General features: G+C 41.5%; 1 long non-coding RNA gene, 1 other non-coding gene and 1 pseudogene across 3 annotated transcripts in view; 1 reads left to right on the top strand and 2 right to left on the bottom strand.

Moving 5' to 3' along the window:
• The window catches only part of LOC129644685 (uncharacterized), a 32,884-nt gene extending 31,810 nt beyond the window's left edge, over positions 1-1,074 (bottom strand). For both annotated transcript variants that reach the window (XR_008710931.1, XR_008710932.1), the window contains exon 1: positions 910-1,074. This is a non-coding gene — a long non-coding RNA (uncharacterized LOC129644685). The remainder of the gene's footprint in view (positions 1-909) is intronic.
• An 18,662-nt stretch (positions 1,075-19,736) lies between these two features.
• On the top strand, positions 19,737-19,843 carry LOC129645108 (U6 spliceosomal RNA). Its single transcript, XR_008711201.1, has one exon. It is a non-coding gene; the product is annotated as a U6 spliceosomal RNA (small nuclear RNA).
• Positions 19,844-26,434: 6,591 nt separating this feature from the next.
• On the bottom strand, positions 26,435-68,122 carry LOC129644402 (F-box only protein 16-like; annotated as a pseudogene).
• Positions 68,123-72,089: the final 3,967 nt, after the last annotated feature.

The following is a 72,089-nucleotide window of genomic DNA, read 5'->3' as shown; positions in this document are numbered from 1 at the left end:
ATTCCCTCACAAAGCACGAGAAAGGGGGCAGGGTGTGGGAGTACCTGGAGGGTGTGGTGGGGTGGATGGAGGGACGTGTCCCTCCTCTCTCCAGTGCAAATTGCTTTTTTGAGTCTCAGAGCTGCCAGAAGGCAGTTACTAAGTCAGGTCCCCACAGTATCCAGTGTGGGCTGGGTGTCTTAGCCCCCATCACATGGACAAGCCACACCATATGGCTTCCCTGAGTTCTAAAAGCAGGATCTGGGGGTTTTGTCTAGGTACGCACTTCCTTGCTGAGCTGTGTTACCCCCTTCTTTGAGCCCCAGTTTTGTCCTCTAGCAAAAGGACATGATTGCTACCTTAGCAGGTTGCTACCTTAATCCCATGAAGACTAATTAGGGTAATCCTACAATGAATAGCTGGCCTTAAGACTGGGCTTCCCTGATAGCTCAGCTGGTGAAGAATCCTCCTGCCATGCAGGAGACCCCGGTTTGATTCCTGGGTCAGGAATGCTGATCTGCTACAGAAGGGACAGGCTACCCACTGCAGTGTTCTTGGGCTTCTCTTGTGGCTCAGCTGGTAAAGAATCTGCCAGCAATGCGGGAAACCTGGGTTCAATCCCTGGACTGGGAAGATCCCCTGGAGAAGGGAAAGGCTACCCACCCCAGTATCCTGGCCTGGAGAATTCCATGGACTGTATAGCCCATGGGGTCGCCAAGAGTTGGACATGACTGAGGGACTTTCACTTCACTTTCAAGAGATATGACCTGAATCCAGATTAAACTGGAGTCTCCCAGTGTCATCTGGCATTTCTTCCCTGAAGCCAGCCAAAACCCACACAGGTGCATTTCCAGGGTCTCCACTTAGCCAGCTGGACAGAAAATCCAGCGTGGTTCAAACAAGCTGACAGACAAGCAGGAGAGGACTCACAGGTAGACGGCTTCCCTCCGGTCTCAGGTGGAGCTCCGGGACCACAGCACGAACCGGCGCTCTCAACCTCTGGGCTCAGCAGCGCCCTCCTTCTCAGGCCGGCGCTCTGCCCTCACGGGCGCGGGAAGGCCACCAACTGCCCCAGGCTGACCTCACGCCCCTCCCACTGCTGTAGCCTGACCTCACACGGCCCCACCCCTTCCGGCAGAACCGGTGCTCCTCTTCCCTTGATTCCAGCGTGAGGCCTGGCCCTGGGTCCCGATTGGTCAGCACCAATCACGGTGGCCAGAGAGGATGGAACACACCAATTGGCCAGGTCCAGGTCATGTGACCATATTCTCCAGGACACCTGTGAGAGGCTCACCCTCTGTCAGGGGTGGAGACAGTGAAATGCCCCCAGAGCAGAGCTCAGAGTCGGGTCACTGTGTCCATGTGTTCAGTGTCCTGGGATGTGCCTGCGCATCCTCTCTACACACCGCTTTGTCCTCTGCAGACCAAATATTCATGACACACCTTTTCCCTTCCCAAGCGCTGTTTCACGTTCGGAATTCAAGGGAGCAAGACCTCCTTTTGGAAGGTAGATTTGGCGATCCTCTCCTAAACTCTGGGCTTGTTTCTTGTATCATGTTAGAATAATTTATTCAATCTAAAACGCCCAATGAGCGCCACCACATGCTGCTTTGCCAATTCAGGATTCTTAGCTGTTCTGAGTAGAGGGCATGGCCTAAGGGCCTCCCAAAGGGAATGAATTTTGTCCAAGGAAGCACCTGAGAGGCTGAATCACTGAATCACTTTGCCGTACACCTTAAACAAATTATTGTAAATCAACAATACCTCAATTTAAAGAAAAGATATTCCCTCATCAAAAACGGTTCGAAATTTTGTAAACTTTTTTCTCTAATTGTTGGGTTTTAGTATGTGTCTAATTGGTTTGGGGAGAAGGCAATGGCATCCCACTGCAGTACTCTTGCTTGCAAAATCCCATGGATGGAGGAGCCTGGTAGGCTGCAGTCCATGGGGTCGTTAAAAGTCGGACACGACTGAGCGACTTCACTTTCACTTTTCACTTTCATGCATTGGAGAAGGAAATGGCAACTCACTCCAATATTCTTGCCTGGAGAATCCCAGGGACGGGGGAGCCTGGTGGGCTGCCGTCTATGGGGTCGCACAGAGTCGGACATGACTGAAGTGACTTAGCATAGCATAGCATAGCAATTGGTTTGGTGGTGTTTTTTGAGGTAGGGATCCAACTTACCTTCCCACATGGATACCAAATTGTCCCAATGAGACGATTCCTTTGTCCTTTCTCCTGGAAATGTCCTTTCTGTGTTTACACATTAAGAAGCTTTTTTTTTTAAAAATGCCAAGTATCAAGAACTTCAGATATTTGGAAATTTGTACAGCACCCCAGAGGCATGTTTCCATTTCTGTGTCTTCTCTTCACATTTCACCATTGCCTGTTTCTAGTATACACAAGTACCCTCAGAGGGTTCTCTGTAGTGAACCGTATATGTTTCTGTGAGGACAGAGGATGTGAGCATGGAGGAGGAGCTGAGTCCACAGTGACCATGTGACTATGCTCAGCAACCCCAATATTAAGTTTGGCTGAGACTTCCTCAGGAAAGGTCTGTGTTTCTTCCTCTTGGTGTCTGGATATGCAAAACGATGTTGGTGGACTGGGACTTGGGTCCCTGGGTCCAGCAGTGTAGAGATATACCCATAGCCTGCTTTTCCATTATATTTTCCTCCTGTGGGCTCTGCTGAGCTGGTGTGGAGATATTTCTGCTAAAGGCTTGAGAGGTAGTCAATCCTTCTGCTTCTCATCCCCTGCCTCGTCTGTACTTCTGTCATTTTTTTTTTAATATAGCTAATTTTCAATGTTGTTAGTCCTTGTGTCATTCTGACTCTCAGGTACCTGTGGTTTAATAGACCTCCAAGTCCCGAGAGCTCTTTGCCTGGTGGAGACGTGGAGAACTCAGGGAGCAGCACCACATCACACTGGAGCCCGGACCAGAGAGAAGGTTCTTGCCAGGAAGGCTGCATCCCTGCTGTGGGGGGTTTGGAGTTCACATCTGATTGTTCATCCCCAGGCCCTCGGTGCAGGACCCACTCTGAGATCTGGAAAGGAGGTGGCTTCCCTCCCTGACACAGAACTAGTAATTTTTTGTTCTCATCCTTGTCCAGTCCCATTTGGCTCCCAGGCTCTACACTTGACCCTCACATACAGGATCAGGAGAGCCCAGTTCTAGAGGAGTTTCATACAAGGAGAGGCTCCCGGAGATACTGCAATGCCTGGGCCTAAATAAGCATTTCCTTGGAGTTTCACAGACCTGGGAGGAGATACTGGGTTTGTGTCCATTTTACAGATGAATCTGTCGAGCCTCACATCATTGTGTGATTTGCCCTGGGTCACTCTGCAGGTCAGTGTAAGGTGGGATTTGAACCCAGAGTCTATGTCTTGGAGCCTGTGACTGTACAGGTGTTTCTGCTCCTCGGTTAAATTTATTTCATGGTTTTTTTTTTTTTTTTTTTTTTTTTTTGATGCATTTGTATATGGTACTGTTCTGTTCTGTCTCTGATGGTTCATATCCTGCTACATTGCTGAGTTTATTAGTTTTAATACTTGTTACTTGGTGGAGTTTTTAGGGTTTCATATAAATCCTGTCATAATCGAATAGTGGCAGTGTAACTTCATTTGTTCCAATGGGGATGCCTTTTATTTCCTTTTCTTGCCTAGTTATTATGGGTAGGACACTTCCACTACTATGTTGAACAAGATTGGTGAGAGTGGGCATCCTTGTACTATTCCTGATCTTTTAGGAAAATCTTTCACCTCTTTACAACTGAGTTGGATGTTACCTGTGGGCTTGTCTTATATACCCTTTAGGATGTTCCATGTTTAACCACTGTATTGAGAGATTGTACCAAAATTGATGTTACACTTTGTTGAAAGCTTTTTCTGCAATTATTGAGAAGATCACATGATTTCATTCTTAATTTTGCTCATATTATGTATCACAGTAATTGATGTGCAAATAATAAATCATGCTTGCAGGCACAGAATAAATTCCATTTGATCATAGTGTATGATTCTTTTTAATGTGTCTTCAATTTGGTTTGCTAATATTCTTTTGAGGATTTTTACATCCGTGTACACCAGGGTCAGGGTTCTCTGGTGTTCATATGGTAAAGAATCTGCCTGCAATGCGGGAGACCAGGGTTTGACCCCTGGGTCAGGAAGATCCCCTCGAGAAAGGAATGGCTACACACTCCAATATTCTTGCCTGGAAAATTCTGTGGACGGAGGACCTGGTGGGCTATAGGCCATGGGTCACGAATAACTGGACATGACTGAGTGACTCACACTTACAAGAGTGCTTCTTGACATTCTTAATATCTAAATTTAAGATTTTATCTCAGTCAAAAATTACAGCCTAAGACAAAAATGTCAAAAGTCCAAGAGTCCTTAGAAGTAAATGAGAATAAGGCATAACAGATGAAAGCAAGAAGGACTCCACATAATTTACTTTTCATAAGAATTTTAGATCTTCAGAAGAGTTCTCATTGAACTGAATTAAAATGCAAGCATTAGTTTAAAATGGAAACCTTTTTTGGTATTAGGTTTCTATGTTGAGACTGAAATTTTATTATTTATGAGATATTAAGCAATACTGTGTAGCTATTAAAATCATATTTTCAAAACTTTTAATGACATTTATAAGCACTTATAGTGGAAAAATAGCTAGGAATAGAAGATGATCCCATATAGCTTTAGATGACAGTACAGATGTGTTGAATGATAGTTTTCAGATTATATTTATTTATTTTTAATTGAAGGATAACTGCTTTACAATGTTTGGTTTATTTTCCTTATACAACTACACGAATAGGCCATAAGTATATTATCCACTCTTTGGTGAGCCTGCCTCCCAATTCCCGCTATCCCACCCTCTAGGTCGTCACAGAGCACCATGCTGGGCTTCCCATGTTATATAGAAACTTCCCACTAGCTAGCTATTTTACATATGGTAGTGGTGATGTTTCAATGCTACTCTCTCACTTCGTCTCACCCTCTCCTTCTCCAGCTGAGTTCACAAGTCCTTCCTCTACATCTGTGTATCAATTTCTGCCCTTCAAATATTCACCAGTACCATTTTACAAGATTCCATGTGTATGCATTCATATACTATATTTGTTTTTCTCTTTCTGACTTACTTCACTCTGTATCACAGTTTCTAGGTTCATCCACCTCAGTTAAACTGACTCATATTGTTCCTTTTCATGGCTGAATAATATTCCGTTGTGTATATGTTCCACAACTTCTTTATACATTGTTCTCTTGATAGACATTAGGTTGCTTCCATGCCCTGGCTATTTTATATAGTGCTGCAGTGGACATTGGGGTACATGTGTCTTTTTAGAGGTATGGTTTTCTCAGGGTATATGGCCAGTAGGGGATTGTTACATCATATGGTAGTTTTATTCCTACTTTTTTAAGAAACCTACATTCCTTCTCCATAGTGGCTGTATCCATTTACATGTCTACCAACAGTGCAAGAGGGTTCCCTTTCTTCCATGTCCTGTCCAGCATTTATTATTTGTAGAATTGTTGATGATGGCTATTCTGACTGGTGTGAGGTGATACCTCACGTAGTTTTGATTAGCATTTCCTTAATAATGAGCGATGTGGAACATCTTTGCATGTGTTTGGTGGCCTTCTTAATGTCTTCTTTGGAGAAATTTGTTCATGTGTCTGCTCACTTTTCAGTTGGTTGCTTTTTATCTGATATTAGGCTCGATGATCTATTTGTGTACTTTGTAGATAATCCTTTGTCAATTGCTTCGTTTACAATTATTTCCTCCTATTCTGAGGGTTGTCTTTTCATCTTGTTTATAGTTTTCTTTGCTGCTTAAATACTTTGAAGTTTCTCTAGATGCCATTCTTTTTTATTTTTGTTTTTATTTCAGTCATTCTTGGAGGTCTTGCTGTGATAAATGTCAAAGAGTGTTCTGCCTATGTTTTCCTCTAAGAATTTTATAGTTTCTGGCCTTACTTTTGGTCTTTAATCCATTGCGAATTATTTTTGTGTATAGTGTGAAGAAGTGTTCTAATTTCATTCTTTTACATGTAGTTGTCCAGTTTCCCAGCACCACTTACTGAAGAGGCTCTCTTTTCTGTCCTTTATCCATTGTACATTCTTGCCTCCCTTGTCAAAGAAAAGGTGCCTATAGGAGTGTGGGTTTATCTCTCAGCTTTGTGTCTTGTTCCATTGCTCTATGTTTCTGTTTTTGTGCCTGTATCATAGTGTCTCAGTAGTATAGTCTGAAGTCAGAAAGGTTGATTCCTCCAGTTCCACATTTCTTTCCAAGATTGCTTTGGCCCTTCTGGGTCTTTTTTCCCCCCGTATAAATTGTGAAATTATTAGTCCTAGTTCTTTAAAAAATGTCATTGGTTGTTTGATAGGGATGAATTGAATCTGTAGATTGCATTGGGTAGTATAGTCATTTTCACAACATTGATTTCTTTCAATTCAAGAACATGGCATATCTTTCTGTGTGTTTCATCTTTGCTATCTTTCATCATACAGCCTGTCTTTCTGTATACATGTATTTTGTCTGTTTCAGATCAGATCAGATCAGTTGCTCAGTCGTGTCTGACTCTTTGCGACCCCATGAATCGCAGCACGCCAGGCCTCCCTGTCCATCACCAACTCCCGGAGTTCACTCAGACTCACATCCATCGAGTCAATGATGCCATCCAGCCATTTCATCCTCTGTCGTCCCCTTCTCCTCCTGCCCCCAATCCCTCCCAGTGTCAGAGTCTTTTCCAATGAGTCAGCTCTTTGCATGAGGTGGCCAAAGTACTGGAGTTTCAGCTTTAGCATCATTCCTTCCAAAGAAATCCCAGGGCTAATCTCCTTCAGAATGGACTGGTTGGATCTCCTTGCAGTCCAAGGGACTCTCAAGAGTCTTCTCCAACACCACAGTTCAAAAGCATCAATTCTTCGGTGCTCAGCCTTCTTCACAGTCCAACTCTCACATCCATACATGACCACAGGAAAAACCATAGCCTTGACTAGACGGACCTTTGTTGGCAAAGTAATGTCTCTACTTTTGAATAGACTATCTAGGTGGGTCATAACTTTTTAGGTAACTTTATCCCTAGCTATTGGAGAAGAAAATGGCAACCCACTCCAGTACTCTTGCCTGGAAAATCCCACGGACGAAGGAGCCTGATAGGCTACAGTCCATGGGGTCCCGAAGAGTCGGACATGACTGAGCAACTTCACTTTCACGTTTCACTTTCATGCATTGGACAAGGAAATGGCAACCCACTCCAGTGTTCTTGCCTGGAGAATCCCAGGGACAGGGGAGCCTGGTGGGATCCCATGTATGGGGTCACACAGAGTCAGACACAACTAACGCGACTTAGCAGCAGCATTCCTAGCTATGCTATTTTTCTTGTTGCAGTGAGGAATGGCACTGTTTCCTTAGTTTCTCTTTCTGATTTTTCTTGTTGTGTTATAAGTATGCAAAGGATTTCTGTGTATTAATTTTGTATCCTGGGCTTTACCGAATTCATTGATTAGCTCTAGTAATTTTCTGGTTCTATCTTTAGGGTCTTCTGTGAATAGAAACAGGTCATCTGCAATCAATGAGAGATGGACTTCTTCTTTTCCAATATGCATTCTCTCTCATTTTCTTCTCTGATTGCTGTGTCTATGACTTACAAAACTATATTGATTAATAGAAATAAGAGTGGGCACCATGGTCTTGATACTGATCTTAGAGGAAATGTTTACATTTTGACACCATTGAAAATAATGTTTGCTGAGAGATTTTCCTATATGACCTTTCTTATGTTGAGGTAGGTTTCTTCCATGCCCATTTATGGGGTGCTTTTTAAATCATAAACTGGTGTTTAATTTTGTCAAAACTTTTCTCTGCATCGATCAAGATTATCATATGGTTTTTATCTTTCAATTTGTTAATATAGTGTATCACATTGTTTGATTTGCAGATAATGAAGAATCTTTGCATCCCTGGGATAAACCCCACTTGAACTTGGTGTATGATCCTTTTCGTGTGTTTTTGTTTGTTTTTTGCTAGAATTTTCCTCAGGGTTTTTGCATTGATGTTCATCAGTGATGTTAGCCTGTAATTTTCTTTTCTGTGTGGCATTTATGCTTCCTTTTGGTTCAAGATGATGGTGGCCTCACAGAATGAGTTGGGAATGCTCCTCCCTCCACATTTTTCTGGAACAATTTGACCAGCATAGGTATTATCACATCTCTACCTTTGGGAGCATTCACTGGTGAAGTCCTGGGCATTTCTTTGTTGGAGACTTTTGATCACAGTTAGTAGTGCTTGTGATTGATCTGTTCATAGTTAGAGCTTGTGACTGGTGTTGGTGCTTGATGTATTCATATTTTTCATTTCTTTCTGGTTCAGTCTTAGAAGATTGTACTTTTCTAAGAATTTGTCCATTTGTTCCAGGTTATCCATTTTATTGTCATTCTAATTGTCTCTTATGATCCTTTCTCTTTCTGTGTTGTCTGTTGTAACGTCTCCTTTTTCATTTCGAGTTCATTTGAGTGGGCTGCCGTCTATGGGGTTGCATAGAGTCGGACACGACTGAAGCGACTTAGCAGCAGCAGCAGCATATAAGGTTCAGCGACCCTGAGCTTTCCCGGATGTGGGATTTTTAGTGCTAAAACCAGGACAGCCCCAGGAAAACCAGGATCCTGGTCACCCTAGTTCTGTGTATCGTCTTCCTCAATCCTGAATGCTCCCCCTTGTCTGTCCCACCCCATGTTTACTATCCAATACTCTTCATCCTCTGTTTCTGATTGCACATCACTTCTGCAGCCCCCAGGGAGTGTTTTATTTGTCCTGTCTAGGTGCTCTGGGGCTTCCCAGGAGGCACTGAGCAGAAAGTGAAAGTGTTAGTCGCTCAGTCGTGTCCTGATTCTTTTGTGACCCCATGGACTGTAGCCCGCCAGGCTCCTCTGTCCATGGAAATCCCAGGCAAGAATACTGGTACCCATGCCCTCCTCCAGGAGATCTTCCTGACCTGGGGATAGAACCCAGGTCTCCCGCATTGCAGGTGAAATCTTTACCATCTGAGTCACGAGGGGTGCTCGTGAAAAAGAACCAGCTGCCAGTTCAGGAGACCCAAGAGACATGGGTTCGATCTCTGGGTCTGGAGAAGGAAATGGCAGCCCACTCCAGTAGTCTTGCCTGGAGAATCCCATGGATAGAGGAGCCTGGCGGGTTACAGTCCAAGGGGTCTCAAAGAGCCGAACATGACCAAGTGACTTAGCACAAATGCTCAGGCTCTTCTGGCAGTGACCACTGTGTTCTAACAGCTTCTCTGTCTCCAAGTTATAAACTCATTAAAGGCTGAGGTAGGTTTTTTTTTCCTTCTACCTATAATCTCAGAGCCTAGCAGAGATTCTGGTGCACTGTAGGTGTGCAATGAAGTTTCTTTGATTTAATGACTATCAACATATCAAGTGTCATTTATTTCATATCACTACATGGGATGTTATGGACTGAATATTTGGGTTCCTTCCAAAACTCATATATTTAAGTCTTAACCCCCAGAGTGGCTGTATTTGGATGTGGAGCCTTTAGGGAAATGCATGAGTGTATGCTAAGTCGCTCAGTCATCTCCAACTCTCTGTGACCACATGGAATGTAGCCTGCCAGGCTCCTCTGTCCATGGGATTTTCCAGGCAAGGATACTGGAGTGGGTTGCCATTTCCTCCTCCAGGGGATCTTCCTGACTCAGGGATCAAGCCTGTGTCCCAATGCAGGGGGCCTGTGTTTGATCCCTGGTCAGGAAACTAGATCCTACATGCCACGACTAAGCCCTGGTGTGGTCAAATAAATTTTTTTAAAAATTCAAGTAACACTAAATTCAACACTATACTTTAAAAACAGCATGTGCAGATTGAGCCTATCCCTGTTACAGTCACTCTATCTATGTAGCTCTCTATCCATCCTTCTATCTGTATTTGTTATAACAGTGTTCACCAACTGTGGATATTTATAGTATTTCTGTGATCATAAAATCAGGATGATTTGCACTTAGGAAAAAAAAGAAGAGACACCAAGAGATCACTCTTTCTCCCCCTCCCTCCATCCCCCTCACTTTTTCCCCCTGCAAAGTCACCTAGGAAAGACCATGTGAGCACACACTGAAAAGGAGCTCCCAAAGGGAGCTCTCAACAGACATCCACCCTGTCAACACTGGGTCTCAGGCTTCCAGCCTCCAGAGTGGTGAGAAAACAAATTTCTGTTGTCAAAGCCACCAGCCTGTGGTATTTTGTTATGGCATCCCCAGCGCGATAACACAGGGGTTGTACCCATTTCATATAACCATGCTGTGACCACTGATGGGTGTGGTCACACAGGCACCTTCCTGAGGCAGAGAGCTGCTTTCTATTCCAAAACAGTTCCAGTAATACTTCCCATCCCATTTTAAGAACAAAAGTGTTCAACATGACAAGATTGACAAATCTATTTTTCTATCATCCTGCTTGACTTCTGCAAACAAGTATCTTAGAATAGTAACTTCTGGGACTGGAAAACATGAATATGTGGTTCAGTTTCAAATGTATGACTAATATTTTTTGCAGCTAAGTAGCATTTTCTGTTTTCCAATGACACTTTAAAGCCCATTTATGTTACTGAGTATGCATAATTAATTACTCCTCTGGAAATGTCTTTGTTTTCTCCACTGAGCTGGTGATTCTTCATCATCCCACTCAAATCCCATCACTCCCCTCCCACCCCTGGCCACACTTGTCAGCCTGTTCCCTGCCTCAAAGCCTGACATCTACAAGCTGCAGCCCCCAGGCTTCGCTGTTCTCAGCTCCTCTTTCTCGGCTCTTGCCCAAAGGGAAGCACTATCAGAGTGTGAAGTGAGGAATGTGAAGGGCGGGGAGAGAAAAGGGTGGGTCTTCTCCCTCCCTCCCTGCCAGAGCCTGGTTTCCACCCTGGATGCCTTCCTCTGTCATATAGAACCCACGCTGGGTGGCCCCTCTCCTATGACCACAGCTCTGGATGGGTTCTAGGAATAGCACACCCTTTCTCTTTTGTTTCTACAGGCCCAAGGATGATAGAGGCTTCTGCTGTTAATAGTTCCTAGTGGCTTCTCCATTCGTCTTGATTCTCTTTACCTTGCCTACAGTGTGAGTTAAGGGTTGAGTTGTAACCACTGTCCCCCATTCCTATGTTGAAGTTCTAACCCCCAAGACCTCAAAATGTGACTGTCTTAGGAGAGTGTCTTCGAAAAGGTAATTAAAATTAAACAAAGTCATACAGGTGGACCCTAATCCAATCTGACTTGTGTCCATATAATAAGAGGCCCAGGTGACACCCTGCCAATGCAGGAGACATAAGAGATGTGGGTTCAATCCCTGGGTCCAGAAGATCACCTTGGAGGAGGGCATGACAACCCACTCCAGTATTCATGCCTGGAGAATCCCATGGACAGAGGAGCCTGGCAGGCTACAGTCCATGGGGTGCCAAAGAGTCGGCCACAACTGAGCAACTTAGCATATACACAGTAAGAGAAGATTAGGACATCGACAAGCAGAGAAGGAAGACAGTCTGTGGGGAAGGCAGCCATCTGCAAGCCAAGGAGAGAGGCCTCAAATAAACCAACCCTGCCCACATCTTAATCTTGGACTTCCCAGCCTCCAGAAAATAAATGTTTGTTGTTTTTAAGCTACTCATCAATGGTGGTGGTGGCTTAGTCACTCAGTCATGTCCAACTCTTTGTGACCCTGTGGGCTGTAGCCCACCAGGCCCCTCTGTCCATGGGATTTCCCAGGCAAGAATACTGGAGTGGATTGCCATTTCCTTCTCCAGGGCATCTTCCCAACCCAGGGATCAAACCCAAGTCTCCCACATTGCATGCTGTTTCTTTACCTCTGAGACATCAGGGAAGCCCACTTATCAATGGTACTTTTGTTACAGCAGCCTAAACAGACTAAGACTTTGTTACAGCAGCCCCAGTAAACTATGACACCACAGTCAATCATCCCATCACTAAATCGCTTGTGGAGCCTTGGGGATGTGCTGGTTATATGCTTCTCGGACCTGGTCTCACACAGCCATCCTCACCAAGAACACTATCATATGTCCCTTTATCCACTCCATGGTATCTATCATCACATTCCTAAGTTTATAAATATGTCAACGTTTGTGCTGTGAATACCTGTTCCTGAAATACTGCAGGACTTGCTTTCACAATAAGGTTCCTAAGCCATTTCTAAGCGAGGAGCCAAGTGACATCCAAGTCTCTGTGTAGAGTATCTTGTCGTTTTTGGAAAAATCTTTTCACCTTTTTTACACTAGCTGCTGCTGGAAAGCCTGGGGTGATGACTGAAGCCCAGAGAGCCTCTGGAGATGCTGTGTGAGTGTTTTTGTTGCTGCTTCAGTGGCTGGGAGGCCCAGTGGCTGGTGAGGAAGCCAAGCAAAGTGAGCTGGAACATGTAGGGACGCCCTGTGTTCTTCATTTAAGGAGATCTAGGGAGGAAAAAAGATACCGCTAGAGTGAGAGTTGTTAGAACAGCAGAAAAAGCTATCTAATTCAACTTATTTAAGGAATATAAAGGGCTTCCCTGCTCAGTGGTAAAGGATCCACCTGCCAGGCAGGAGATGTGGATTTAATTCCTGGGTTGGGAAAATCCCTGGGAGAAAGGAATGGCAACCCACTACAGTATTCTTGCCCAGAGAATTCCATGGACAGAGGAACCTAGTGGGCTACAGTCCACAGGGTTGCAAAAGAGGCAGACACAACCTAGTTATTAACCAACAACAAAGTAGTAAAAAACAATTTTATAAAATCATAGGATGGGATGGGATTTATTGAGACATCCCAGTTTTACCACCTTCCCCCTCATGCAACCCCTCAAGTATTGAGTTACTCCTAATAAATACATTTCTTTATCTCCAAAGCACTTTCACAACCATATTTCATTTGAGCCTCAAGGAAATTGTGTAAGGTAGATAGGGAGGTATTAACGTCCCCATTTTACAGATAAATGAAACTGAAGAGCAGGTAGTTGAAATGCCAGCGTTCAAGGTGCTAAAAGGTGTTAGAGCTGGGTCTGGAGACTCGTGATCCTGAGACCAGGTGGGTATTGATAGAGTTCCCATTGTTTACCCTCCCTGCTAATCTGGGCATGTGCACAAAAGACTGATGTCACACGTGGACATTCCATCCAAAACTCACAGCGAGGAAGGACTTCTCAACATCTGGCTGTGAGCAGAAAAGGCAGAGGAAGGGAGAGAGTGAGAGAAAGACATAATACGAGCTGAGTTTACAGGGAGCAGGAGGGCGAACATGCACCCTTATCTTGGCCCCGACTGGGCAGAGCAACATAGGAGAGCAAGCAGATGTACAGAGGCTGAGCCTCCTTGAATACAGTCCCCCTCCCAACTCCATATTCAGCTGGCAGGTCCCAGGAGTCAGGTCATCCATTACCTCCCTCTAATGCTCTGATGGATATGTTTGCAACACACAGCGTTTCCATTAATCTGGGGAAAATCCTACTTTAGTCTTTCACTGAATCAGAAATCGCTTCACCCATGACTGCTGTCTCCAGTGAACTGGGTCCCTCTTCCTCCACAGAGATGCCCCACACAGGCTGCTCTCGCCTGCACCCTCCACCTGCCTGTCTCTCTCTATATATTTTTAGATTGGAGGATAATTGCCTTACAATGTTGTGGTGCTCTCTGCCATACATCAATGTTAATCAGTCATAATTATATATATATATATATATTTATATCCCCCTACCCTCTTGAGCCTCCCTCCCCCCGCATTCCACCCCTCTAGGTCATCACAAAGCTCCAGGTTGGGCTCCCTGTGCTATATAGCAGCCTCCCACAAGTTATGAGGATACATGGGGCTTCCTTGGTGGTTCAAATGGTAACGAATCTGCCTGCAATGCAGGAGACTCAGGTTTGATCCCTGGATTGGGAACATCTCCTGGAGAAGGGAATGGCAACCCACTTCAGTATTTTTGCTTGGGAAATCCCATGGATAGAGGAGCCTGGCAGGCTGCAGTCCATGGTGTCTCAAAGAGTCAGACACCTGAGTGACTTTGAGAGTGAGTGAGTGTATATACATCAATGCTATTTTCTCAATTTGTCCTAGCCTCTCCTTCCGCCACCGTGTCCACAAGTCCATTCCCTACATCTGCATCTCCATTTCTTCTCTGTAAATAGGTTCATCAGTACTGTTTTCCTAGATTCTGTATATGTGTGTGGTGCATCCATGCTGAGTCGCTTTGGTTGTGACTTTGGTCATATAGACCCCATAGACGGTAGCCTGCCATAATGCATATCATACATGCGTTAATATACAATATTTGTTTTTCTCTTTCTGACTTACTCACCTGCTCTCTTTACTCTTTCTCTACATCTATCCTTGGAGGCTCACCTTCTCCAAGAAGCTTGAGTGTTTCAACCCTCAGGGATTTTTGTCTCAGTTGCATTCCTAAAGCCATTATCATGCAGATCCCCAAACTCAGCACTGAACATATGCTCTTCAGGACTAGTTCTCTGATGAGATGTCAGCCCCCAGAGAATCAAGCTGGAATCCCACACCCTACTGAATCTATGCTCCTGCTAGTAGATCCATGCATGTTAGCTGTGACTTTTCTGGGAAAGAGTAGGCAAAACTAGGGTTAAACACAGCCAGTTGTTGGAATCCAAGAGGAAAGAGGGAAGGAGTGGGAATTAATTGTCTTCCCGTGTTGGAAGTTTTCGGTGTTGTTTCAAGATCCGCGTACAGTCAGCATATTCATGTTGCTCTAAGGTTAGCACAAAGTAAACAGAAGCCTTCCTTTGTGCTATTTTGGGAACAAGGAAAATAAAATAATGCCTTCCAAATGGAGGAACAGCTTAGTTTTCTGTGACACAAGAATGGGCTCGTAACACCTCGGGTGTAACAGTTTGAAATGGAATCCTATTACAGTGCAGAGTATATTTATCACTGTATTTGAGGAACCCTTTCTCCTAAGTCCCCCCAGGGGGAGATCCACAGGCCCAGGCAGGCTCCTCTCAAGCTCTCCTTTTCCACCCTGGCAGGTCCCAGGGACTCCCCCGCCCCACCACCTCTCCTCTTGGTAATTGTCACCACCTCCCCAAGCTGTCAAGTGTCTCACCCCTTCTTGAGGGGTTCTGGAAGCTAGTCTCTTTATGCCCACCTGTTGGACTGCACCTCACAGGCCTACAAAGCCTGCATTTGCCCAGCTTCAAGACTGATGAAAGCCTGCATTGGGCAACAGAGGGCTTCCCCGGTGGCTCAGTGGTGAAGAATCCACTAGCAATGCAGGAGACACAGGAGATGGGGGTTTGATCCCTGCGCCAGGAAGATCCCATGGAGAAGGGAATGGCAAACCCAGTCCAGTGTTCTTGACCGGAGAATCCCATGAACAGAGGAGCCTGCCGGGCTACAGCCCATAAAGTTGCAAAGAATCAGGCATGACTGAAGTGACTTAGCATGCACACACCCATCAAGCAACGGAGACATCAGTGGTTTGACAGATGGGGAGCTTCTGTGTCTGAAGCAAAGTCCTAGAGTGACACCCCCACCCTGTGCAGCAGACACCTTCAGGACGTGGCAGCAGTCTTTGCTCCTGGTGGAGGGGGAGATTGCCAGTTACAGGGGAGTTGATGTCAGATGGGCTCATCGATTACCAGGGAAACCAACAGAAGGGCACACCCCTCACCACCCCTTTGATAAGAACAATCACTAGCTGGGGCCCAAGGCAAGTATGTAGGAAGGCCAGAGTAAGTGTAAATGAAGCAGACACTGGTCGGGCAAGGGACGGACAGAGAGCAAGGGAACAGCCATCTTGAGTGGCTAGTCAGCCACCACCCTTCCTGGTTGTTCCTGAAAAAAAGCTTGTAGACCCCCTTCATTTTAAGACTTTAATGCCTATCATGACAAAAGGAAAGACAAAATATGGGGAATTACATGCGTGTGTGTTTGTGTCCAGTGGCTAAGTTGTGTCTGACTCTTTACAACCCCATGGATTGTAGCCTGCCAGGCTCCTCTGTCCATGGAACTTTCCAGACAAGAATACTGGAGTGGGTTGTCATTTCTTCCTCCAAGGGATCTTCCCAACCCAGGGATCAAACCTGTATCTCATGCATTGGTAGGTGGATTTTTTTTTTTTACCACTTGAGCCACCTGGGAAGCCTGAGGAAATATACAAAGGGTACAAATTTGCCAGTCTTGAGTTTGGTCCAGAGCATCTGACGGATCTGGTTGAAATAACTGGAAATTTCTTTTATGTCAACATTGGGTGTTGTAAGCAGATAGGGGAGGGGGTCCCTGAAAGAGACCTCAAGCATGACCTCATTTTGGTCCAAGACATTTTGTGATTTAAGCCTGGCCACAATGCTTGCCCTTAAACAGGTCTCAGTAACTAATGATCCTAAGGGAAGAAAGGACTGCAGGAAAGAAGGGAAAACAGTCAAGAAACAATGGGTCTAGGACTCCCCTGGTGGTCTAGTGGCTAAGATTCTGAGCTCCCAATGCAAAGGGGCTGAGGTTCCATCCCTGGTCAGGGAACTAGATCCTGCATGCCATAATTAAGAGTTTGCACGCCCCAACTAAAGATCCTGCATGTTGTATGATTTGGCCATTGAAAAAAATTGGTCCACGTTAAAAAAATATATACCTTAAAATTTTTTTTTAAATAGAGAAATAGAGGTGAGCAAGAAATAACACAGCAACAGGCCTGTTTTTGTTCATTTGTCTTTAGCTCTGGGGTAAAACCGTCAGTTGTAGGGGAAAGGCTAAGCAGAAAATTCTAGCCAGGGTTTTGAAATTTAAGTCCAAGATTATATAATGGTACCATTCAGCCTCCCAAATAGGTGACGTAAAGTCAGGATGTGCCGCCAAATATGCACAGGACATAGAATTCCTATGGTTCTTTGTTAGTAGGGACTATGAATTTACATTTCAAAGCATCCGTGTCTGAACAAATTGGCTTCTAATGTAGTTTGCTGTAAAAAGCCAAACTATTTAGTACAAAGGGTTATACACATGCACATACATATAGACTACATATGCATACATATATATTTTTAAAGAAATTTTTTGATGTGGACCATTTTTAAAGTTGTTTATTGAATTTGTTACAATATTGCTTCTGTTTTTTGTTTTGGTTTTTGAACAGTGAGGCATGTGGGATCTTGGTCCCCCCATCAGGGATTGAACCTGCAGTCCCTGCATTGGAAGGCACAGTCTTAACCACGGCACCACCAGGGAAGTCGCTTTTGTTTAACTCTTAAGTAAAAACAAGAAGCCATTTGGCCCCAGTCTAAATATTCAGGGAAAGAAGCAAGTAGAATTACTCCTGTTGGAAATGCCACATTAATTTATTATGCATAGCATGATCAAATAAGAGGCCACAACACAGAACAAGCAGACTATGCTCTTTCAGAGGTAAAAGAGAAATGCAAAGATGCTAAGTCGTGGTCCTTCCTGAGAATTAATTTTGCTCCCAGGATTCTTAGCAATTAGGTCTTTTCATCTTGGAGGTATCAGAGGCAGAGGAGGGCACACAGCACCAAATCCATGTCGCAGAGTTCAACACACAGTATTCTACCTGGGGGCGTGGAATCAAAAACCCAGCACTGAGAAGGAGTCATGCACAGACACAAGATTTATGGAGGCCATGCAGGGAAAGAAAATACATGGGTTACATGTCTTACCGCTCTGGATGCAATTTTTCACACAGCAGAAACTGTGAGAGAGAAGACAAAAGAGAAGGACAAAGAAAAGTGGGGATGGGCTTTCCCTGGTGGTCCAGTGGTTAAGAATCTGCCTTCCAATGCAGGTGATGAGGGTTTGATCCCTGGTGGGGAACTAAGATCCCACAAGCCACAGGGCAATTAAGTTTGCAAGTCACAACTACTGAGCCCGGGAACCACATCTAGAGAGAAGCCCGTGCCCCACAGTGAAAGATCCCACATGCTGCAATTAAGACCCACCATAGCCAAAAATGCATGCTAGTAAAGTAATGCTCAAAATTCTCCAAGCCAAGCTTCAGCAATACGTGAACCATGGACTTCCTGATGTTTAAGCTGGTTTTAGAAAAGGCAGAGGAACCAGAGATCAAATTGCTAACATCCGCTGGATCATTGAAAAAGCAAGAGAGTTCTATAAAAGCATCTATTTCTGCTTTATTGACTATGCCAAAGCCTTTGACTATGTGGATCACAATAAACTATGGGAAATTCTGAAAGAGCTGGGAATACCAGACCATCTGACCTGCCTCTTGAGAAACCTATATGCAGGTCAGGAAGCAACAGTTAGAACTGGACATGGAACAACAGACTGGTTCCAAATAGGAAAAGGAGTACATCAAGGTTGTATAATGTCACCCTGCTTATTTAACTTCTATGCAGAGTACATCATGAGAATCGCTGGGCTGGAAGAAGCACAAGCTGGAATCAAGATTGCCGGGAGAAATATCAATAACCTCAGATATGCAGATGACACCACCCTTATGGCAGAAAGTGAAGAGGAATTAAAGAACCTGTTGATGAATGTGAAAGAGGAGAGTGAAAAAGTTGGCTTAAAGCTCAACATTCAGAAAACAAAGATCATGGCATCTGGTCCCATCACTTCATGGGAAATAGATGGGGAAACAGTGGAAACAGTGTCAGATTTTATTTTTTTGGGCTCCAAAATCACTGCAGATGGTGACTGCAGCCATGAAATTAAAAGACACTTACTCCTTGGAAGAAAAGTTATGACCAACCTAGATAGCATATTGAAAAGCAGAGACATTACTTTGCCAACAAAGTTCTGTCTAGTCAAGGCTATGGTTTTTCCAGTGGTCATGTATGGATGTGAGAGTTGGACTGTGAAGAAAGCTGAGTGCCGAAGAATTGATGCTTTTGAAGTGTGGTGTTAGAGAAGACTCTTGAGAGTCCCTTGGACTGCAAGGAGATGCAACCAGTCCATTCTGAAGGAGATCAGCCCTGGGATTTCTTTGGAAGGAATGATGCTAAAGCTGAAACTCCAGTACTTTGGCCACCTCATGCGAAGTGTTGACTCACTGGAAAAGACTCTGATGCTGGGAGGGATTGGGGGAAGGAGGAGAAGGGGACAACAGAAGATGAGATGGCTGGATGGCATCACTGACTCAATGGATGTGAGTCTGAGTGAACTCCGGGAGTTGGTGATGGACAGGGAGGCCTGGGGTGGTGCGATTCATGGGGTCCCAAAAAGTCAGACATGACTGAGGGACTGAACTGAACTGATAGCAAAAAAATAATTTAAAATATTTTAAAAAAGAAAAGTGGGGAAAATAAAGGTAAAATCAAGAAAGAGTAGGTTGGAGCCTCCTCCTGGCCACCTGGCTGACCCCTCGTCAGCAACTCAGCAGCCACTCAGCATCAGCACTCTCTCAGCATCCCTGCTGTCTCCATGGTGATTTAATGTGATTCTGATGGATATGACTAGTTCATGAACGCTTCCTGGAGCTGAGCACTGTTGTTGCTAACTCCATTTTCCAGATGAGAAAACAGTGCTTCTGAGATTGTTAACAACTTGTCCCAAATCACTGAGTTGCTAAAATTGTGGGATCAGGCATTGAACCTAGGCTGTTTCAGGCCCAAGTGTGTGCTCTTGGTGAGTACAGTAAAAAATAAGATGGTGTTTAATGGAGGAGAACATGAACATGTATTGAATACTTAATATATATCTGGCATGTGATCCTCACAACAGTCCTGCAAGGGAAGTATCATTCCCATTTCATAGATGAAGAAATTGAGGCTCAGTGCTCACTTTGGCAGCACATATACTTAAATTGGAATGATACAAAGAAGATTACGATGGCGCCTACTCAAGGATGACATGCAAATTGGTGAAGCATTTCATGATTTTATGGCAGAAACCATCACAACATTGTAAAGCGATTTTCCTCCAATTAAAAAATAAAGTTAAAAAAGTATGAATAAAACAGGGAAATATTTTTAAAAATTGAGGCCCAGAGAGGTTAAGTAACTTATCTAAAGTTGCACTGCAAAGCCCCGGTCTGGGGCACTTCACCTCCTCTGTGTCTATGCTGAGAGTTTTGTATTTTCTCTCTGAAATAAATTCAGTTTGCTTGCTACCATGAAAAAAAAAAAAGGCCAGGTCTTTCAGACTGCAAAGCCCATATTCCATTTTTTCAAAAAATATATTGTTGTTTTGCTCCTAAATTTTATTTATTCATTCATTTGGCTTCTTCAGGTCTTCACTGTGGCATGTGGAATCTAGTTTCCTGACCAGGGATCAAACCCAGGCCCCCTACACTGGGACTACAGTGTCTTAGCCACTGGACCACCAGGGAAGTCCCCCATATTCTTTCTTATTCTTTCTTCCAAATGGAATTCTCAGGAATTTCACAGGTTGAACTAAGTAATTAAAAATCTCTCCTTTAGATATTTTTAGTTCTGCATACCCAAACCAAACACCTAGTGTATTTGTCAGAATTTGAAAGAAGTCTGTTAAAGACTGCTTGCAAGAAAACCACTGTATAAACTATGTTTTATAAATTCTTCTGTTTTAATTAATTAGGCTTTCTAAAGTTCGAAGGAAAAAAAAGGAGACAGAAACCAGTTTTTAATGATTTAGAATTAGGATTCATGAATACACTGGATTCTTTTTTGGTACTGGGGGAAAGCAGAGAGGAAATGTGGGAAACTATGAGGGTCCAGACATTCAGACTTTAGCCTGGAAGAGACATTAAAGAGGTATTTCAGGGACTTCCCTGGTGGTCCAGTGGCTAAGACTCTGTGCTCCCAATGCAGTGGGTGTGGGTTTGATCCCTGGTCAGGGAGCTAGATCCCACATGCCACAAGGAAGACTGAAGATCTTATGTGCTGCAACTAAGACCCGGTGCAGTGAAATAAATACTTAATAAATAAAATAAATATTTAAAAGAAACCTGAGTTATTAAAAAAAAAATGCAATTCTAATTTATTTTAGAAATAGCTTGAGTGTCTGCTAGTCAACAGTAAAGCTAAGGCCAGAACCTGGGGTTTCCCAATTCTTAAACCATTGTTTTTTCTTGATTGTTTGTTTGTTCATGATTTGTTCATGATTCATGAACCATGAATCGCTTTAGAGAATACTCCTTTCTCCTCCTCTCTTAATCCAGATAGGGGGAAAAAAGTGAGAAAGCTTAAAGACTATTAAAAACAATCAGGACATTAAGAATCAAGTTATCCTGGAAGGAGGTCAAGACAGTAACCACAGAGGCTGGAGTTAAGGAGAGGAGCACCAGGCAAGATAAGGTCTTATCTAAAGCAATTAGAGTAAGCAGGCAATTAGAAGCTTTTGTTAACTTTTATTTAGCTCAACGCTGTGAACAGAAAGCTTTTTGAAATCCTTCGCTAAATCAAAACCTGGAAAGTGAGGACTTCTAATCTTCAAGAAAAAAAGCTGAGCGTGAGACAAAAAGGTACTTGTTTTTATACTTAACTTGGTAGGAAAAAGGAAAGAAAAAACAAGATGTCAGCTCAGCTGGGTCCCAATTCCAGCTCTGGGAAGCCCAAAGCCCACCCCTCTTGGTTTTATTTTTAAGGATAGCATTTTTTCCCCTCCCTTGGCCAAGTTCAGTGTGTAGGATCTTAGTTCCCTTACCAAGGATCAAACCTTCACCCGCTGGAAGTGTGAAGTCTTAACCACTGGACTGCCAGGGAAGTCCCGCCCTCCCCACCTTGGTTTTTGTAAGTAGTCCTGAAGGGCTTTCTTGGTTTCTAGACTACTGAGATCTTGCTTGCATGTGTAAATTGAGTACAATTTCCTCAAGAGATGGAAGGCAGGCTTTACATCCCAGTAATAGGGAACAAATTTGATTGGGAATGGCTGGGTTACCATCTAACACTGACATGTCATTTTCCCCTGCCTGGGCTCAGCTTCCCTCCATCCAGCTGGCTTTTCTTTTGTGGTCTTATTTCTTTCCTTTCTGCCCTCTGCCCCCCACCCCCCCAACTCCTTGCAGGAGCAGAAACAAGAAACTCTTCCTCTAATCTCCAGCCTGGTGGGTTTTCCCTCCCCTGGAGTCCAGGTGCCTGTAGCATTTGCTCCTCAGTGCTCCCTCCTTCCTCTTCCCAAAAAGGAATTGTGGGGCCAGCTGTCAAGATTTTAAAAAATTATTTTTTTCACGTCTTTACTCAAGATGGGAAAATCTCTGAAGTTTAAGGTGGCACCTGGCTGTCCTGTAGTGTTTGTATTTTTTCAAGGCTTTGTTCTGTCTGCAATTTTATTATAATAACTAATGATGGGACTTCCTTAATGGTCCAGTGGTTAAGACTCTGAGCTTCCAATGCAGGGGGTCACAGGTTCAATCCCTGGTCAGGGAATTAAGATCCCACATGCCACATGGTGTGGCCAAAAAGCAAAACAAACAAACAACCACCACAACAAAATACTAATGGGAATGAACATACCTTGATGTTTATATAATTTTAATAAATCATCTTCAAAATGATAAAGCATTAGTAACCAAATAGAGCTTCACTCAGTCATGTCCAACTCTTTGGGACCCCACAGACTGTAGCCCACGAGGCTCCTCTGTCCATAGGATTTTCCCAGACAAGAATATTGGAATGGGTTGTCATTTCCTCTCCCAGGGGAATCTTCCTGAACCAGGGATCAAACCCGTGTCTCCAATATTGGCAGGTGGATTCTTTACCACTGAGCCACATGGGAAGGCTAGCTTCTATCAATGATTCACACCAAAAGGTGGTTCAATGAAGCAGCTATGATGAGGCAGTGCTAGAATTCAAAGGGGAATCAGGTACCCTTGAAACTTAAACCTAATAATAGTAGAAAACATCACCCACTCACAACAATATACACAGATTTGAAACTGTTTCTTTGAGAATGTTTCTGTTTGGGGGATAATTCTATTATTTGAAGGCTCTAAGTAATGACAGGCAAACAGTGAAGATGCCTCAGTGACCTGATAGCCATGCCCTGGAGAGAGAGCCGAGAGAGGGGTCCCCAACCTCCGGGATCTAATACCTGATGATCTGAGGTGGAGCTGATGTAATAATAATAGAAATAAAGTACACAATAAATGTAATGCACTTAAATCATCCTGAAACAATCCCCCCTTCTACAATTCATGGAAAAAATTCTCTTTCATAAAACTGGTCCCTGGTGCCCAAAAGTTTGGGGATATTCAAAGGAATGTTCTTTGTCCTTCACACCCGCACTGTTTTTCTTCTAACTGCCCCATCTCACAAAGCTTTAACCTCGCCTAGCATCACACGCCTCTTCCCACTTTGAGGGGCAGGGTGCATACCAGTGCTCAGGCCTCAGGTCCTCCCTGGGCGCTGGTGATCTGTCCTTCTCATCCTGGCTTTGTAAGGCGCTCCCCTAAGTTTTTCCTGTTCCCCTGTTTCTCTAGTTCCTCCTGAATCTTCCTAGATAAACCTGTCTAAATGATGCAAGAACTTTCTATCTAATGAATCTGTGATTTTCTCCACTCTAATCACACCTGGGCTGTGTCTACCACACTCTCTCCACAGCTGCACTTGTCGTTTCTGTTTCGTTTTCAGCTTTCTATTTTACACTGGAGTACAGCCGATTCACAATGTTGTGATGGCTTCAGGTGGACTTTCAGCAAAGGGACTCAGACATACGTATTCATGTGTCCATTCTCCCCCAAACCCCTCTCCCATCCAGGCTGCCGCATAACATTAAACAGAGTTCCCTGTGCTGTACAGTAGGTCCTTCATTATCCATTTTATTGTCAGATTTTATTTACTCCTTACTTCTTTATGTCCCCTAAATGAATTTCCTCAAAACCCAGTTCCTCTCCTCTCAGGCCCCATAGCTAGTATTTCATTTTCACAATCACCTTGCCTCATGTAGGAGGTTTCTCCTTTCCTCCGAGGGAGGGGTGTGGTGGGCGGTGGGGGAAACTGGCGCAGTGGAGGGAGGGGGCCTTAGCCACCTGCAGCCTGTGGCCTGAACAGCCACAAGGCTCCCCCAGTGGCAGAGTGGTACAGACTCTGCCTGCCAACGCAGGAGACACAGTAGACTCGGGTTTGATCCCTGGGTCTGAAAGATCTCCTGGGGTAGGAAATGGCAACCCACTGCAGTATTCTTGTCTGGAAAATTCCAAGGAAAGGAGGAGCCTGGCAGGCTACAGTCCATGGGGTTGCAAAGAGTCAGACAAGACTGAGCATGCACTCACATCACAGACACCAATGTGGAGTCAAACATCCCAGCTCACTTTTGGAGGGTTTAATTATGCCTTAATGCTCCTTATCATAATTAAGCAGAAACAGTGATTCTAATTTGGAGAAGGAAATGGCAACCCACTCCAGTGTTCTTGCCTGGAGAATCCCAGGGACGGGGGAGCCTGGTGGGCTGTTGTCTATGGGGTCGCACAGAGTCGGACATGACTGAAGCGATTTAGCAGCAGCAGTGATTCTAATTAGCATATTTACAGAATCCACACAAGTATGCTTCCCTGGTGACTCAGATGGTAAAGAACCCACCTGCAATGCAGGAGACCCAGGTTTGATCCCTGGGTTGGAAGATCCCCTGGAGGAGGAAATGGCAACCCACTCCAGTATTCTTGGCTGGAGAATTCCATGGACAGAGAAGCCTGGCAGGCTACAGTCCACAGGGTCACAGAGTCAGACATGACTGAGCAAATAACACACACAAGTAGATCCATATAATCGCACACTTCACCTACTCGTAGCTTAATGGTGTTCCATCCTTGTTTACTTTGCCCTGGTTTCCCTTTCAGCTTGAATGAGCACAACTTTTGAAGTCTTTAATTTATGACTGTTTTAACTTAAGCAAGCCCTGCTAGAGGGTGACAGATGAATGTCAAAAACCCAGAGAGAGGGTTTCTGTTTAGCCTTTGATTTTTGTTTTGTTTTTTAAGCCAGAGAAATGTCCGATTGTGCTCATAGTTTGTTGGAGAAGGCAATGGCAACCCACTCCAGTGTTCTTGCCTGGAGAATCCCAGGGACGGGGGAGCCTGGTGGGCTGCTGTCTATGGGATCGCACAGAGTCAGACACGACTGACGCCACTTAGCAGCAGCAGCAGCTCATAGTTTGTAAGCATACGTCACCAACTTTTATCTTCTTGCAAATTCCCTGTTCTCCCCCAGATTTCTTTTCTACTTCTGGCTGAGGAGGGGCTGGGCAACTAGGCAGCCGCATGCCTGAGTGGCTCGGGTGATAAACCTCATAGTTATTTTTCTCAATTAAGGTTTTCACTGACAATTTTACTGTTCTATTTTAAGCTTCCTCATTCCCTTGGTCCTCGGTACATATATCTGTGATAAATCTCATCCCGTCCAACCAGATTGTCTCCTCAGAATATAGACTAACCTATTTCAAAAAGCTCATCTCTCTCTTTCTCTTTTGGAACATAACACTTGAAAATGCGTTGAAACAGAAAGTAATTAAGCTTTAAAGGAGAGCTATAGAAGTGATTTATTCATGAGTTCACACTTATCCTTCTCCCAATCGACACCCATTTTATATTAATTTTCCTTTAGTGTGTATCTACAGCCTTTTTCTAAATCTTTACTACTAATAGAAACTTTTTATTCCACCCTTATTCCCTTCTGCTTGGCTCCAAAGGCTCTCATATGTGCTGAAAGGGATACACTGAGGGTACAGAACCACAATTTGGGAAATTCTGCTCTGAAATGATAATTCTCCCTAGTCACAACCACTGACTTTTATTAGGTTGTCAATTAGCTATTTCTTAATTAGGGAAAGAAAAGTTCTTAATTCATTTTTTTTTTCTGAAGTCATCTGGTGACAGAACACCTATGGAATGTGTATTGGGCTGGCCAAAACGTTTGGGTTTTTTCATAACATGTTAAGGAAAAACCAGAATCAAGCTTTTGGCCAACTCAATATCTTTTTCTTGCGTTTGCCAGGTGGTGCCAGTGGTAAAGAATTCTCCTGCCAATGCAGTAGATACAAGAGAAGATGGGCTCAATCTCTGGGTCAGGAAGATCCCCTGAAATAGAAAAAGGCAATCCATTCCAGTATTCTTGCCTGGAAAATTCTGTGGACAGAGCAGCCTGGTGGGCTACAGTCCATGGGACCGCAGAGAGTTGGATACAACTGAGCAACTAAGCACAACACAATACCTTTTTCTTAGGTCAGTGGAACTTGCATTCTACAGATAAGTAATTTCTACAGAGAAATTTCTATAGGCTCCCCTCTGTGACCCCAAAGGACTCACAGAAGAAGAAAGAAACAATGATAATAATACTTCCTTTATATTGTATAGTATTCAAAGCAGATTCACACACATCAATCCATCCAAGCTTTTAAAAAAACTGAGGCTCAGAGAGATTAAATAAAGGGCATTTTCAAGGTCACACAGCTAGCCAGTCAGTATCAGAGACCAGAATTTAAACCGTTACGTAATGGTTTCCATTAAAAAAAATCAATCTCAAGAATAGGACTATAGAGATCCAGCATTTTTCATTGACATTATGGGGGGTGGGGGGATGTCTTGTAAGCAATACTTATCAGCGACTGTGCTTTCCTTAGTTCAGATCTGTCCTGTGATTTATTTTTCTTATCACTTGACTGTCAGTTGAAAGCTGGGGTCATTTCATGTCTTTTCCTTCTTCTGTTAATTGGAGAGCATTGGGGAAATTATAAATATCATTTTAAAGCTGTGGTGGTTGGCATTGCTGTTTGTCTATTTGATTTTGTTGTTCCTGCGGTTTAAAAGATTATCTTCACTCAGCTGGAAATAAGCCAAGTGTCTATCAATAGAGAAGGGGTTGAATAAACTCTGACACATCCACACAATGGAGGACTGTGGGCTGTCAAAAGGAGGCCAGAGTATTTCTTCATATACCTGTAGAGTGAGCTCCTGGAAATATTGTTACATGAAGAAAGAAGTGGGATAAAGTGGTATGTATTGTGGGACACCATTTCTTTCAGAAAGGGGTGCATGTGTCTGTATTCGTTTATATTTTTTTCATCCGCCCCACTTCCCCACCTTTATGATTTTTTAAATGTAAGGACATTTTAACAAATAGTTTACCTATCTGTAGGATTCCCCTGTGATCCAGTTAGGAACAGGGAACAGTATTGGAGACTTCTCCAGATACACTTTGTTTTGTATATTTGACTTTGGAACCATCTCAAAATTATGAAATAAAAGAAAAAAAATTCCAAAAATCTAAAAACAGCTGGTGGTGTTACCCCCACACAAAGGAATAACTTCATGGGACTTTAACACAGTCATTTGTCTGAACCGCCTTAGTAGAACATATCCTAAAGACAAAAACACAGGCAAAGACATCCTAAACTGTTTTCAGTAACCTTATTGTTTGTATTAACATTAATATTTGTTTTCTAAAGTGATTGCATATAATAGGATAAAATATGGATTCACATTATTATTATTATGAGTATATACCCTCAGGCTAAAGGCAAAATGAACCAGAAACAAACATTGAATTCTAGTTAGCAGATTTGTTTTGACAATGATATGAGTTAGCAATTCAGAAATTACTTCCAGAATTTGTTAAGTAAATATATACTCTGCGTGTATTCTTCATATAATACATTTTTTTATACAAAATTAAGCTGCACTGTGCTTAGTCGCTCAGTTGTGTCCAACTCTTTGTGACTCCATGGATTGTAGCCCGCCAGCCTCCTCTGTCCATGGGGATTCTCCAGGCAAGAATACTGGAGTGGATTACCATGCCCTCCTCCAGGGGATATTCTCAACCCAGGGATGGAACCCAGGTCTCCCGCATTGCAGGTGGGTTCTGAGCCACCAGGGAAGCCCATACAAAATTATGTATGTACATATATAATTAAATATATATATGATTATATCATTTGATATATATATGTATTATATATATATATATATATATATATATATATATATATATATATATCAATGTCACAGAAAGGAGGCGCAAATACGGAAAAGACTGTTCTGAGGTATTAAAAGAAGCTGTAAGGAAAGCATTACAGCTACAAAATGCAAACAAATCCTAAAGAAAAGGTCAAATTTACCAATAAAGGTTCATTTACTTTCAATCACTTTTTGCTTCCTGGGGCTTCCCTGGTGGCTCAGCAGTAAAGAATCCACCTGCAACGCAGCAGATGCAGTTTTGATACTTGGGTTGGGAAGATCCCTGGAGAAGAGAATGGCAACCCACTCCAGTATTCTTGCCTGGAGAGTCCCCATGGACAGAGGAGCCTGGTGGGCTATAGTCCATGGGGTTGCACAGAGTCTGACTGACTCAGTGACTAAACCACCACCACCAGTGAAAAGCATTTGTATTTCACAGTAGCTTCTGTTTTCATCTTTTCGTAGACCAAAGTGCCAGTAAATTGTTTCTAAAAGGAAAGAAGTGGAGAAGGGCACAGTTCTTACCCTTGCCAGGTGTGTTCAATGGGGTCACAGTTGTCCAGGTAATTGAAGTGAATGATATCAGTTGGATGCTTGTCAGAAGACCTCCAGGGTGGGAGTTCTTTCTCCCCTGGGTGGTTCTTCTTTCTTGAAGAGGAAGAGGATTGGAAAGCAGATGAAGGAGACAGCTGGAGAACTGCTTCTAATGGGTTGAACATCCACGATCACAAACCCATCTTTACAGGTGTCTAGAAGGAGAAAATTATTTCTGTTCTCAAAACACTATAATAATAACAAAAGTAAAACAAAGAACATGGGCTTCCCTGGTGGTCTAGTGATTAAGAATCTGCCTGCCAATGCAGGGGACACTGGGTCAATCCCTGATCCAGGAAGATTCCACATGCCCGTGTGCCACAACCACTGAGACAGAGCTTTAGAGTCTGTGCTCTGCAACAAGAGGAGCCATCGCAATAAGAATCCTGAGTATGGAAGGTAAAGAATAGCCCCTGCTCACTACAGCTAGAGAATGCCCAAGGGCAGTAACGAAGACCCTTTGCAACCAAAAATGAATAAATAAATAAATCCTTTAAAAAAATCATTATTATCATCACCATGATGGCACTGATAATGGTGGCAGTGATTACAGCAGCCACCGACCCAGAGGTACTTGTATGTGCCAGGCACTATCAGGAAGTATTCCTGCATTATTATTTTTTGAGGGGGGTTATACAGTGAGGCATGTGGGATCTTAGTTCCCCCTACTAGGGATCGAACCTGCACCCCTTACATTGGAAGCACAGAGTCTTAACAATTGGACCACCAGGAAAGTCCCATTCCTACATTACTTTATTTAACCTTCATAATAACTTTAAAAGGTAATCATAACTGCTTCCATTTTACAGAAGAGAAAACTGAAGGTAGGATAAACTGATAAATTTTTCCACTACTACTGTGAAGACATAAGCAGTAAGACCCAGAGTCAGAATTTGAATCCGGGACTCTCCAGCTTCAGGCCACACAGTGAGCTTCTCTATCCTGCATCGCCACCTCTCCTGCCATATCATTATACAGTTATTCCACAACTGCAGTTAGTTTGTTCATAACAATATATGTTCTTAAAAACAGTACCCTGTTCTACCTATCTAAAACACAGAGACAATTTCCATTATGTAGGGGTAAACTATAGACTTTATCAATTATCAAAACTTCAGCCATTTCTAAAGAACTGGGAGATGAAAGTCTTTTTTTTTTTTTTTTGGAAAGTCTATTTTCTAATTGCCCAAAATGAAAGTCTGGTTTTCTTGTATATAAAATTCGTAAGGGTTTTTATGCGGTTGTAGCAACGGCACTCCACTCCAGTACTCTTGCTTGGAGAGTCCCATGGACGGAGGAGCCTGGTAGGCTGCAGTCCATGGGGTTGCTAAGGGTTGGACACGACTGAGCGACTTCGCTTTCACTTTCATGTATTGGAGAGGGAGGTGGCAACCCACTCCAGTGTTCTTGCCTGGAGAATCCCAGCGACGGTGGAGCCTGGTGGGCTGCCGTCTCTGGGGTCGCACAGAGTCGGACAGACTGAAGCGACTTAGCAGTAGTAGCAGCCTAAGGGAAGAGGTACTGCTATGTTGAGAAGCCATTAAAGCCTTAATTTTTTTTCTTTGAGAGATTAGGGAAGCTTTGCTCAGTAAATTGGTTTGCTTAAATTGTTTGTGAAAATTTTAAAATTCCCCAAGTTCCTCCAAGCAGAATCAGTTAGTTTCTTATCCTTGTTTCAACTGCTCTTTCTTTGTGCATATTTCTCTTACAGGATAGTACTTCATATTCAGTGTGGTAACTATCTGTTTGTCTGTGTCCTGGACCATAGACTAGGCTCCCAGAAAGTGGGGTTAAGACCATTGTACCCTTAGCAGCTAGCACATAACAGTATTTAATACATATTTACTGATTTAGTGAGTGATTGTAAATAGTAGAGGAAGAAGACATTTTACTTTTATATAATTGATGGCTCATTACTAGATTAGTGTTCAGTGTTTTGTGTGAATCCTGGCAACCCATTCCAGTACTCTTGCCTGGAGAATCCTCATGGACAGAGGAGCCTGGTGAGCTACAGCCATGGGGTTGAAAAGAGTTGGACACGACTGAGCAACTAAGCACAGCACAGTGCGGATCTCACTTAAAATGGACATTCAAGGACATTCAACCCCTGGTGGTCCAGTGGTTAGGACTCCACACTTTCACTGCTGAGGGCAGAAGTTCAATCACTGGTCAGGGAACTAAGAGCTCAAGTCACACGGGGTGGCCAAAAAAATAAATAAGATGTACATTCATTTCATTTTTCTGAGTTTATATTGAATGAAATCTATTTTTGCTGGAAGAGGTCTTGTTTAACACCACTGGTAATAAAGAATACATGATAATAAAAAAGCAATTTCAGGGGAGAAAATTTAGGCATGAATGCTCATAACTATATACATAAATAAACATTAATTCTGAAAAGTACAAAATATTTGACCCATTAACAGAATAGATAATAATGAAAACTGATGACTTTTCTGTTAAGTAAACAAAAACTTTGTTCCCTTTACCCAAAGCCCTTTGAGACTTTTTTAAATGGCAACTGATGAAAAAATTTTAAATGCTTTTGTTTGCATATATTGAAATAACCAGACATCTTTTCTCTTTTATTCTGTGAATTACATGGACTGATTTTTTAATATTATGCCAACCTTACTCTCCTTGGATACATCCCACTTGGTCATCATGTATTATTCTTTTTTTATATCTTACTGGGTTTAATTTGCCAATTTTTTCTTTAATAGAAAAACTGAAATTTACTATAACAAACTACTCCCTAAAGAAATGAAATACTAAGCGACAATGTGGCAATTTTCTTGTATCAGAACTATTCATCATCTTAAAATAGGTGTGTGTTAGTTGCTCAGTCATGTCCAACTCTTTATGATCCTATGGACTGTAGCCCACCAGGCTCCTCCAACCATGGGGATTCTCCAGGCAAGAATACTGGAGTGGGTGGCCATTCTCTTCTCCAGGGGATCCTCCCGACCCAGGGATCAAACCTGCATCTCCTGCATTGCAGATGGATTCCTTACCATCTGAGCCACCAGGGAAGTGTATAAATAGTTTCAGGAAAAAGAGTTATTGTTGAAGACCAAGTATTAAAATTAGTATTACATACAATACTCAAAACCTTTTTTCATTCTACAACCTGGTTGATCACTTTTCTGTCCTCTGTCCCAGAACAGCCCACGCGCCAGCTATTGAAGCCTTTCCCTGGCTATGAGTGACGTTGAATGAGAGTTAAGGAAAGCCTTGTGATAAAAGGAGTCATAGCTATTGTAATTTTTAAAATAACTCTTCCACCACTGCACTTTACATATTTCTTTTTAAAAGAAATTCTCCTGAAAAACAGCCATCATTGAAATCAGAAAGATTGCTTTTATCATTGTAATTATAACAATATTAATTATGCACTTTATTACTATATTAAATGTAGAGGGTTTCTACTTCAAGTAAACACAATAAAATGAAACGTAAATGAGCATGTTAAGAGCTAACTAGTCATATTTCAAAAGGATTCTCCAATTCAAAAAGGACTCACTGCAGCTTTTCTATAAAAAAAAAATCCCCTTGGTTTTAACAATAATTTTAAAGTTGTAATTTACACACAATTTTCAGGAAGTCTTCTATTATACAAAACAATGCACAACTCTGCATGTATATAGATCATGCCATAAAGAAAAAGCTCATAAAAATTTCCCATAAGTTATCTAATTAACTGTGACTATAAGAACGAACATAAACATTGGTTACAATGCATAGAAAACCACTAGAAAAATTTATGCTCATACTATTTACTGTTTACAATTCTATGTAAGGACTTTACATTGCTGGTTTCTAAAGTGAAAAGAACTTTAATATGTCCATTATGCCCTTTCCTAATTACTAATTTTTTGCAGACTTTTCTGTATTAATGATAGAAACATAAACTTCAGTTTGCCTGGTAGAATCACAGAAAATTTGAATTAGTTAAGTAAAATTTGATGACCCATAGGTAATAAATACTGCACATTACCCACAGAATCCCAGTGTCAGAATTGTGTACTGTAGGCATCAGAGACACAGAAATCCAGGAATCTGGAGAGAATGAGGAGCTCCAAGTCCTAACCTGGGTGGAACTGTGGTTTGTGAGTGTCAGATGACTTTCAACGAACATGGATATCTTGAAAAGAGCTGTTAAGTTCTTAGAACAAGGGAATTTTGAAGTCATGGTATATTTCTTTTGAACCAATGGCCTTCTCCAACTTAGTTCTAGAATTCCTAAGTAGCTGATGTTAATAATTCTTCTTTTCCCAAATTTACCTTGGGCTTGGTAACATGGAGTTCTTTCACCATTTGAATATAATGCTTCTTCCATACACCCTGCTCATAGGGAGTTGGGGAGACATTGATGTACCAGTTAAACTGTAAACATTTTAGCATCCAGAGCTGATCCAGTTCAGTCAAATTCTTCCAATGCCAGCTCACCTGGAAAAACAATGTTAAAAAACTGTTCAGTTTACATGTCCACTTTCTCTAGGTTTTGAGCCGTCACCCTGGTACTGAAAGAACTTTTTTATTTTTTTTCTGGAATGGGTTGCCATGCCCTCCTCCAAGGGATCTTTCTGACCCTGGGATCGAACCCACTTCTCTGCACTGCAGGCGGATTCTTTACCACTGAGCCACTGGGGAAGTGGATTCATGGATTCATTCGTGAACGAATCAGAGCAAACATAATTTTAACTAGATAAACCAGGCCTGGAATTCACAAGTAGTTTCTTTTTGGTCCTTTTCCTCCAAATCACAACCAAGTTACCTCTTACCTGAAGTGCTTCCTAACCAGGCAGGAAGATTTTTTTTTTTAATTGGAGGATAATTACAACATTATGATGGTTTTGCCATACATTGGCCATAGGTATACATGTGTCCCCTCTAACCTGAACACCACTTCCACCTCCCTCCCCATCCCATCCCTCCAGGTTCTCACAAAGCACTGGCTTTGGGTACCCCTTTTTCTTTTCTTTTTTAAATGTTAATTCAGACAGAATCCAAATCAACTAATATTTATTGAGCACCTATTAACCATCCTTGTCACAACCTGAAGGGTAGTATAATTAATATTCTCTCCTTGCAAATGGGGAAACTAAGCTTCAGATAAGACTCTGGAACTTCCTAAAGATCTCTGGCTATGCCAAAGCCTTTGACTGTGTGGATCACAATAAACTGTGAAAAATTCTGAAAGAGATGGGAATACCAGACCACCTGACCTGCCTCTTGAGAAACCTGTATGCAGGTCAGGAAGAAACAGTTAGAACTGGACATGGAACAACAGACTGGTTCCAAATAGGAAAAGGAGTACCTCAAGGCTGTATATTGTCACCCTGCTTATTTAACTTCTATGCAGAGTACATCATGAGAAACACTGGGCTGGAGTAAACACAAGCTGGAATCAAGATTTCTGGGAGAAATATCAATAACCTCAGATATGCAGATGACACCACCATTATGGAAGAAAGTGAAGAACTAAAGAGCCTCTTGATGAAAGAGGAGAGTGAAAAAGTTGGCTTAAAGCTCAACATTCAGAAAACTAAGATCATGGCATCTGGTCCCATCATTTCATGGCGAAATAGATGGAGAAACAGTGGAAACAGTGGCTGATTTTATTTTTCTGGGCTCCAAAATCACTGCAGATGATGACTGAAGCCATGAAATTAAAAGATGCTTACTCCTTCAAAGGAAAGTTATGACCAACTTAGATAGCATATTAAAAAGCAGAGACGTTACTTTGCCAACAAAGGTCCATCTAGTTAAGGCTATGGTTTTTCCAGTAGTCATGTATGGATGTGAGAGTTGGACTGTGAAGAAGGCTGAGCGCCGAAGAATTGATGCTTTTGAACTGTGGTCTTGGAGAAGACTCTTTTTTTTTTTTTTTTTTTTTTTTTAGGGTTTTATTTTATTTATTTTTTTTTTTAATTTTATTTTATTTTTAAACTTTACATAACTGTATTAGATTTGCCAAATATCAAAATGAATCCGCCACAGGTATACATGTGTTCCCCATCCTGAACCCTCCTCCCTCCTCCCTCCCCATTCCATCCCTCTGGGTCGTCCCAGTGCACCAGCCCCAAGCATCCAGTATCGTGCATCGAACCTGGACTGGCAACTCATTTCATACATGATATTTACATGTTTCAATGCCATTCTCCCAAATCTTCCCACCCTCTCCCTCTCCAACAGAGTCCATAAGACTGTTCTATACATCAGTGTCTCTTTTGCTGTCTCGTACACAGGGTTATTGTTACCATCTTTCTAAATTCCATATATATGCGTTAGTATACTGTATTGGTGTTTTTCTTTCTGGCTTACTTCACTCTGTATAATAGGCTCCAGTTTCATCCACCTCATTAGAACTGATTCAAATGTATTCTTTTTAATGGCTGAATAATACTCCATTGTGTATATGTACCACAGCTTGCTTATCCATTCATCTGCTGATGGACATCTAGGTTGCTTCCATGTCCTGGCTATTATAAACAGTGCTGCGATGAACATTGGGGTACTCGTGTCTCTTTCCCTTCTGGTTTTCTCAGTGTGTATGCCCAGCAGTGGGATTGCTGGATCATAAGGCATGTCTATTTCCAGTTTTTTAAGGAATCTCCACACTGTTCTCCATAGTGGCTGCACTAGTTTGCATTCCCACCAACAGTGTAAGAGGGTTCCCTTTTCTCCACACCCTCTCCAGCATTTATTACTTGTAGACTTTAGGATCGCAGCCATTCTGACTGGTGTGAAATGGTACCTCATAGTGGTTTTGATTTGCATTTCTCTGATAATGAGTGATGTTGAGCATCTTTTCATGTGTTTGTTAGCCATCTTTATGTCTTCTTTGGAGAAATGTCTATTTAGTTCTTTGGCCCATTTTTTGATTGGGTCATTTATTTTTCTGGAGTTGAGCTGTAGGAGTTGCTTGTATATTCTCGAGATTAGTTGTTTGTCAGTTGCTTCATTTGCTATTATCTTCTCCCATTCTGAAGGCTGTCTTTTCACCTTGCTAATAGTTTCCTTTGATGTGCAGAAGCTTTTAAGGTTAATTAGGTCCCATTTGTTTATTTTTGCTTTTATTTCCAATATTCTGGGAGGTGGGTCATAGAGGATCCTGCTGTGATGTATGTCAGAGAGTGTTTTGCCTATGTTCTCCTCTAGGAGTTTTATAGTTTCTGGTCTTACGTTTAGATCTTTAATCCATTTTGAGTTTATTTTTGTGTATGGTGTTAGAAAGTGTTCTAGTTTCATTCTTTTACAAGTGGTTGACCAGAGTTCCCAGCACCACTTGTTAAAGAGATTGTCTTTAATCCATTGTATATTCTTGCCTCCTTTGTCGAAGATAAGGTGTCCATATGTGCGTGGATTTATCTCTGGGCTTTCTATTTTGTTCCATTGATCTATATTTCTGTCTTTGTGCCAGTACCATACTGTCTTGATAACTGTGGCTTTGTAGTAGAGCCTGAAGTCAGGTAGGTTGATTCCTCCAGTTCCATTCTTCTTTCTCAAGATCGCTTTGGCTATTCGAGGTTTTTTGTTTTTCCATACAAATTGTGAAATTATTTGTTCTAGCTCTGTGAAGAATGCTGTTGGTAGCTTGATAGGGATTGCATTGAATCTATAGATTGCTTTGGGTAGTATACTCATTTTCACTACATTGATTCTTCCCATCCATGAACATGGTATATTTCTCCATCTGTTAGTGTCCTCTTTGATTTCTTTCACCAGTGTTTTATAGTTTTCTATATATAGGTCTTTAGATTCTTTAGGTAGATATATTCCTAAGTATTTTATTCTTTCCGTTGCAATGGTGAATGGAATTGTTTCCTTAATTTCTCTTTCTGTTTTCTCATTATTAGTGTATAGGAATGCAAGGGATTTCTGTGTGTTGATTTTATATCCTGCAACTTTACTATAGTCATTGATTAGTTCTAGTAATTTTCTGGTGGAGTCTTTAGGGTTTTCTATGTAGAGGATCATGTCCTCTGCAAACAGTGAGAGCTTTACTTCTTCTTTTCCAATTTGGATTCCTTTTATTTCTTTTTCTGCTCTGATTGCTGTGGCCAAAACTTCCAAAACTATGTTGAATAGTAATGGTGAAAGTGGGCACCCTTGTCTTGTTCCTGACTTTAGAGGAAATGCTTTCAATTTTTCACCATTGAGGATAATGTTTGCTGTGGGTTTGTCATATATAGCTTTGATTATGTTGAGGTAGGTTCCTTCTATTCCTGCTTTCTGGAGAGTTTTGATCATAAATGGATGTTGAATTTTGTCAAAGGCTTTCTCTGCATCTATTGAGATAATCATATGGTTTTTATTTTTCAATTTGTTAATGTGGTGTATTACATTGATTGATTTGCGGATATTGAAGAATCCTTGCATCCCTGGGATAAAGCCCACTTGGTCATGGTGTATGATCTTTTTAATGTGTTGTTGGATTCTGATTGCTAGAATTTTGTTAAGGATTTTTGCATCTATGTTCATCAGTGATATTGGCCTGTAGTTTTCTTTTTTTGTGGGATCTTTGTCAGGTTTTGGTATTAGGGTGATGGTGGCCTCATAGAATGAGTTTGGAAGTTTACCATCCTCTGCAATTTTCTGGAAGAGTTTGAGCAGGATAGGTGTTAGCTCTTCTCTAAATTTTTGGTAGAATTCAGCTGTGAAGCCGTCTGGACCTGGGCTTTTGTTTGCTGGAAGATTTTTGATTACAGTTTCAATTTCCGTGCTTGTGATGGGTCTGTTAAAATTTTCTATTTCTTCCTGATCGAGTTTTGGAAAGTTGTACTTTTCTAAGAATTTGTCCATTTCTTCCACGTTGTCCATTTTATTGGCATATAATTGTTGATAGTAGTCTCTTATGATCCTTTGTATTTCTGTGTTGTCTGTTGTGATCTCTCCATTTTCATTTCTAATTTTATTGATTTGATTCTTCTCCCTTTGTTTCTTGATGAGTCTGGCTAATGGTTTGTCAATTTTATTTATCCTTTCAAAGAACCAGCTTTTGGTTTTGTTGATTTTTGCTATGGTCTCTATTGTTTCTTTTGCATTTATTTCTGCTCTAATTTTTAAGATTTCTTTCCTTCTACTAACCCTGGGGTTCTTCATTTCTTCCTTTTCTAGTTGCTTTAGGTGTAGAGTTAGGTTATTTATTTGACTTTTTTCTTGTTTCTTGAGGTGTGCCTGTATTGCTATGAACTTTCCCCTTAGGACTGCTTTTACCGTGTCCCACAGGTTTTGGGTTGTTGTGTTTTCATTTTCATTCGTTTCTATGCAAATTTTGATTTCTTTTTTGATTTCTTCTGTGATTTGTTGGTTATTCAGCAGCGTGTTGTTCAGCCTCCATATGTTGGATTTTTTAATAGTTTTTCTCCTGTAATTGAGATCTAATCTTACTGCATTGTGGTCAGAAAAGATGCTTGGAATGATTTCTATTTTTTTTGAATTTACCAAGGCTAGCTTTATGGCCCAGGATGTGATCTATCCTGGAGAAGGTTCCATGTGCACTTGAGAAGAAGGTGAAATTCATTGTTTTGGGATGAAATGTCCTATAGATATCAATTAGGTCTAACTGGTCTATTGTATCGTTTAAAGTTTGTGTTTCCTTGTTAATTTTCTGTTTAGTTGATCTATCCATAGGTGTGAGTGGGGTATTAAAGTCTCCCACTATTATTGTGTTATTGTTAATTTCTTCTTTTATACTTGTTAGCATTTGTCTTACATACTGCGGTGCTCCTGTGTTGGGTGCATATATATTTATAATTGTTATATCTTCTTCTTGGATTGATCCTTTGATCATTATGTAGTGACCATCTTTGTCTCTTTTCACAGTCTTTGTTTTAAAGTCTATTTTATCTGATATGAGTATTGCTACTCCTGCTTTCTTTTGGTCCCTATTCGCATGGAAAATCTTTTTCCAGCCCTTCACTTTCAGTCTGTATGTGTCCCCTGTTTTGAGGTGGGTCTCTTGTAGACAACATATGCAGGGGTCTTGTTTTTGTATCCATTCAGCCAGTCTTTGTCTTTTGGTTGGGGCATTCAACCCATTTACGTTTAAGGTAATTACTGATAAGTATGATCCCGTTGCCATTTACTTTATTGTTTTGGGTTCGAATTTATACACAATTTTTGTGTTTCCTGTCTAGAGAATATCCTTTAGTATTTGTTGGAGAGCTGGTTTGGTGGTGCAGAATTCTCTCAGCTTTTGCTTGTCTGAAAAGCTTTTGATTTCTCCTTCATACTTGAATGAGATCCTTGCTGGGTACAATAATCTGGGCTGTAGATTATTTTCTTTCATCATTTTAAGTATGTCTTGCCATTCCCTCCTGGCTTGAAGAGTTTCTATTGAAAGATCAGCTGTTATCCTTATGGGAATTCCCTTGTGTGTTATTTGTTGTTTTTCCCTTGCTGCTTTTAATATTTGTTTTTTGTGTTTGATCTTTGTTAATTTGATTACTATGTGTCTTGGGGTGTTTCGCCTTGGGTTTATCCTATTTGGGACTCTCTGGGTTTCTTGGACTTGGGTGATTATTTCCTTCCCCATTTTAGGGAAGTTTTCAACTATTATCTCCTCAAGTATTTTCTCATGGTCTTTCTTTTTGTCTTCTTCTTCTGGGACCCCTATGATTCGAATGTTGTAGCGTTTAATATTGTCCTGGAGGTCTCTGAGATTGTCCTCATTTCTTTTAATTCGTTTTTCTTTTATCCTCTCTGATTCATTTATTTCTACCATTCTATCTTCTAATTCACTAATCCTATCTTCTGCCTCTGTTATTCTACTATTTGTTGCCTCCAGAGTGTTTTTAATTTCACTTATTGCATTATTCATTATATATTGACTCTTTTTTATTTCTTCTAAGTCCTTGTTAAACCTTTCTTGCATCTTCTCAATCCTTGCCTCCAGGCTATTTATCTGTGATTCCATTTTAATTTCAAGATTTTGGATCAATTTCACTATCATTATTCGGAATTCTTTATCAGGTAGATTCCCTATCTCTTCCTCTTTGGTTTGGTTTGGTGGGCATTTATCCTGTTCCTTTATCTGCTGGCTATTCCTCTGTCTCTTCATCTTGTTTAAATTGCTGAGTTTGGGGTGTCCTTTCTGTATTCTGGCAGTTTGTGGAGTTCTCTTTATTGTGGCGTTTCCTCGCTGTGTGTGGGTTTGTACAGGTGGCTTGTCAAGGTTTCCTGGTTAGGGAAGCTTGTGTCGATGTTCTGGTGGATGGAGCTGTATTTCTTCTCTCTGGAGTGTAATGAAATGTCCAGTAATGAGTTATGAGATGTCTATGGTTTTGGGGTGACTTTGGGCAGCCTGTATCTTGAAGCTCAGGGCTGTGTTCCTTTGTTGCTGGAGAATTTGCTTGTTATGTCTTTCCCTGGAACTTGTTGGCCCTTGTGTGGTGCTTGGTTTCAGTGTCGGTATGGAGGCGTTTGATGAGCTCCTGTCAGTTAATGTTCCTTGGAGTCAGGAGTTCCCTGGAGTCAGGGATTGGACTTAAGCCTCCTACTTCCAGTTATCGGTCTTAATTTTACAGTAGTTTCAAAACTTCTCCTTCTATACAGCACCACTGATAAAACATCTACGTTAAAGATGAAAAGTTTCTCTACTGTGAGGGTCACTCAGAGAGGTTCACAGCGTTACATGGAGAAGAGAAGAGGGAGGAGGGAGTTAGAGGTGACCCAAATGAGATGAGGTGGAATCAATAGTGGAGAGAGTGGGCTAGCCAGTAGTCACTTCCTTATGTGCACTCCACAACTGGACCACTCAGAGATGTTCACGGAGTTATACAGGGAAGAGAAGAAGGAGGCAGGAGACAGAGGTGGCCAGAAGGATAAAAGGGGGAAATGAAAAGGCGGGAGACAGATCCAGCCAGTAATCAGTTCCTTAAGTGTTCTCCACCGTCTGGAACACACAGAAATTCACAGAGTTGGGTAGAGTAGAGAGGGGTTAGGGAGGAGATACAGGTGACCTGGTGGAGAAAATGGAGAGTCCAAAGGGAGAGAGAGCAGTCAAGCCAGTAATCTCGTACACTAGTGAAAAATGGGTCCTGAAGATTGGGTTCTTAAAGGTACAAAATTGGTAACAAATACATAAAAACAAAAATTAGAAATTAGAGTGGAGTTTGGAATTTCAAAAATGCGATGTTAATGAAAAGGAGAAGGAAAAGAAAGAGAGAAAAAACGAACAAAGAAAAACAAACAAGGTCGTGAAAGTAATAAAGAAACTACAGGTACAAAATTGATAACTAATACCAAACAGCAAAAATTAAAAATCCAGAGTAGAGTTTGGAATTTCAAAAATACAACGTTAAAAAAAAAAAAAAAAAAAAGAAGAAGAAGAAAAATAAAGAGAGAAAACAAACAAACCAACAAAAACAATGTCGCAAAAATTATAAAGAAAATACAGGTACAAAATTGATATCAAATACCAAAAAGCATAAATTAAAAATCTTGAGTAGAGTTTGGAATTGCAGATATACGATGCTATATAAAAGAAGAAGAGAAAGAAACAGAGGAAAAAAAAAAAAAAGTCACAGCAATTATGAAAAAAACTATAGGTACAAAATTGATAACATATATCAAAAGGCTAAAATTAAAAATCTAGAGTAGAGTTTGGAATTTCAAAAATGCAATGTTAAAGAAAAGAAGAAAAAGAAAAAAGAAAAAAAAAAAAACCACGGTCAAAAAATTATAAAATATATATATGAAGTTTGCTGAAGAAGAAAAAAAAAAAAAAAAAAATAGGGTCTTTTTTTTTTTTTTTTTTTTGCAAAGTAATAGTTATAAAAGTGAAAATTAAAGGACAATAGAGGACTTAAAAAAATTTTTTTTAATTAAAAAAAAAAGAAAGAAAGAAAGATTGATCGTAAAAATAGTAAAAATATATCTAGGTCTTTCTCTGGTTTTATTGTGAGTATTGTGGGTTCAGTTCATTTTTGGCAGTTCCTTAGTCCGACTTATATTTCTCAAGATCTATAGGCCCCTTCCTATGTAATCCGTAGTAACCACAGGGTTTTAATCTATGGCCTGTAGCTTCCAAGGCGTTTCCCTCTGTTAGAGCTTCTTCTGTTTGCTGGTCTCTTCAGTGTCTGGTTCCCGCCCTGACACAAAGGGGACGGTGGAGGACCCTATTTTTTTTTTTTTTTTTTTTTTTTTTTAATTTAGGCTCACTTGTTCAGCCGCGCTGTGGGGAGGGAGGGAGGGATGCTGCAAACAGATAACACTGGCGTGCGCTCGAAGTGCCTCGGCCACACTGGGTCTGCCCCCGCTCACGGCGCGTGTAACCTCCCTGCCCACACTGCTTGGGCTCTAGGTTGTTCCGCCGGGAACAATCAGAGGCCGGCCCTGGACTGAGCTCCCAGGTCCAAGCCGCTCAGGTTCAGGCACTCGGGTAGTCCTCAGAGGCGCAGACTCGGTTGGGCCTGCGTTTTGTGTTCTTCCCAGGTCGAGCAGCTCAGGCGATGAGGTGCTTGGCGGGCGCCAATGCTGCGACTTATCGCCTCCCCGCCACTCGGTTATCTGGGTGTAAAACCGGCGCACCTTCTCAGGCAGATGTTGACCGTCCAGACCCCCAAGAAGTTTTAGTTAGCAAAGAAGCCTGCTTACAGTTTTATAGATAGTGTCTCTCTGGGGCTGCGATTGCCCCCTTCCGGCTCTGGTTGCCTGTCACCGGAGGGGGAGGTCTGCAGCCGGCTATTTCTGTTCAGTCCTTTGTTCTGTGCGCGGGCCTGGCGGTGTCTTAGGTTAGGGCTGGCTTTTCGCGTGGTAGATATCCCACAGTTTGGTTTGCTAGCCCAAATTAGTTCGCTCAGATAGCGCTCAGGACATTCGGCCCGATTCTTACTCTAAGGGACACAGCCCGTGCCGCACTTCCCTGCCCAGCCCCCGCTTGCTAATGCCATGTGCAGGCGTCTGCGCTGCTTGGAGAAGACTCTTAAGAGTCCCTTGGACAGCAAGGAGATCCAACCAGTCCATCCTAAAGGAGAACAGTCCTGGGTGTTTATTGGAGGAACTGATGTTGAAGCTGAAACTCCATTACTTTGGCCACCTGATGCGAAGAGCTGACTCATTTGAAAAGACCCTGATGTTGGCATAACCAACTCAATGGACACGAATTTGGGTAAACTCCGGGAGTTGGTGATGGACAGGGAGGCTTGGCATGCTGCGATTCATGGGGTCACAAAGAGTCAGACATGACTGAGTGACTGAACTGAACTGAACCGAACCGAACTGAAGGATCTCTGGGAGCCTGTGTATGAACATTGTATGAAGGCTACAGAAACTCCAGTTGGCACATTGCTTATTTTTTTCATGATATGCTTCTGTTTTCCTTCCATTCTTATGATTTAACTAAATATATAAAGGGAACACAATGACTAATACTATATTTGTGTGTCCTAAATAGCCTTTAAGATTCAATAGAGCATTAAGTATTTGTCCTGGGGACTTTCCTGGTGGTCTAGTGGCTAAGATTCTGTGCTTTCAGTGCAGGGGGCCAGGGTTTGATCCCTGGTTAGGGAACTGGATTCCATGTGCTGCAACTGACACCTGGTGCAGCCAAATTAATACATTTTTTAAAAAGTATTCTGTACATTCCATTTTCATAGCATTATGGTCAATCCTACATATCCAGCAAATGGTGGAGGTGACCCTATTATGTGTAGTAGCTTTTAAAATAATTTATTCCAGGTCTTAGTAGAAACTAGAGTCAAGTCCATATATAAAGTTGAGACTAGGCATTCCATGTCTCTTATCATGAATTGCAGAGATGATAGCTAATCTTCACATTCATTTCATCCTTGGAAAACTGGCCTCTTTTTCAAGGTTAACTCAATAATAAATAATGTTTGAATGCCCCCAAAAGGAGCAGAACACTCTGTAATGGAGCTCGCTACCCATCCATCTGTTTATCTGTCTCTCTTCCTCCCTCCTTCCATCCATTGTGTACGGAGTTTCTATTACATCCAGGATTATTATATGAAGATAAGACATGTAGGGGAGAGGGAAGCAGAAGGGGGGCACAATTAGGAGAAACAGTAGGTTCAGGATCTAGATGGAGGAAAAGGCTTAGAGGATCTGATACAACACTGCAGGCAGAAACAGAGATCACAACCACTTTGTGCAACCCAGAATGAAACTGCACTGCCCTTAATCCTCATATGGTTAGTTAATTAAATCAAGACGTGGAGTTTGGGAGGGAGGGGATGGGGAGAAAAGTTTTTCTCAATTCCCACCCTTTTCCTCTTTTGACTTAGATTGGGTTTAGACCTGGGTAGTTAAGTTGGGGTTCCCCCCTGCACTGGGGATAGATAAAATTTTTCTTTGTTTTGCTGCTTTTTGTTTGTTTAAAACTAAATAGGAATGAGGAAAGTTGAGGGTAGGTAAGCTCTTTCAAAACTGTAAGACAACCCCCACCACATTTTTAAACAGCTCAAAGCTCATCTTGGTGCAGTGACTTTATTGTTTACTTTAAATCTAGCTAAAGAACAATTGCCTCACAGTCAGTTCTGGGAAATAAAATACAATGCTGAAATCTACCAAGATTGACATATGGTACACATGGATGATAAGATTATCTATTTTGTATCACATCTCCCTGGAATGATAACATTCTCATTGTGAAAAGCATGGAAAATTCTGAGAAACCTGAAGAAAAGCAATACCCAGAACCCTGTCAATCAGAGATGACCAAACATTATCAACAAGCTGGTAGAGTTATTTTCCTTTCTGTTTTTCAGGTATATATGAAAGCAAAATCGGGAAACTGCATGCAATTTAAAACCATGCTTTCTTCATTTGACACATAATAAGCATCTCTGTTCTTCCAAAACATGTTTTCTTATGACTGCCTAATAATTCATTATATGGCGGAATGATACTCTATTACTAGGCATTTAAAACACTATGTTTTTTTAAAAAACAAATTGTTTCAATTTTAGAATAATATGTGTACATCAATACTAAATTCAAAGATACCAAGGGGCACACTGTAAAAAAAGTAAAAGAAAAAAAGCCTCTCTCATCCTTGTCATCTAGCCACTCATTTCCCTCCCTGAATGTAACCATTGTTACTGGCTTCTTGTGTGCCATCCAGAAGGGCAACAAATATGGATACATTCTTTTATTCTTCCAAAGTGGTAGGATAATTCTGCACCTTAGTTGTTTTATTGATGACATATTGAGGAGATAGTTGCAACCAGTCTGCTATTAGCAGACATTTCCACTTTTTCCAGCCTTTTGCTGCTACAAACAATGATGCAATATTCTTCAGTTCAGTTCAGTTCAGTCTCTCAGTTGTGTCCGACTCTTTGCGACCCCATGAATTGCAGCATGCCAGGCCTCCCTGTCCATCACCGACTCCTGGAGTTCATTCAGACTCATGTCCATCGAGTCAGTGATGCCATCCAGCCATCTCATCCTCTGTCGTCTCCTTCTCCTCCTGCCCCTAATCCCTGCCAGCATCAGAGTCTTTTCCAATGAGTCAACTCTTCACATGAGGTGGCCAAAGTACTGGAGTTTCAGCTTTAGCATCATTCCTTCCAAAGAAATCCCAGGGCTGATCTCCTTCAGAATGGACTGGTTGCATCTCCTTGCAGTCCAAGGGACTCTCAGGGGTCTTCTCCAACACCACAGTTCAAAAGCATCAATTCTTCGGTGCTCAGCCTTCTTCACAGTCCAACTCTCACATCCATACATGACCACTGGAAAAACCATAGCCTTGACTAGACGAACCTTTGTTGGCAAAGTAATGTCTCTGCTTTTGAATATGCTATCTAGGTTGGTCATAACTTTCCTTCCAAGGAGTAAGCGTCTTTTAATTTCATGGCTGCAGTCACCATCTGCAGTGATTTTGGAGCCCCCAAAAATAAAGTCTGACACTGTTTCCACTGTTTCCCCATCTATTTCCCATGAAGTGATGGGACCGGATGCCATGATCTTTGTTTTCTGAATGTTGAGCTTTAAGCCAACTTTTTCCACTCTCCACTTTCACTTTCATCAAGAGGCTTTTTAGTTCCTCTTCACTTTCTGCCATAAGGGTGGTGTCATCTGCATATCAGAGACATGGCTAAAAACTTTTTAAAATTTTTTAATTAAGAAAAATAAGACTACCTTTGGTCAGTAGTTCCACTTCTTGGAATTTGTCTGATGGGTATACTTCAACACATGCCAAATTAGTTCCAGAAAAACATCTATTTCTGCTTTATTGACTATGCCAAAGCCTTTGACTTTCTCCTGGCAATCTTTATTCCAGCTTGTGCTTCTTCCAGTCCAGTGTTTCTCATGATGTACTCTGCATATAAGTTAAATGAGCAGGGTGACAATATACAGCCTTGATGTACTCCTTTTCCTATTTGGAACCAGTCTGTTGTTCCATGTCCAGTTCTAACTGTTGCTTCCTGACCTGCATACAGATTTCTCAAGAGGCAGTCAGGTGGTCTAGTATTCCCATCTCTTTCAGAATTTTCCACAGTTTATTGTGATCCACACAGTCAAAGGCTTTGGCATAGTCAATAAAGCAGAAATAGATGTTTTTCTGGAACTAATTTGGCGTGTGTTGAAGTATACCCATCAGACAAATTCCAAGAAGTGGAACTACTGACCAAAGGTAGTCTTATTTTTCTTAATTAAAAAATTTTAAAAAGTTTTTAGCCCTGTCTCATGGCATGCAGGATCTCAGTTCCCCGACCAGGGCTCAAACTCATACCCTTGATAGTGAAAGCCACTGCATCGCCAGGGAATGTCCAGGAATCTTTATTTAAAAATTGAGTACTACCAAATTGCTGTCCTTGGTGTTTGCATCAATTTATCTATGAAGGTGCAACATATGAAGGTTCTTGTTTCCCCTCACCCCTAACAATATAAAATGTTATCATTAAAAAAGAAACTAAAAAAAGAAAAAAAGAAACTTAATCCATCTGATCACAAATGATGGCATGAAAATGAGGCTAAGCATTTTATCTATTTTAGAAACATCTGCTTTTCTTTCTGTGAACTATTTGTTCACTTCCTTTGCTCATTTTTCTGCTATGCTTTGCTTTTACTTTCTTGTTAATGTAGATTTATAGTCGTTCTTTAAAAAATAAGAAAATTACCCCTTTGCTGGCAATAGGTTTTCCCCCCGTTTATTTTAATTTTTTTTGGCCACACTGCAGCAGCTTGTGGGTTCTTAGTCTCCTGGCCAGGGGTTGAACCTGAGCCCTCATCAGTGAAAGCACTGAGTCCTAACCACTACCAGGGAGTTCCCTCCTGTTTACTGTCTGTATTTATTTACAGTTTTCTTCTCTATGGAGAAAATTTTAATTTTTATAATCACAACTTAAAATCTTGCTTTCTTTATTTATAAAGCATATATAATATATATACAAATTATATAAAATAAATAAAGCAATATTTTAAGTTATACATTTTCTTTTCAGGCTTTGAATATTATAGATTACTCACAAAGTCTTCTTTCCCTAGATTTCCTTTAATTACATTTTTTTTCCCCTTTAGTCATGCCTGGTGGCTTACAGGATCTTAGTTCCCCAAACAGGGATTGAACTTCTGCCCTCAGCAGTGAAAGAGCAGAGAGTTAACCACTGGACCAGGGAATTCCATCTTTTGAGTAGGGAATGGTTTCCCATAATTTCATATCAATCTTTTATCCTTCTAGAATTTTTTTCCAGATACTGCCCGGTTGTCCCAACACCAATTATTAAATACGTCATCTATCTTACTGCATTCATTTTCTTAATTTTTTTTTTCATTTTCTTAATTTTAAAAACTAAAGTTACCATGTGAATGCACAGTAACAGGTAATTTCTGGTCTTTCTAGTCTATGAATGGAGAAGGCAATGGCACCCCACTCCAGTACTCTTGCCTGGAAAATCCCATGGATGGAGGAGCCTTGTGGGCTGCAGTCCACGGGATCGCTGAGAGTTGGACACGACTGAGCAACTTCACTGAGCAACTTCAGTTTCAATTTTCACTTTTATCCATTGGAGAAGGAAATGGCAACCCACTCCAGTGTTCTTGCCTGGAGAATCCCCGGGACAGGAGAGCCTGTTGGGCTGCCATCTATGGGGTTGCACAGAGTCGAACATGACTGAAGCGACTTAGCAGCAGCAGCAGCAGCTAGACTATGAAAAGAAGTCAACAAAATGACTATCAATTTTATATCTTAAAAAATATACTTGAATACACCATGGAATTACTTGTAAGAAAATAATGGTCAGATGCTTTTCCAACCTGTGAGCACATTTGCCCACTCTGAACTCCTTTAGTCTCACATGCTTCTGTATTTATCACATTAGCACCTTATTTCATGCTTTTCTATTTATGAATGGCCTGCACTTTACACTTTAAGTTTTACTATGGTCCTCTGCTGTGCAATATAAGACTATTCTGATGATGAACCATTATATACATGTGTATGTATTTCCCCAACTGGCTAGTACTATTTTACGGACACTTAGCGATGGCTTACTTTTTCTCCCCGTTGAGCACTGAGTGCACAGCCAGACACAAAGAGATGGGGCCAATCCAAACTGTGCAAACGAAACGTGGTGAGTGTCTTGTTGGTGCTTGGTTTTGTATGCGTGCTTTCTTTTTTTTTCCTCAAGTTTCAGTGTTTTCTAGGCTGTCTTTACAAAACTCCAAACATTGCTTCTTTATCTGTACCTGTACACAATGACAAAGGCTTCGGGGGTCCAGGAAAGAAAAGATGTATAAATATAACACCTTTGGGAGCTTGGTAGTAAAATCCAGAGCTTCTGCTGGAATTTTCTCCTGAAGCTTTCGACAGCAGAACTTTTGCTATGACAGGGAGCAGCGTTCTAACAGGACTGTCAGGATTCTTCTCCTCTGAGTGTCCGTCCATTTGTCAAACTGGAAAAAAAAAAGCAAACAAACAAACAAAAAAAGCTCCAGGTTTAGTCTGACACCAGATACGCATTATGAAAGAGATAAAGAACTGCATAGAAAGTGAGTTTAGTAACTTATTCTTAACGAATTGCATGCATTTCTTTCCCTAACAAGTACAGCCCATGTTTTGCCACCTACCTGTTCTTTCTCACATTTGTGTGTGTGAACCGAAGCAAGGCCAGTGTGGACATAGACATGCACTTGACCTCAAAACTTGGAGTTACAGAAAAATTTGGGAGCTGGTCATAGTCATAAACTGAGAATATATACAGACTTGTAAAATATAGATCTTTAACTTCTGTTGGGGCTATATCCCAATTAATCCATCATAAGTTGAAAATATCATAAATTAAAAATGCACATAATACACTTAACCTACCAAACATCCTAGCTTAGCCCAGTCTACCTTAACGTGCTCAGAACGCTTACATGAACCCTGATGCTTGTTGCCATTGTTTAGTCACTCAGTCATGTCCAACTGTTTTGCAACCCCATAGACTGTTGCTCACCAGGCTCCTGTGTCCATGGGATTCTCCAGGCAAGAATACTGGAGTGGGTTGCCATGCCCTCCTCCATGGGATCTTCCTGACCCAGGGATCAAACCTGAGTCTCCTGCATTGACAGGGGTATTCTTTATCACTGAGCCACCAGAGAAGCCCTCACATGAACCTACAGTTGGGCAAAATTATCTACCACAAAGCCTATTTTATAATAAAGTGTTGACTAGTTCATGTAATTTATTGACTACTACACCTGGAGAAGGGAATGGCAACCCACTCCAGTGTTCTTGCCTGGAGAGTTCCATGGACAGAGGAGCCTGGTGGGCTACAGTCCATAGGGTTGCACAGAGTTGGACACGACTGACTCAACTTAGCATGTATACAAGCACACTGAATGTGAAACCAGAATGACTCTCTGGGTACTGATGGTTTTAAGTGTATTTAGCCTGTACTCTTGTGACCGAGTGGCTGACTGGGAGCTGTGGCTCACTGGCTGCCCAGCACCATAAATGAGTATCCTACTGCACATGGCTAGCCACCCCTCCCAAAAAAACCCAAATACAAAATTTTAAATATGGTGTCCACTGAATGTCTATCACTTTTGCATCACTGTAAAGCCAAAAAGTTGCTAAGCCAAAGCATCTTAAGCCACGGACTGTCTGTACAACCTTAAGAGAAGACACCTGGGCAGTCAGTCTCCCCCCACAGTTCACATCAGCTCATTAGTGATTAAAACTCCAGGACCAGAAACAATTAGAGATAAGGCAATACAAGCAAATATCTCTGAGAAGGGGGAGTATATAGGGTTAAAGTCCTGTGTGTGTGTGTGTGTGTGTGTGTGTGTGTGTGCTCAGTCACTCACTCTTGTCTGACTCTTTGCTGAGCCTGCTAGGCTCCTCTGTCCATGGAATTTTCCAAGCAAGAATACTGGGATGAGGTGCCATTTCCTATTCCAAGGGATCTTCCCTACCCAGGGCTCGAACTTGTGTCTTTTGGGTCTCCTACATTGGCAGGTGGATTCTTTACCACTAGCACCACCTGGGAAGCCCCAGTTAAAGTCCTGCTGCTGCCGCTGCTCACTTCAGTCGTGTCCGACTCTGTGTGACCCCATAGACGGCAGCCCACCAGGCTCCCCCGTCCCTGGGATTCTCCAGGCAAGAACACTGGAGTGGGTTGCCATTTCCTTCTCCAATGCATGAAGGTGAAAAGAGAAAGTGAAGTCACTCAGTTGTGTCTGACTCTTAGCGACCCCATGGACTGCAGCCTACCAGGCTCCCCTGCCCAGGGGATTTTCCAGGCAAGAGTACTGGAGTGGGGTGCCATTGCCTTCTCCCAGTTAAAGTCCTACGAATATATAAATGATTGATATGATTGGAAAGGAAAAGTTGATAGGAGGACCTGGAAAAAAAAAAAAGAGTGCCAGAGACAGGAAGTACATGCCAAAGCAATCTGGGGCATACCAAACAAACGCTTGGGTTACTTCACAGTTTTCCCCAGTGATGACCTCAAACCAGTCCCAATATTAGTGACTGATCAAAGATGAGAGCGTGAGAGCTGGCCAAAATCAAAAGAAAGGTTCTTATGGGAACAGCTAGCAGAGGAAGGAGCTGTTATCAGAGTCTAAATCTCTGTTTTTCTTCTTTAGTCCATTAGAGAAGAGAAAACAGGAAAGTTTGGGGCTACTTGTATTTTATACACTATTGCATTTCACCAATAGATATTTGCTAGTTATTATAAAGTAATCAGAATTTTATAATACTTTAGTTTTAATCATAAAATACATTGACCACCTAAAAAGGCATGAAAGTGAAAGTGAAAGTGAAGTTGTGTCCAACTCTTTGCAACCCCATCTTTGTGACTTTGGAGCCTATTAGGCTCCTCCGTCCATGTGATTTTCCAGGCAAGAGTGCTGGAGTGGATTGCCATTTCCTTCTCCAGGGGATCTTCCCGACCCAGGAATCGAACCCGGGTCTCCCGCATTGCAAGCAGACACTTTTACTGTCTGAGCCACCAGGAAAGCCCTAAAAAAAAAAATAAGGCATATAAAGTAAAAATGTATTTTACCCCTTATGACATGTCAACTTCTTTGTAATCATAGGATCTATTTTTTTTAATTAGCTGGAGTACTTCTTGATTAAAACCATTCACTGTGGGACTTCCTTGGAAGTCCAGTGGTTAAGAATCTGCCAGTGCAGTGGACATGGGTTGATCCCAGACATCCTGGTCTGGGATGATTACATGCTGCAAGGCAAGTAAGCCTGAGAGCCACAACTACTGAGCCCACACGCCACAGCGCCTGAAGCCCAAGCACCCTACAGCCTGTGCTCTGCAACCAGAGAAGCCACTGCAGTAGGAAGACTGCGTACTGCAAGTAGGGAGGAGTGGTCCCATGCTCACGACAACTAAGGAAAGCCCGCACACAGCAACGAAGACCCAGCTCAGCCATAAAAAAATACATAAAAAGAATCTGCCTTCCAACGCAAGGGACTAGGGTTGATACCTGCTCGGGGAACTAAGATCCCACATGCCACAACTAGAGAAAGCCTGTGTGCTGCAACAAAGACCCAGTGCAGCCAAACCAAAGAATTTTAAATAAAACAAAAACTATTCACTGTTACCAGATCTTTTCAGTGCACATCAATCTCACTTTGGACACTATCATTCAAGGGGGAGGGGGGACTCCCAAATGAAAAAAAAAAAAAAACCATCAGAAACCTTAACTTAGAAATAAGTGAATAAAATGTATTCATGTATGAATGTTCCCAGATTTCCTCTCGGCCTGTTTCTGTACAGTCCATATTTCTAACTAACATAATATGAGACTTCTTTCCTTTGGGGGTGGGTTATTAGAATGATAGAGAAGCCAGACCAGAGTGATGAGGGCCAGGGGAAGGACCAGCCCACGATGCTGCGGTGATCTCTAAAACAAGGAGCCAGTGGGGGCATATGGAGACAGGAGAGCTGCAGGGTTTTGGCTTGTAGGCAGTTTGTGGCAGTTCAGACTTTAACTGCCTTTCCAGCAGTTATACAGTGTGAGAGAACTGGAGAATGAAGAAAGGGGATCTGTTAAGTAGTGTTATGAGTTCTGAATTGGATCCCCTGTGATTTTTCTTTGAGAGACAACATGAAAATTGGTACTCATCTTTAAAATTACTTTGGGCAGTGTTACGTGCTACTCTGTAGAAACTGAGCTACATGGGGACCCAGAATGATTAGGGAAGAAATTTTTATGAGATATAATTATCACTACAGTAAATCAGAAATAACCCCAAATGCCTCACAATAGTGAATCAGCTCAGCAACATGATAAGAGAAAATATGGCATTAAGGATGCATGGGGGCTTTGGGAGTGAGGCCATTCAGAGTCTCACTAAGAATCTCTTAATTTCTTCCTTTATACATTGATTGAATAATTATATCTAAATTTAGAGTTACTGGGAAGATTAAATAAATGAAAATATGTATAAAATTCCTAAAAGAGTGTATGACTCATTGTACTCATGGTAGCTAATATTATAAACAGTGGTCCCCAAACTGTTTGGCACCAGGGACCAGTTTCATAGAAGAGAATTTTTCCATGGACTGGGGGAACAGGCAGGGAGGGATGGCTTTGGGGTGATTCAAACGCATTACATTTTGTTGTACTTCAGTTGCTCAGTCATGTCTGACTCTGCAACTCCATGGGCTGCAGCATGCCAGACTTCCCTGTCCTTCGCCATCTCCTGGAGCTGGCTCACACTCACCTCCATTGGTTCAGTGATGTTTTCCTACCCTTTGGTCCTCTGTCGTCCCCTTCTCCTCCTGCCTTTAATCTTTCCCAGCATCAGTCTTTTCTGATGAGTTGGCTCTTCGCATCTGGTGGCCTAAGTATGGAGTTTCAGCTTCAGCATTGGTCCTTCCAATGAGTATTCAGGACTGATTTCCTTTAGGATTGGCTGGTTTGATCTCCTTGCAGTTCAAGGGACTCTCAAGAGTCTTCTCCAACACCACAGTTCAAAAGCATCAATTCTTCATCGCTCAGCCTTCTTTATGGTTCAACTCTCACATCCATACATGACTACTGGAAAAACTACAGCATTACATTTATTGTGCACTTTATTTCTAATGTGATGCCACTGCTGATCTGATCAGAGGTACCAATGGGTCTGTGGCCCAGAGATTGGGGACCCCTGTTATAAAATATCACAGTGATATTAAAAATAACAAGCACTAGGGGTAAATCATTAGATATACAATAATTAAGTTACAAAGCATAAAGTTACCATGTTTGTACATTGACAAGGACAGGAAGCACATTTTCAAAGATTGAGGTCAGCTTAATTATTTTCAGGGATGCCCAGGAGAGAACAGGCTCAGATTGAAGAACAGTGATTTAGAATGAATATAAAAGGACATTAGGGTTATAAAGCGCTGAAGAAATCTATAAAAGAAAACATTCAAACCTTTTCCTCTAGAGATTAAAAAGATAATTACATTGGTTTCTCATTTATTTCCCTGATTATAGCAGTCAAAGATAATTTATATTTGGCTTTGATAGGTGTTCTTTGCCTCGGGGGTTTCTCCTTTCTAATTGTGTTTATTTAGTCTAATAGAAAATGAATTTGCATTCCTTGAACTTCTACCAGTTGAAGGTGGGTAGATGACTGATAAGAATGCTTAACAACTGTGGGAAATCCCCTTGGAATTTAAAAGGTGCTGGGAATAATCCAAAAAGTAGATAATCCATGGAAGAATTAACTGTACATGAATTTGGTAATTGCCCAGTATCTTTCTCTTTTTTTTTAAAATTTCTAAATTGAAGCATTGTTATTTTACAATGTTTTAGGTATCTATCATAGTGATTTATATATGTATACACATACACACACACACACACACACACATTCTGTTTTAGATTCTTTTCCACTGTCGGTTATTATAAGATATTGGATATAGTTCCTTGTGCTATACAGTAGGTTCCTGTTTTTTTTTTTTCAAATATATTATATATATATATATATAATATATATATATATAGTAGTATATATATCTGTCCCACATCTCTTGCTTCAGCTCTTCAAGAAAAAAGAGCCATACCGTCACAGCCAGGGATCTAATGTGTGAGACAAGGGAGCAGCTAGGACCATTTTCTTATCCTAGTACCATGTATGATACCTCATTTTACAGTTATGTTATGTTAAGTCACTTCAGTCGTATCCGACTCTGTGTGACCCCATAGACAGTAGCCTACCAGGCTCCTCCATCCCTGGGATTCTCCAGGTAAGAACACTGGAGTGGGTTGCCATTTCCTTCTCCAATGCATGAAAGTGAAAAGTGAAAGGGAAGTCGCTCAGTAGTGTCCGACTCTTAGCGACCCCATAGACTGTAGCCTACCAGGCTCCTCCGTCCATGGGATTTTCCAGGCAAGAGTACTGGAGTGGGGTGCCAGTTCCTTTTTAATATTAATATCATATAATTAGTATACAACATTGTGCTATATTATTTTATGCTATACTATCTTATATGGCCATCACTGGTGACTCAGTGGAAAAGAATACGCCTGCCAAGCAGGAGACAGGGGGTCAATCCCTGGGTCAGGAAGATCCCTTGAAGAAGGAAATGGCAACTCGCTCCAGTATTCTTGCTTGGGAAATCACATGGACAGAGGAGCCTGGTGGGTTTACAGTCCACGGGGTCTCAAAAGACTCAGACACGACTTAGTGACTAAACAGCAACAATACTATCTTATATCATATCACAATTATATTTTATTGTTACTTTTAATGCCTTTTGGGATTTCTTGACAATAGGATTGTGAAAATCCAATTTTCGGAGTAGTTGTTACAAGGATTCTTGCTGCACTTTCAAGATGTGAGGACCATTGCTAGGGCATCAGCGCCACTCATCTCACACCAAATGGCAAGGAAAGGAAAGTTTTCAGGCAGTGAGGTCAAGATGAAGGAAGAGGATTGTTATCTTTTTGCTTTTTGGTTATATTATCTTGGGCTTCACTGGTGGCTCAGCTGGTAAAGAATCTGTCTGCAATGCAGGAGGCCTGGGTTTGATCCCTGGGTTGGGAAGATCCGCTGGAGAAGGAAATGGCAACCCACTCCAATATTCTTGCTTGGAAAATCCCATGGACAGAGAAACTTGGTGGGCTGCAGTTCATGGGGTTGCAAAAGAGTCAGACACGACTAAGCATGCATACATGGCTAAATATAAAATACTTTTTGGATTGTCTATCATTTAATAGGTTTCACATTACATCTTGCCCCTTACTATCCAGATTGGTTTTAAAAGTGACTTTACTTCTAATATGAGATTGAGCTTTAAAGCCAATACTTGACTCCTACAATGAAAATCCCAAGTAATGGTAAGTTTAAAAATCAGTATCCTTGGGCTTCCCTGGTGGCTCAGTGGTAAAGAATCTACCTGCCAACGCAGACAACATGGGTTTGATCCCTGATCTGGGAAGATCCTACATGCAGTGGAGCAACTAAACCCGTGTGCCACAACTACTGAGCCTGTGTTGATCCCACACGCCACAACTTAAATGAGAAGGCTCTAGAGCCCAGGCTCTGCAACAAGAGAAGCCCTGGCAATGAGAAGCTTGCACACCACAACTAGAGAAAAGCCTGTGCAGCGAGGAAGACTCACAGCCATAAATAAAGGAAAATTTAAAAAAAACTTGTATTCTTGCTTCTCTCCTTTTTTAATTGAAAATGCATTCCTTATGCTATCAATCTGTTATATTGTTCATAAAACACACAGACAAATAAAGCCTAAAATGGAGAGAGAAAACTGAATAAAAATAAACTGGAAATATTCCCTTCAAACTTAATTCCCGTGGCTTTCATGGAGGTATAAAGATTACCATATGATCTAGTGAATTTATGGAATAAGTTTGTTGTTGGGCAAAAGAGAAAAACCAGTATCATTTATTCATTTAGAAAATATTTATTAAATGCCTGATAACATCAAGCAATGCACAACAAGGAGCATGGTAAAACCATGCCTGACCCTGTAGTTTGGCTGATTGGAGTAGAGAGATAGTTAGTGATCTTTGCAAATATCAATGACCTTTGAAATACATGCTTCTATTAGTTATGGTAAAAGAAAAGAATTAACTTTGAAAAAAGATCTTTTCAAAGTTAGTTATGGTAAAAGAAAAGAATTAACTTTGAAAAAAGATCTTTTCAAAAGTTTGAAGACCTTGAATTTTATCCAAGGTGATATTTAAAATGTTTAACAACTGACAATGCTACCAACCAATCAAAGTAGACAGAGGCTGGTCAGCCATACCAATGAATTCTGCCTGAACATTAGCCCTGGTTTTATTAATTTATGGATTTCCATCCATAGTAAGTAGAATGAAAATGCAAATATAGTCATTTTAAATATGTCCCTTTTTATTTTATCTATTTGCTTTTTTTATAAGTCTCTTTTTTAAGTTGTTGGTAACAAAGTTGGTTTAAAAACACAAATACAATATGAGAAAAAACTTAGCTAGATTTTAAATTTCGGGTATTTCTCATTTTGCCATTTTTAGTGAATTTATTTTATAAAATTTTATTATTATTTTGAATAGATATTACCTTCACATGATTAAAAACATTCACATGATTAAAAATTCAAAAGACACAAAAGGCTCTCCAGGTAAGAATCTCTTCCACCCTTTAGACAGTTTTCCTGTCCGAAGGAAATCAATATTGCCCCTTTTCTTGTAAAAGTAAAGTGAAGTTGATCAGTCATGTCCAACTCTTTGCGACCCCATGACTGTAACTTGCCAGGCTCCTCTGTCCATGGGGTTTTCCAGGCAAGAATACTGGAATGGGTTGCCATTTCTTTCTCCAGGGGATATGTAAAGTCTTCCAGAAACATTGTGTACATGACTTTTTTTTTCCTTCTTTAGGTTAGTAAATATCTTTAGACTGGAGCTTGTAGACCAGCACAGAAAAGAAGTGGTGACTAAATCAGACAAACAAGAACAGTAAGATACAGAGCTTTATGATGGATTGAATGTTTATGTCACCCCTAATTCCTAAATAGAAAGCCTAATCCTGTGGTAATGACCCAGGGAGGTGGGGTGGGGCCTTTGAGAGGATTAGGTCATGAGGGAGAGCATTCCTATATGGGATTGCGAGCATCCATGCTCAGTCGCTCAGTTGTGTCTGATTCAGGCTTCTCTGTTGATGGGATTTCCCAGGCAAGAATACTGGAGTGGGTTGCCACTTCCTATTCCAAGGGGTCTTCCTGACCCAGAGAGCGAACCAGAATTTCCTGATTGGCAGCGGATTCTTTACCACTGAGCCACCAGGGAAGCCCTCATGAATGGGTTTAGTGTCCTTTATTAAAGAGACTACAGAGTGACCTGTTAGCCCTTTCGTCATGTGAAGACACATGGAGAGTCTCTGAGCCAGAAAGCAGGTTCCCACCAGACACCGAGTCTGCTAGCACCTTGATCTTGGACTTTCCAGCCTCTAGAACTATGAGAAATATTTTCTGCTGTTTATAAGCCCCCGCCCCCACCAGTGTTTTGTTATAGCACCTGGAATGGACTAAGACATATGGAAAAATGAATCTCAGTAACTCACAGGGTAGGCTTTTCTGTCTACTGCTATATTCTGGGGCAAAGATGCTCCCTTAAAAGGAAAGAAGGCTTTGACTGTATGCTTTAAAGATGGACTATTTAAAGTTCATTATATACATCTAGACTTAAAGAAATCAAAGCATAATATTTTAAAAGGCATCCTGATTTGTTTTTTTAAATGAAGGTACAATTCATACACCACCCCACCCAGCATTTTCATATATTCACAAGGCTGCAGAGCCAGCACTGCTGTCTAATTTCAGAACGTTTCCATTACCCCCAAATAAAGTCCACACCCATTACAGTCAGTCTCTCCTCCCCTGCTCCCTGGCCCCTAGAAACCACTCAGCTATTTTCTGTCTGTATGGATTTGTCTATTTTGAATATGTCATATAAATGGAATCATATACTAGATGGCTTCGGTGTCTGGTTTCTCTCACTCAGCCTACTATGTTCAAAGTTTATGTTGTAGCATATATCAGTACTTCATTCTTTTTTCTTGCCCGTGCTTTTTAAAATTTAACCATTTTTAAGTGTACAGTTCAGTGACATGGTGCACACTTACATTGTTGTGCAACATCCCCACCATCCGTCTGCAGAACTGTTTTTAAAACTCAAGCTGAAACTCTACCCATTAAATAACGTCCCTATTTCTTCATAACCTCTATTTTACTTTCTTTCTCTGTGAATTTGCCTATTTTAAGAACTTCATAAAAGTGGAATCAAACAATATTGGTCCTTCTGTGTCTGGTTTATTTCACCTAGCACAATGTCTTCAAAGTTCATTCATGAGTAGCTTGAAACGGAACTGCCTTTGACTTTAAGGCTGAGTACTATTCCATTGTTTGGCTAGACCCCGTTTTGTTTATCCATTTCTCACCAAGTGGACATTTGGGTGTTTACATTTTTGACGATTATGAATAATGCCACTGTGAACGTTAGTGTACACATTTTTGTATGACCATGTTTCCAGTTCTCTTGGGTGGAAGAGGCTCTCAATGAGACTGTAGAGGAATTTGATGAATAATACACATTAGCCAGAGATGGATAGAGTAAGTCCCCTCATACAAACATTTCAGTTTCGAACTTTCAAAGATGGAATGTGTGTTCGCATGTCCAATCACATTTGTTCATGTGTCTGGCGTGCACGGTCATGTGTGTCCATCCTCTACAGGTGGCTGTGCTTTTTGTACTTTACAGTACAGTAGAGCAGTTTTTTAATTTCAAGCCCAGGATGTCTGGAAGCAAGCTTACAAACAGCAGGTGTACCCAGTTGTGTTAGTTGGGTACCGAGGCTGACTTTGTTGGATTTACAATCAAATGGGACCTATGAATTCACTTTTGGAACAGAACTCATTCATGCAGAATGGACTTACTGTACTTTGATCATGGACAATGGTCATTGAGACTGTGTTTCCTTTGAAGTGTGAAAGTAACTTAGATATGGATATATAGATTTGTATACATTCCTTTGTTAATGTTCTTTTTCATTATGGTTTATTCCAGGATGCTAGATATAGTTCCCTGTGCTATATGGTAGGACCTTGTTGCTTAGCCATTCTAAATGTAATAGCTTGCATCTACCAACCCCAAACTCCCTGTCCATCCTGCTCCCTCCTCTTCTCCCGCTTGGCAACCACAAGTCTGATCTCTGTGTCTGTGAGTCTGTGTCTGTTTTGAAGGTAGGTTCATTGGTGCCACAGTTTAGATTCCACATATAAGTGATATTCATATGGTGTTTGTCTTTCTCTTTCTGACTTAGAATCCAGTATACTTTAAATAGTTACCCATTTTCCAAGCAGAGCTCTTCTTTCTTCAAATACCTACAATTGAAAAAAAAAAGATGGAATGATTTCATATTTTGTGGTTCAAAATACCCATTAAAAAGACATCATTAGGACTTCCCTGATGGTCCAGTGGTTAAGTATCTGCCTGCCAATGCAGGGGACATGGGCTCAATTCTTGGTTCCAAAAGATTCCACATGCCTCGGTGCAACTAAGCACATGTGCTACAAGAACTGAAGCCTGCATGCCCTAGAGCCCCTGCTCCCCAACAAGAGAAGCCACCATAATGAGAAGCCTGCTCACCGCAGCCAGAGAGTGGCCCCTGCTTGCCAAAACCAAAGAAAGCCCGTGCACAGCAATGAAAACCCAGCACAGTCAAAAATAAAATAAATAAATTTAAAAAAGAGACATCATTAAAGGATCAATCACTAAATATTGCCAGTCTTTTCCATTTTATCAACTGAGTATAAAAAGACAGATTTTGTACCTGAAAGGGTAACTTTATTTATAACTTGGGCAAACTTTCCTTTTTCTCAGTTTCTCCATGTGAGACAATTCATCTTAGAGAATAAATAATTTTTCAAAGGCAAGAAATAAGAAAAGAATGGAACTATAAAGTGAAATCATTTTTGGAATTTGAAAGGTGATGACAAAACTGACAAAGGAAAAATTGGAAAACGGACAACCTCCCTCCAAATATTTCAGCATGACTAGTATTAGAACTTGTGAAATTTATGAGTGAGCAGCTCTGTTTTTTTATTTCATGAGTTCACATACCAGTGGGTGTACATTACATATATGTTTGCATATGTGCACCTCTGGGCTTATAGCTCAGTGTTTATCTGTATAGGTTTGTTGTTATACACCATTGAGGACAGAAATTGTGTCTTATTCACCTTGACTTCTCCACTGCAGAGTGCTGTACATGGCATATTACAGGTGCTCAAGCTTGCTGGAATGAATGAATATGCTTGTGACAAATGAATATCCTTTGGATGTATCGCTACCATGTGAGTGTATTTACATATTAGTGGAGAGGTGTTTTCCTGAGCTTCAGTCACTTGTGTATCTATCTGAATGGGTGAGGAAGGGACAACTCGAGTGAGAAGGTTTGGCAGAGGAGGGCAAGCTGGAGCCAGGAAGCAAGAGACAGCAGGTAACAGGTGTGACTGTCTCTCTGGCGCCCACCCTGTGCTCTGCCGGCTTTCAAAATCGGGCTCCATGTTTTCCCTTCCTCCTGGCACTTTCTAAATTCTCTCACCCTGTCAGAACATTCCTATTTAGAAACTAGCTCAGGGCTATTTCTTCCCTTTTGTGGAGGAGGATGAGGAGCTGGTTTCATGCTTCCAACAGATCTGTTTTCCTTCCTTTTTTTAGACTCTCAAATTCTGCTTTCAAAGGGCAGGCAAAATGGAGACTGAAATAGTTGATTCAACAACAACCTCAAGGCCTGTAAAATGCCGTCTTTGCTACTAACCAGGGAATATCATATATCACAGGTAGACACTTTTTATTCTTTAGAGAAGAAGAAAAAGAATACGATTTTCCCCTCCCTCCTAATTAACTGCCCCCTGGGCTACTAGGACCCTCAAATAACAGTGACAGATAATCTCAGAATTTCTAGATTACAATAGAAGAGGGGATTTCCCTGGTGGTCCAGTGGTTAAGACTCTATGTTTCTGCTGCAGAAAGCAAGGGTTCAATCCCTGGTTGGGCAATTAAGGTCCCGCAGGCCAATGGAGTGGTCAAAACAAGCAAACAAAGAAAAAGAAAATAGAAGAAAGCCTACAAAATAAATTTTTAAAACCTATAGAATTTTTCAGAAGACTGAAAAATCAGGATTCAGGGCTTTCATGGTGGTCCAGGGGATAAGAATCTGCCTGCCAATGCAGGACATACAGGTTCCATTCCTGGTTGGAGAAGATTCCACATGCCTCGGGGCAGCTAAGCCAGTGATCCGCAGCTATTGATCCCATACGGCCTAGAGTCCACATACTGCAGCTAGAGAGTAGCCCCTGCTCGCTACAACTAGAGAAAGCCCTCGTGCACCAACGAAGACTCAGTGCAGCCAAGAAAAAATAAAGAATAACAAAAAAAGAGAAAAATCAGGATTCACACATTTTCTGAACCCTTCTCTTGTGTCTAACAAAGTCCTATCAAGCATCTAATTCCCCTCCTAAGTCTAGGGCACCAGCAATTTTCTGGCACCCACTAGTCTCACTCTTCCCAACTTCTCCTCCACTTGCAGCCCGTGCTCCACCTGGCCTTTTTAGGATTCACTATTGCCCGCCAGGTGATTCTGTTCATTTTCTCTTTCCAGGTAGATTGCAGCTACTTTCCCTTATATGATCCACAGGTTCCAGGGGAAGTTCTCAACAAAACACCTGCTGACTGAACAATAACAAGAGATTCAGATGTCATAGAATTTTAGGGCTAAAAGGAATCTTAGGATCTTTTTGTTCACTTTTTCTGTTTTAGAGAGGATAAGCAGAGGCCCAAAGGGTTACCTTTATAGATTTTAAAGAAAAATCATTGGTTCCAGACTGTATGTTCAGCTGAACAATATACTTGGTTCCTCACTAAAAAGCCATGTGGTGCAAGCATGCTTAGTCATGTCCAAATCTTGGAGACTCCATGGACTGTAGCCCGCCAGGCTCCTCTGTCCATGGGATTTCCCTGGCAAGAATACTGGACTGGGTTGCTATTTCCCACTCTAGGGGAATCTTCCTGACCCAGGGATCAAACCCATGTCTCTTGCATGTCCTGCATTGACAGGCAGATTCCTTATCACTAACACCTAGGAAACCCTGCTAGAACCATGGTCTTTCTATTCTGACCCCCAACCTTGATCTTCCCTATTCTGACCTCAAGCCCTACATTCTCAATGAATTGCTGCCCATGGTTTGACCTGACAGTGGGAAAAAAAAACAAAAAACAAAAAACAATTAGGTCCCAGGATGACAACCTCCTTTCAAAAGGAGGTTGGGAGGACCATTGTGGTGTCCAATGACAACAGAAGGCATCAGAAAGAAAGGGGCACTGACTTGAAGGGGTGTGGAGAGTCAGCAAGAAAGTGGCAGGGGGACTTCCCTGGTGGTCTAGTGGCTAAGACTCCAAACTCCCTATGTAAGGGCCCGAGTTCCATCTCTGGTCAGGGAACTAGATTCCACTTGCTGCAACTCAAAAGATTCTACACGCCACATCTAGAGATCCTGCATGCCGTAATGAAGACCCAGTGGAGTCAAACAAATAAATAAAATAAATATTTAAATAAATAAATAATAAATAAAGTCAGTCATTGATAATAAAATCAAATAAAGAGGGTAGGAGATAGGGTCTTTAGAGGGCCAATGACCAAGTCTAAGCAGAGTCCAAGCAAATCCAGTTCTTCACCAAAAGGCGATTAGAGTCAGGTAGGAACTGATAGGCATGAGGGGCAGAAAGAGAAGCACTAGACAAACTCAGATCTGGTTCTGACTCTATCCTTGACAAGAAGTATAATTTGGAACAAATTATTTAACTTTCAGGCCCTCAGGCAGACTCAGAATCTTATAGTCTCTGGTTGGGAGCAAGTCTTCATTCTAAGGATTTGCAATCAGATTTTTGATCTTAAAAACTTGGAAGAGGGTTGGAAGGATAAATTGGGAGTTTGGGATTAACATATACAAACTGCTATATATAAAATAAATAACCAACAAGGATCTACTTATAGTACATACACTACTCAATATTGTGTAATCACCTGTAAGAGAAAGAATCTGAAAAAGAATAGATATGTATAACTGAATCCCTTTGCTGTACACTTGAAACTAACACAGCATTGTAAATCAGCCATACTTCAATTAAAATAAAATAAGAGCCTGGAAACAGTATCACTTCAAGTGGAAAACATAAGAGAGAATCGTCTTTCCTTGCAGAAGGCTGCAGTTTGTTTACATCACAGTTTACTCAGAGCCTGCTGTTAAGTCAAAATCCCATGGTTGTTATTTTAGTCTGTTGACACTGTGGTTGCATATTCCACCATGTGACATCATTACCATGGAGGCATAAGACATTTTGGGGCTCCTAAATTTTGACCAATGGATGGTGGTTAGGTGCTTTTTCTCAGAACACCCTTTTAACTACTTGTTTACTATACTACATGTGTAAACCATATTAAAAAAAAACTTGATCACTTTCAATTAAAACACTAGATGTTAAAAAAAAACCCTAGACAGCAAAGAAATACATGCTTATAAAACATTCCTCCTCTCAAAGTTTTCACAAGGCCCGAATTATCTTGTAATCTGATGATGCTATAATTTTGGCATCTACATTTGAATTCAATCTCTCTGCTTAAAGCCTCTTGTGAAGTTAAACTCCTATGAGGTTTATTTTAGACTGAAACCGTTTCATATTTTTCATTTTACTACAGAATAGAAAAAAGGCAAAATCAAAACAAAAGCCAGGGACTTCCCTAGTGGTACAGTGTTTAAGATTCCACGCTTGCAATGCAGTGTGCCTGGGTTCTATCCCTGGCCAGCAAACTAAAATCCCATATGCTGTGCAGTGTGGCCAAAACAAAAAAAGAGGACCTCAAAATTACACTGATCATTGGCAAATGTCCTGTTGTAGAAGTGTAGAAAAGCCCCTGAAGTTATCGTATGGACACGGTCTGCCCAGCTGTAAACTTCAGATCAGATCAGATCAGATCAGTCGCTCAGTCGTGTGCGACTCTTTGCGACCCCATGAATCGCAGCACGCCAGGCCTCCCTGTCCATCACCAACTCCCGGAGTTCACTGAGACTCACATCCATCAAGTCAGTGATGCCATCCAGCCATCTCATCCTCTGTTGTCCCCTTCTCCTCTTGCCCCCAATTCCTCCCAGCATCAGAGTCTTTTCCAATGAGTCAACTCTTCGCATGAGGTGGCCAAAGTACTGGAGTTTCAGCTTTAGCATCATTCCTTCCAAAGAAATCCCAGGGCTGATCTCCTTCAGAATGGACTGGTTGGATCTCCTTGCAGTCCTAGGGACTCTCAGGGGTCTTCTCCAACACCACAGTTCAAAAGCATCAATTCTTCGGTGCTCAGCCTTCTTCACAGTCCAACTCTCACATCCATACATGACCACAGGAAAAACCATAGCCTTGACTAGACGGACCTTTGTTGGCAAAGTAATGTCTCTGCTTTTGAATATGCGATCTAGGTTGGTCATAACTTTCCTTCCAAGGAGTAAGCGTCTTTTAATTTCATGGCTGCAGTCACCATCTGCAGTGATTTTGGAGCCCCAAAAAATAAAGTCTGACACTATTTCCACTGTTTCCCCATCTATTTCCCATGAAGTGATGGGACCGGATGCCATGATCTTCATTTTCTGAATGTTGAGCTTAGGTATCTATTTTTAACCCTTTTCACAGTGTCAGAATGTTAGACCTGGAAGGGGCCTTTGAGGTCATCTGATCCAAGCCACTCAATTTCCAAAGGCAGGTAGTAAAGATCAGAGGCATAAGAGACTTGCTGAAGTCAAGCAGGAGATTATTTAGTATAGCTGGTCTGGAACCTGTGTTTTTCAATTCTCAGCATTACTGTTCTTTGCTCGTTTTTACTTATATTTGTTTTTTAAATTGTTAAATATCATTGCACTGTATACGGTAAAAAACAAAAACTCTCTCTTCCAACAGACTTCCCTCCCATTCTTCCATGTCGTCCAGCTTTTTACGGGAAACCACTATTGACAGTTGGGCTTCTCTGGTGGCTCAACCGGTAAAGAACCCACTTGCCAATGCAGGAGACATAAAGAGACATGGGTTTAATCCCTGGGATGGGAAGATTCCCTGGAGGAGGGCATGGCAACCCACTTTAATATTCTTGCCTGGAAAATTCCATGGACAGAGGAGCCTGGAGGGCTACAGTCTGTGGTTGCAAAGAGTCAGACAAGACTGAGCACATGTGCACACATTATTAACAGTTTGCTGTATACATATGCAAATTTCATGTGTGTGTCTAAGTACTGATACATTCATTCACATACATATGAGTATATACACGGGCCAAGATTTTTTTAATTTGTATTTTATTTAATTTTTATTGAATTATAATTGACATATAATATAATGTTAGTTTCAGGTGTACAACATAGTGATTTGACAGTTTTTTAATTTTAATTATTTTTTTATTGAAGGATTTTGCTTGACAGAATTTTGTTGTTTTCTGTCAAACCTCAACATGAATCAGCCATAGGTATGCATATATCCCCTCCCTTTTGAACCTCCCTCCCCTCTCCCTCCGCACCCCACCCCTCTAGGTTGATACAGTGCCCCTGTGTGAGTTTCCTGAGCCATGCAGCAAATTCCCATTGCCTATCTATTTTACATATGGCAGGCTAAGATTTTTGAAAATACTTTTACTCCAAACTAGAACCTAACTAAACCAAAATAAAAATGGACGGGGGCGGGGGGGGGGTGGTGATAAAATGGCAGTTCTGAACAACAAAATAAATATCATTTCTAATAGAAATTGTTATTTCTTTTATCATTTCTCATCTACAAATTATCATGAAATTTTTAAACATTTTTATTTATTTGACTGCACTGGGTCGTAGTTGTGCCATGTGGGTTCTTTAGCTGCAGCATGCAAACTCTTGTGGCATGTGGGATCTAGTTTCCTGAACACATGGAACCCAGGGCCCCTGCATTGGGGGCACAGACTCTGAGCCACTGGGCCACCAGGGAATTTCCTAGAAATTCTCATAAAATTTGACAAAAGCTATTCAGGCTTCCCAGGTGGAGCCAGTGTTAAAGAACTCACCTGCTGGGACTTCCCTGGTGGTCCAAGGGCTAAGACTCCATGCTCCCAATGCAGGGGGCCTGGGTTTGATTTCTGGTCGGGGAACTAGATCCCACATGCTGCAACTAAGGGTTCACATGCTTCAACAAAAATTGCAACCAAATAAACTAAAAAAAGAAAACTCACTTGCTAATGCAGGTGATATAAAGGACACTGGCTTCGATTCGTGGGTCATGAAGATCCCTTGGAGGAGGTCATGGCAACCTACTCCAGTATTCTTGCCCAGAGAATCCCACAGACAGAGGAGCCTGGCTGGCTATAGTCTGTGGGGTCTCCAAGAGTCGGACACAACTCAGTGACTAACACACGTGAAGGGTTCTCAGTGCTATGCATGGGAGGTAGGGTCGAATTTATCCCTTGGAGCAGTCTGTTATCAGTTTTGCTTCATAGGATTAGTTTGGTATTTTAGAAAGATCGTTCTGGGACCAGAACAGAGGATGGATTAGAGAAAGTGAAACCAGCTGAGGGGTTAATGCAATGCGCCAGGTGAAGGGGGCTGTGTGTGAACTGAGAACATGGAGCTGGAAGTGCACAAGTCAAAGGAGAAGAGGGGTCTGGATGAAGAGACCTAGGAGGAAGACTCACAGAACCTGAAAACCACTGGATATGGAGGTGAAGGGGAGCTAGTAGATACTCCACCTTCTCATCTCCTAAATCTTTTTAAAAATATTTATCAGTTTATTTGGCTGTCCTGGGTCTTAGTTGCAGTACACAAGGTCTTCAGTTGCAGTATGTGGGACTGAACTCCCTGGCCAGTGATAGAACCTGGGCCCCAGCCCTGCGAGCAGAGAGTCTTAGCCACTGGACCATCAGGGTAGTCCCTAAGATCTTTCTTTCTAAGCAGGAACTCTATCTCCTGCCAACTCTGGCCATATAACTGGGGCTCAATTAAAGTTTTCTTTCTTTTTGTTCTAAATTTATGTCAGTTTTTTCAATTAAAAAATTTGAAGAAATCCTTCATTTTGTTATTTTTTATTCACTACACAGTCCTAAGCAATTCCTGTTCATGTTTTGATTACCAAAATTTTAATGCTTTTTTTTCTTCCTTTAAAGCATGATTTCAACTAATAAAATAGTTGTTATTACTCACCTGGTCATTCAAAAGCTGATGGTTTAGGGGTGTCCAGGTGCTCATCTTTGTCTGCATTTTGGGACCATTTGTATTTTTTGGAGGTGCAAATGCCATGATGAAATAACTGGATATTCTTCTGAAAGAAAAACTACACCTGCAGAAGAAATGAATCATACAATCTTCAGAATACTAAAAATACTAATACCATATAATCTTTTTTAGTACACTGGGACAGGGACTAGGGGTAGAGTAACATTTACTGGGAGTATTTTATATGTCAGGCACTTAATAGGTTTTCTCAATTAAAACCCATAACAATATGGTAAGGTGGTGGGTTTTAGCTCATTTTACAGATGAAGAAAATGAGGCTCACTGAAGTCACATGCTTTGCCCAGAGTTATACAGACAGTAGGTGGTGAAACAGGGAATCAGACCCAGGTCTGTTTAACTCTGTTTGATTTTCATTGGACCAAGGGGAAAAATCAGAATCACTCTTAGCTAAGAACATACCATAGTGGTCAGAAAGAAGTATTTATAAAATCACCGTGCAATCTGAATTACTCCATTGTCCCTTGTGACCTCCTTCTTCCTCTGTTACCTTTCTGACATCTAGCTAACAAGGGCTCTAGCTTGCTACCATATTTAAGAAGTAGAATAGTACAATGGACAAGGCCAAGAATTTACATATGGACAGATTTGGGTTTATTGGGGAAAATATACAGTGCACCCAGTACTGTATATGTCTGCCTTCATTTTTGTGGCCTCACGGCACATGCGATCTCAATTCTCCAACCAGAGATGGAACTCACATCCCTTGTGCTGGAAACATTGAGTCTTAACCATGACTGCTGTTGTTCAGTCACTAAGTTGTGTCCAACTCTTTGCAACTCCATGGACTGAAGTACATCAGGCTTCCCTGTCTTTCACTATCTCCCAGAGTTTGCTCAGACTCATGTCCATTGAGTTAGTGATGCCATCCAACCATCTCATCCTCTCTTGCCTCCCTTCTCCTCCTGCCTTCAATCTTTCCCAGCATCAGGGTCTTTTCCAAGGAGTCGGCTCTTCGCATCAGGTGGCCAAAGTTTTGGAGCTTCAGCTGCAGCATCAGTCCTTCCAATGAATATTCAGGGTTGATTTCCTTTAGGATTGACTCATTTGATCTCCTTGCTGTCCAAGGGAGTCTCACAGGTCTTCTCTAGTCCCACAATTAAAAAGCATCAATTCTTCAAAGCTCAACCTTCTTTAAGATCCAATTCTAACCATTGGACAGCCAGGGAAGTCCCTATGTCTGCCTTCATTGGATTAAAGCACTCTAATTTCCATGAGGGATTACTTTTCCCTCAGTGTTTAGGGTCTGCTGGGTTGGTTAATCAAGGTGGCCTCCCCTTGCCCAGTCATGAGACTAAGCTAGGCCAGGTAACTGATGCTGGCTTATCCTTGCTTTACAGCCAAGGTGATCATTCAAAATACTGTAGATGCTCTGAGTAGACTGTTAAGCTGTTCTTAGACTCTTCTTGTAGGGGCTTCCTAGGTGGTGCTAGTGGCAAAGAATCCGCCTGCCAATGCTGGAGACGTAAGAGATGCAGGTTTGATCCCTGGGTCAGGAAGATCCCCCGGAGGAGGCCATGGCAGCCCACTCCAGTATTCTTGCCTGGATAATCCCTTGGACAGAGGACCCTGGTGGGCTATGGTCCACAGGGTCACAAAGAATCAGACACGACTGAAGCAAATTAGCATGCACGCATGTCCTTTCTTATCCATTTTGTGACCCACCTGATAGCCTTCAATAAATTTCACCTACATTAGCTAGAAGACCCTTCTTGTAGGGGCATCCCTGGTGGCTCAGACGGTAAGGAATCTGCCTGCAATGTGGGACACCTGGATTCGATCCCTGGGTTGGGAAGATTCCCTGGAGGAGGGCATGGCAACCCCAGTGTTCTTGGCTGGAGAATCCCCATGGACAGAGGAGCCTGGCGGGCTACAAAGAGTTGGACACAACTGAGCGACTAAGCACTCAGCACACACACGTTAGCTAGAATCTATTTCTGTTGTTTGCAACCAAAACTTTTTACATTACACAGTTTGGATCCTGGTTCTAAAACTTACTAGCTTTGAAACTTTTTGCAAGTAATCACTCAGTTGTGTCCGACTAACTCCATGGACTGCAGCACACCAGGCTTCCCTGTCCTTTACCATCTCCTGGAGGTTACTCAAACTCATGTCCATTGAGTCAGTTATGCCATCCAACCATCTCGTCCTCTGGCATCCCCTTCTCCTCCTGCCTTCAATCTTTCCCAGCATCAGGGTCTTTTCTAATGCGTGGGCTCTTCGCATCAAGTGGCCAAAGAATTGGAGCTTCAGCTTCAGCATCAGTCCTTCCAATGAGTACTCAGGACTGATTTCCTTTAGGATTGGCTTGGACAGGTACACACTACTATATTTAAAATGGATAACCAACAGGGACCCACGATATAGCACAGGGAACTGTGCTCAATGGCAGCCTGGCTGGGAGGGGAGTCTGAGGGAGAATAGATACATGTATACATATGAGTGAGACCCTTCATTGTTCATGTGAAACTACCACAACAGTGTTAATTGGTTATACTCCAACACAAAATAAAAAATTAAAAAAAAATAGCATCACCACAGACTTTCTTAGAACTTCCTGTTATTTATAGAGTTCTTCAAAGCCTGTCTTTGAAGGGGGCACAACAAAATATTTTAAGGTAAAAAATATTCAAAGCAGATTGATGGCATTTTCACTATATATCCTCAGTGTTTCTGTTTGTTTGTGCCTTCTTCCTCTCTGAAGGTATGTTTCACATCCAAAGCAGTGGTGCTGAGTTGGGGACTGCACAGGGCTCCAAAAATTATAGCAGCAAATATAAGATAATTTAAAAATATATTTATTTTTATTTATTTATCTGGCTGAGCCAGGTCTTCGTTAGGGCATGTGGGATGTAGTTCCCTGACCAAGGATAGAACCCAGGTCCCCTGGACCACCAGGGAATTCACCTGGACAATTTTTTGATCCACATGCCACAACTAAGACCTGGCACAGCCAAATAAATAAAAATAAATATTTTTTAAATTAAAAAACCATTAGTTTTTTTACTTACAGAGGATTCCCCCAAATGCTAGATCTGAAATTTTGTGACTCTCACTTGACATGTAATATTTCCTCTCAGGTTTAAATTAAAGCTAAAGATAAAGCCAATGTTTTAAAACCTCAGGGTTTTAAACCATAGAAAATATCTTCCTGCAGTTGCCTGCTGATACCACTCACCTGGAATAAGGGAAGATTAAGGAGGTTCAAATGAGCCCTCACATTCTTAGCTCCTAACAGCTAAGTTGCAAAGGTGTAAGAAATGACTTCATTACCGTATTATTAACTGGCTGCTAGAAAAACACACATGAACAAGCAAATACATAAAGCACGGTCACTGAGTCTAGATCTGCTCAGTTAAAAATCACAGATTTCCTTTTTTATTGCTATTTATTCATGTTTGATGTTTCTTCTATTTAAACTGATTGAAGTTTTGTGTGTGTGTTTTAATTTTTATTTATCTGTTTAGGCCAAGCCACTTGGCTTGCAGAATCTTAGTCCCCAACCAGGGATTGACCTGGCCCTCGGCAATGAAAGTACAGAGTCCTAACCTCTGGACCACCAGGGAACTCCTTAAACCAATTGTTTTTAATCTTTTATTTTGTTTTTTTCAGGGCCATAAAACTCTTTTTGGATATGATGAAAACTATGAATCTTCTCCCTAGAAAAATGCATATTAACATTACATTTTGCTTACACCAGGTTAAAAACTTCTGTTGTAAGCTCAGAAACTCTCTTTTCCCAGTTTGAGTAGAAAACAAACCGACTGATTCTAAGCACGATTTCTGATTAGGACAAAGTAGCTTTTCCAGGTCCTCCCTAAGGTTTTGCTTTTTTTTTTTTTTTTTCCTTCCTGGTTCTTCAGAGCTAGAAATTATTTGAATTAGGCTTTTTTTTCAAATCAACTTGAATAAAGTTTGGTTTTCAGGAGATGGGCCTGGCTGAGAAAAAGAGCCCTCTTGGTAATAGTCTTCCTGAAGCAGGCAAATGGAGGTATCCAGCCCTGGTTTTTGTCATTATCCTTTTACAGTTTTTTCCTCCATCCATTCTAGAAGATGGGTAGTGTGCATATCTGCTTGCCCACGCTGGTTCACAGTATAGACCACTCAGATGCTTTCATACAACATACAAAAAAATTACAAGACAAAGCAAGTTGCCTTCCCTCCTTCTACATACAAACCTGGCTGTTGTTTTTTCATGACCTCTTTCCCCCTTAATGGCTGTCCTTGCATGTTCCCCTTTAATTTTTCTTTGGATAAAGGGGAAGAAAAAGGGCTTCTGGCCCTTACCCCCAGTGTGTGCTTCTAGTGTCATGTTTAAAGGCAAAGATAGGTCCTCTGGTAAAGTTCCAATGGTTACACACCTCCAATCCCATCTTCAAAGCCATTCTTCACACTGTCACCATTGCACAACTTATTAGGTCTGTATTACAGGTATAAAGACAAGCCTTGACTATAATGGAGATTACAGTCTACTACAAGAGGGTTTTTTTTTTAACAAATAAAAATGTATATATTTAAGGTGATGTTTTAATATATGTACACATTGTGGAATGCTTACCACAATCAAACTATGTAACATATCCATCACCTCCCATAGTTACTGTGTGTGTGTGTGTGTGTGTGTGTGTGTGTGCATGTGTGGGTGTGTGTGCATGTGTGCGCTTCTGTGTGTGTGATTACCCTTGAGATCTACTCTTCTAGCAAATTTCGAGTATATAATATATTATTATTAACTATAGTAGCCATGATCCCTGGGCAGGAAGATCCCCTGAAGAAGTAAATGGCAACCCACTCCTGTATTCTTGCCTGGAGAATCCCATGGACAGAGGAACCTGGTGGGCTACAGTCCATGGGGTTGCAAGAGTGGGACACAACTTAGCGACTCAACTACCACCACCGTCACCAC

Source organism: Bubalus kerabau, chromosome 2 (assembly GCF_029407905.1).
Source record: "Bubalus kerabau isolate K-KA32 ecotype Philippines breed swamp buffalo chromosome 2, PCC_UOA_SB_1v2, whole genome shotgun sequence".
Lineage (NCBI taxonomy): Eukaryota > Metazoa > Chordata > Mammalia > Artiodactyla > Bovidae > Bubalus > Bubalus kerabau.
Note: the sequence above shows the minus strand (reverse complement) of the source record. Positions and strands in the feature narration are given on the sequence as shown.